General features: G+C 42.2%; 4 non-coding genes and 3 pseudogenes across 4 annotated transcripts; 3 read left to right on the forward strand and 4 right to left on the reverse strand.

Annotated features, from left to right (window-relative positions):
- Positions 1-14,483: 14,483 nt before the first annotated feature.
- Positions 14,484-16,850, reverse strand: LOC101427913 (class I histocompatibility antigen, Gogo-B*0101 alpha chain-like; annotated as a pseudogene).
- Positions 16,851-16,868: 18 nt separating this feature from the next.
- On the forward strand, positions 16,869-18,055 carry LOC105745015 (peptidyl-prolyl cis-trans isomerase A pseudogene; annotated as a pseudogene).
- Positions 18,056-36,832: 18,777 nt separating this feature from the next.
- On the reverse strand, positions 36,833-37,920 carry LOC101428644 (RNA-binding protein MEX3B-like; annotated as a pseudogene).
- A 2,912-nt stretch (positions 37,921-40,832) lies between these two features.
- Positions 40,833-40,904, reverse strand: TRNAA-AGC (transfer RNA alanine (anticodon AGC)). Its single transcript has one exon. It is a non-coding gene; the product is annotated as a tRNA-Ala (tRNA).
- A 4,915-nt stretch (positions 40,905-45,819) lies between these two features.
- On the reverse strand, positions 45,820-45,891 carry TRNAA-UGC (transfer RNA alanine (anticodon UGC)). The gene has a single exon. It is a non-coding gene; the product is annotated as a tRNA-Ala (tRNA).
- Positions 45,892-46,392: 501 nt separating this feature from the next.
- Positions 46,393-46,465, forward strand: TRNAF-GAA (transfer RNA phenylalanine (anticodon GAA)). Its single transcript has one exon. It is a non-coding gene; the product is annotated as a tRNA-Phe (tRNA).
- Positions 46,466-68,396: 21,931 nt separating this feature from the next.
- TRNAF-GAA (transfer RNA phenylalanine (anticodon GAA)) lies at positions 68,397-68,469 on the forward strand. Its single transcript has one exon. It is a non-coding gene; the product is annotated as a tRNA-Phe (tRNA).
- The last annotated feature ends 3,620 nt before the right edge of the window (positions 68,470-72,089 follow it).

A 72,089-nucleotide genomic window follows, 5' to 3' on the forward strand; every position in this document is an offset into this window, starting at 1 on the left:
CACCCCAGCAACAGCAGCCACCAATCCCTAAACCCTGCCCCTTCCCCCAGCAACAGCGACAGCCAATCCCTAACCACCACCCCTCCCCCGTCCGGTACCGCCCACTGACCTTTCGCTGGCAACCAATCAGAACAGGGCATGGCTTCGACCAATCAGCCTTCCCCAGCCCCTATAAAACTGTTGCCTCTCCCTCAGTAAAGTGGACTTGCGTGTTTACCTTGTCTCCGCGGTAGTTCTTCTGCCGTGCGCCCTCGACAAGGGCCTGGCCTCCCTTGTCCCCAGTTCGTCGCCTGCTTCTCCGGGCGACCCCTTCGTCGCCGGCTTCGCCGGGCGACCCCGTCAGCCGAACCGCGCAACCCCTTGTGAGACCGATCCCTCGTCTGCTGCCGGACCGACCCCTCGTCCCAAGTGGGACCGACCCCTCGTCCCAAGCGGGACCAACCCCTCGTCCGCAGCCAGACCCCACCTCTACCGACCGAGCAAGCCACCGCAGTCCAGGGTATTGTCAATTTCTCCCAGTAATTCTGTCAATTTATCTTTGTATTTTGAAGCACTCATCTTGGCCCATACACATTTCAAATCATTATGTCTTCCTGTTGAAATGATCATTTTAGCCTCACAGAGTGTCTCTCTTTATCTCTGGTAATGCATTTTAATTTGAAATCTTTTTTTTCCCTGATAATAGTGAAACCACTCCATCCTCTTTATGCTTACTTAGCATGTCATTTTGTGTCAATTTAGGCTCACCAAATCTGTGTCTTTATACTGAAAGAGAGCACCTCTTCAAAACAATATAGAATTGGGTTTTGTTTTTAACCTATTCTTATAATTAGGGCCTTTTAATTAAATTGTTCATCCGTAAAATTTTTGCCATCAGATACAAAAGATTCATAACATCACTAGCTAACAGTGAAATTAAGATCAAAACTACAATGAGATATCATCTCACACCTTACACAATGGCCATTATTTTTTTTCAAAAAACATAAAATTTCAAGTGCCGTAAAGGATGTGGAGAAACAGGAACACTCCCTCACTGTTGGTGGGAATGTAGAAAGGTGCAGCCTCTGTGGAAGACAGCTTGGTGGTACCTCAACAAGCTGAATATAGTATTGCACTATGATCCAGTAATCCCATTACTAGGAATATATTCCAAAGAATTGAAAACCAGAATGTGAACAGACATTTGCACACTGATGTTCATAGCAGCATTATTCACAATTGCTAAAATGTGGAACCAGCCCAAGTGCCGAGGAATGGATAAATAAAATGTGATTTATACATACAATGGAATACTATGCAGCTGCAAAAAAAAGGAAAAAGAAATTGGAATGCCTGTGACAACATGGATAAACCTGCAGAATACTATGTTGAGTGAAATGAACCAGACACAAAAGGACAAATACCATGTAGTCCAACTAGTATGAAATGAATACATTGAGTAAACACATGGAGGTAGACTCTAGAGTATAGGTTAATTGGAAATAGAATGAGGGTTGAGAATGGGAGTTGATGCTTAATGTATGCATCATTAGTAGTAAGATTATTGAAAAAGGTGGAAATGAATAGAGTTGAGAGCAACTCATTAAAATGATTATAACACTGCTGATTTAGGAACATAATTGTGGCTGAAAGGAGTAGTCTGTGGAAGTAAATGCAATTGAAAGGAAACTAGGGAATAATTTAGGAAATAGATAACACAGTGATTTCAGTGGTGGATGAAGGTTGTGATTAGTAGTTTAAATATAATCATATTATTCTTTTACAAAGTGCTAAGAATGTGGTGATATATGGGAAAATGACATCTAATATAACTTATGGACATAGTTAACAGTAATATTGTAATTTTTTAGCAGGTACCAGAAATTGAACCTGGGACCTTGTATGTGTGAAGCAGTCACCCAATCACTGAGCTATACCCACTCCCTAATATTGTCATATTTTGCAGCTATGACAAGAAGACATTTTTTCAATATGAATAGACAACATTAGGGGAATATAACAATAGGGACTTTTCTTTTTAGAGTAATGAAAATACTCTAAAACTGACAAGTAATAGCACGATTTTGTGATGAAAATGAGAGCCATTGAGTGTACACTTTGAATGGATTGTACAGAACATGGGACTGTATAACACAGGGATCCGGTGGTGGATGAGGGACTGTGGTTAACAGGAAAAATATGAGAATGATTTCTCCTGAATAATAACAAACATATAATACTAATATTTGGTGTTAATATTTGGGTGGGTTGGGGGGAAACACAACATGTAAAATATGGGCTATAGCTAGTAGTAATATTTTAATGATGCTCTTTCATAGTTTGTAACAAATGTTTCACAACAATGCAAGGTGTTGGTGGAGGGGTGATGTAGGGGATCCCTGCATGATGATATGCAGGTTTGGTCTATAAATTCACAAACTTTACTATACATTTTTTGTTTATGTATGTTCATGTATGAAGATATTCATCATTAAATTTTTATTTAAAAAGTTAAACTGCCAGAAGAAAGTGCAATATCTTTAAAGTGGAAGATCTTTAAAGTCCTAGACCTACACTGCAAGAAATAATAAAGTAAGTTCTTCAGGTCGAAAGCAAATGATATCCGGTAGAAACTCAGATTCTTAGAAAATAAGGGAGAGCACTAGAAATGATAAATATCTGGGTAAAAACTGATGAAAACTAATGCAAAAAGGCTACCTCTTTTGTTTCTTTATCTGCCTTTTTCTCTTAATTTATAAACATAATTACTTAAAACTAAAGTTAAAGCATTGTCTTCTAGGACTGTAGCCTATGTATATGTATTATATACGATCCATAAAACATTTTTAATACTTTTTTATTTTTTAAAAAATACTTAAATTACATAGAAAATACAGGGGATCCCCATATGCTGCACTTCCTACCACTCCCACACTTTCCCACATTAACAACATCCTTCATTACTGTTCTACATTTGTTAGAATTGATGAATACTTATTTCAGCTTTGCCACTAAGCATGGATTATAGTTGAAATTATAGTATATACTCTGTCCTGCACAATTTTGTAAGTTACAACAAAATATATAATGGCTCATATTCATCATTGTAAAGTCATTCAGTGCAATTCCAAAGTCCTGAAAATACCCCCATATTATACCTATTTTTCCCTTTCCTCTCCCCTCACCACCCCCCCCCCCCCGCCCAGAACTTCTGGTGGCCACTGCCTCAACATCAGTGATAAAAGTTCTTCCATTACTAGAATAACAATAAGTCTATAGTAGGATAAATGTAAGTCTACTCTAATCCACTCTTCATTCCCCAGTCCTGAAGGTTCTGGGATGGTGATTGATGCCCACTCTGCCTGCATGGAGCTGGTAGCAGTTTGGCATTGTTTGTGAATTCAAAGAAATAGATATTGGATTATGTTTCTAAACATGTCTATTCCTCTGGGTGTGATTAAATTATGATTAGTGCTTTGGTTGGGCCATGTCAGTAGACTCACAGAGAAAACTACACGGCAGAGAAGAGAGTGGGAGGTTTAAAGCTGGAACCCGGGAAGTGAACACACAGGAGAAGAACACAAAAGAATAGAGGTGGCTCCTTAGACATGGCAGAAGCCATGGAGAGAGCAGATCCATCTGCCCGGTAGTCTACAGCTGGCCTTGTGGGGAGAGCACACAGCAACTGAGCCCAGAGAGAAACAGTCCTGGAAAGAGAGGAACCCAAGAAACTTGAACTCTTGGCAGACTTTGGCAGTCATCTTGCCCCAACACATGGCAATAGACTTGGGTGAGGGAAGTAACTTAAGCTTTATGGCCTGGTCACTGTAAGCTTCTACCCCAAATAAATATCCTTTATAAAAGCCATCAGATTTCTGGTATTTTCCATCAGCACCCCTTTGCCTGACTAATACAGAGCTGATGAATGGGACTATTTTGCTTGCATTTGTAGACTCTCTCTGTTCCTTGGGATAGTTGCTGTCCATCATCATCTCCTTGATAGTTGTCCTGGGTGAGTCCATTGAACTGAGAGTAGGGCCCAACTGGCAAATGACAGCCCAAAGATTTGAGTCTCTTGGACATTACACCTATCAAGTCTAGTACTAACTATAGGTTCAAACAGAAAAGGCAGAAGAGCCGTGTGTAGGGTAAACACAAATGAGTCCAACTCTGTCACTCTGGGGAGCATAAATTCTGAGGTGGGGTCCCCTGGCACAGCACCAAACTCCTGAGCTGTCTGCCCTGTCTGTAATATCTGATGTCTCTAGAGCCCTAAGGAGCGCTGCTGTCTGAGGTACTATTTACTGTGTCAGTCAATGAGATCAAGCTGAGGAATTCATAAACGTGACCTCTGGAATAATCTCCAGACTCGCTTTGAAATCTCTTAGCCATAAAAACTCATTTGTATTTACACTTCCCCCTTTTGGTCAAGGGCTTTTTCCAGGTGCATTGCTAGTTGGTGCTTAGCAATAATCCCTTGGTGCCAGGGACACTCACCCAGGAGTCATGGGCCATGCCACAGGGGAAGGTAATGCATTTATATGCTGAGTTTGGATCACAGAGAGGCCACATTAGAGCAACAAAGAGGCTCTCAGGAGGTAACTCTTAGGCAACATGTAATACTAGGCTAAGTTTCTCTTTCAAAAGGAAAGGTTCATAGGTACAGCCATCAGTATCAAGCGTCCATCAATGGTCCATCCTCCTTCACTAGTCACTGCCCCTGTACTTGGGAATTCTTGCTATCCCATTAGTGAATGTGGCAGAGCTCCCCGGGATGGGAACTTGATACTCTTTCAGGTACTGCTTGGATCTCCACCCACGTGACAATGCTCCAGGAACTCCTGAGCACATTTGTCTGCCTCAGCAGTATACTAAGGTGAACTTCCTCCCGTGCATCCCTCATCACTGACACCCTGCACCACAGCTCCTCCCCTACCACAGCTGTGACCTTTCTGTGATCCAGATCTTTTCAAGAATGAAACAAAAAAATACTCAAATAAAAGTAATAAGAAGATATAATAATAATGATAGTTTGAAAAATGGGAAATGAAATAATGAAAAAAATTGAAATAAAATTTTTTGAGCTTTTGTCTTTCATCAGTATAAGATCTGTTGTCTTGTATGCACAGTGACATTTTCTTCTGTTTATCCTCCCAGTGTCTTATTTTTTTCATTTCACAGAAGAGTCACATACAGTATATAGGGGATTCCCATATGCCAAACATCCTCCTCCCCCTTTTCCACTCTCCCCTATTAAGAACACTTTACCTGTGGATGGTACATTTCTTACAATTGATGTACAAATATTGAAGCGTTTCTACTAACTATGTCAATGACTTACATTATGATTTACTTTTTGGACCACACACTTTTATGAACTTTGACAAAATTTAAAATGGCCTGTATCCATTATTGTGAGATCATTCAGAAAAATTCTAATGCCATAAAAATGCCCTATGTCCCATCCAATCTATTCTACCTTCCCCCTCCCCTTGGAACCTATGATAACTATTAACTTTCACATTTTGAAGAATAAGATTCAAAGTTACTTGAAATAATATTGAGGGTTTGATATATTGGTCTGATTCCTTTTATTAGGCACTGCCTTTGTTCTTGAAGGAATCTTGTCCCTCTAATTGAGAAGATAGCAGTACTCCCCAGGATTGGAGTTTGATACTTTCTTGTTTACTGTGTGGGTCTCCACCCACTGATATAATACACTATGACAAGATGAACACTTACATATTCCATAGAAGCCTGCCCCAGGGGTGCCCTGTCATTTATGCTCACCTACACCCAATACCCTACACCAGTAACCCTCCCCTGTCACATTTGCCAAAAGAATATTCCCAATGTTGTTTTAACCACAGACCTACAAAGCCCAGTGGTCACCTGCTCCTTCCCCCAACCCTCCAGCCAGTTCCAGGGATAATCCAATCCCCTTCACCCTATCCCCTTCACAGACCAGCACCGCTGAACCCAATAGCATCACTGCATCACTGTCGTGCCCATCCACTGCACAATATACCCTTCTATTTTGTCATAGATTTTGCCCATATGAGCATTGCCTCACAATCCTCTGTCTACTGGAAATCTATCTTCCAGACTCTACTTCTGTGAGTCTGCTCAATTTGTTTATTTTGTATTAGTGAAGTCATGTAACATTTAGCCTTCAGTGCTTGGCTTGCTTCACTCAACGTAAGTTCTTCAAGGTTCATCCATGTTATAGTGTGTGTTAATACTGCTTTCCTTCTTAGCGTATATATATATATATATGTCATAGTTTGCTTATTCACCTGTTGATGGACATTTACATTGCTTGCAAGACTTGGCGATAGTGAATAATGCTGCCATGAAGATTGATGTGCATATATCTGTTCCTGTCTTTGCTTTCAATACTTCTGGGTATATACCCAGCAGTGGGATTGCAGGGTCAAATGGCAGTTCTACAGTTAGCTTCCAAACTGTCCTTCACAATGGCTGCATCATTCTACATTCCCACCAGCAGTAGATAAGTGTTCCCTTTCCTTCACTGCCTCTCCAACACTTGTAGTCCTCTGTTTTTTTAATAGCCACAGTCTAATGGGTATAAGATGATATCTCATTGTAGTTTTGACAGCTAGTAATGTTAAGCATCTTTTAATTTACTTTTTAGCCATTTGTATTTCTTCTTCTGTGAAGGGCCTATTCAAATCCGTTGCCCATTTTTTAAATGGGTTTTTTGTATTTTTATTTTCAAGATGTAGGATTTCTCTATATGCTAGATATTAGTTCTCTATCAGATATATGGTTACCAAATATCTTCTCCCATTGAGTTGGCTGCCTTTTCACTTTCTTGACAAACTCCTTTGAGGTGCAATTTTAAAATTTATTTTAAGGAGGTCCCATTTATCTATCTTTTTCTTTCACTGTTCATGTTTTGGGTATAAAATTTGAAACAATTTCATACTACGAGATCTTGTAGCTGCTTTCCTACATTATCTTTGAAGATCTTTATGGTCTTGGCTCTTATATTTAGATCTTTGATCCATCTCAAGTTAAGTTTTGTATAAGTTTTGTCTAATACCAGTTAACCATATATGCGAGGCTCTATATCAGAACTCTTAGATCTGTTCCATTGATCAGTATGTCTAGCCTTGTGTCAATACCATGCAGTTTTTTTTTTGTTTTTTTTTTGCTTTCACCATTTCTATTTATTTCCAAACATTTACAATAAACTCTTTACCAATTCTGCACAGATTAAACCTCAGCTTTCCATTCTCTAACCACATTATATTCACTGGTCACTTATATTCTAGGTATTAACTCCATGAGTTCGCTCATTATATTTAGTTCACAATAGGAAAATCATAACAATGTTTGTCCTATTATGTCTGGCTTGATTCACTCAACATAATGTCCTCCAGTTTCACCTATGTTGTCATATGCTTCATGACTTCATTTCTTCTAACAGCTAAATAATATTTCATCATGTGTCTATACTACAGATTGTTTTTTTTTAATTTTTTTATTTTTTATTGACTTTGTAATAATATTACATTAAAAATATATATGTGAGGTCCCATTCAACCCCACCCCCCCACCCCCCCCTCTCCCCCCCCCAACAACACTCGTTCCCATCATCATGACACATCCATTGGATTTGGTAAGTACATCTTTAATACCATGCAGTTTTGACCACTGTAGCTTTGTAGTATATTTTAAAGTCATGTAATGTGATTCCTCCATTTTGGCTTTTCTTTCTCACTATGTTTTTGGCTAGTCAGGACCCCTTGCACATCCAAATGAATTTCATAGTTAGGTTTTCCAATTCAGTAAAAAATGCTCTGGTAATTTCATTGAGATTGTGTTAAATCTGTAAATCAGTTGGATAAACATCTTAATGGTGTTTTTTGTCTTCCTATCCATTAACAGGGAAGCCCTTCATTTATTTAGGTCTTCTTTGATATCCTTAACAGTGTTGTGTAGTTTTCTGTGTACAAGTCTTTTAAATCTTTAGTTAAATTCATAAATTATTTAATTGATTTAAATTTGTGTATTTATTCCTAGGTTTGATGTTTTTATTCCTAAGTTTGATGCTTTTAGTTGCCATTGTAAATGGAATTTTTTTCTTGATTTCCTCCTTAGATTGGTCAGTATTGGCATACAGAAATGCTACTAATTTTTGTACATCAATCTTATAACCTGCCACTTTACTGAACTCATTTATAAGTTCTAGTAGCTTTGTTGTAGATTTCTCAGGGCTTTTAATGTATAAGATCATGTCATCTGCAAATAGTGAAATCTTTACTTGTTCCTTTCCAATTTGGATGCCTTTTATATCTTTTTCTTGCCTAAGTGCATGAGCAAGTACTTCTAACACAATGTTAAAAATGAGTAGTGACAGTGGGCATGCTTGTTTTGTGCCAGGTTTTAGAGGGAATGCTTTTAGGATTTCACCATTGAAAATGATATTAGCTGAGGGTTTTTCATAAATACCCTTTATAAAGTTTTTTACTTTGTTCATCAGACTGGGCCATGTCTTCCTGCTTCTTAGTATGGCTTGTCATTTTTTTGTTGGTGTCTAGGCATTTGTTTCTCTTGATGGGCTTAGTTGATTGGTTAGCTTCTCTTTCTACTCAAGGGCTTTTTGTTGTTGTTGTTGTTGTTGTTGTTGTTGCATATGTGTGTATGTGTGATATATCCTTGCAGTTGTCTGTGTTCCCTTAAAAAAAATTAGGACCAGAGAAAAGGAAAGAGATAAAAAGAGAAAATAACTAATAGTAAAAATAATTTTTAAAAGGTACAAGTGGAATTGTACAAGACTTGGAAAATAAATAATTAACACAAATAAGTAATCACAAGTACAAAGGGATAAGAGTAAAAAAACTGAAGATAACAAATGAAACAAGAAAGAAAACAGAGAAAAATACATAAAATGAGTTAAAAGGCCAGAATGATGAGAAATGAGGAAAAGAAAAAAAAGAAAGAAAACGGAAAAAAGAGAGAAATAAAAACAAAAAATTGAAGCCTAAATAAAAGGAGAGGAACAAAAAGAAAAACAGGAAACAGAAGATAGAAAAATGAAAGAAATAGAAGAAATAACATAGGTAGAAAATATAAGTAGAAGAAAAAAAAAGGAAACGAAGAAAGGGGAGAGACAACAAGCAAGAAACAAGACAGCAGCAACTAAAAACAATGACAATCAAGGAAAACCAGCCTTCCCACTTAGGTCCCTAAGGAGCTTCTCAGGCTTCTGGTGTTCATCAATCTTGCAACCTACCCTCTGCAGGTGATGTACCATGTTTTAGTGAGTAAAATAAGGAGGAAAAAAGAGAAACTTTAAAAAATGACAGATCCAAGTAAACCTAAAACAAAACAAAAAAAAATGTCTATATATCCCTGTCTTAAGGTATCAGCTGCGTGCCTGATAACCCCAAGGGCCACTCTCTGGATCAGTTCTCTAAGGAGACCTCATAATAGAGCCAGGGACCTTACATCTGCGAGCCAGGTGGAGGGCCACTGAGCTAAACTGGCCCCACGGGTTAACTGTGTTCAGAAAGCTGATCTGGCTCTATCTGTCCCCGTCAGGTCAGGATCAAAAGAGGCTCAGCTGGACAAACTGACTGCAAAGAAACCACTCTCCACCTTCCGTTAGATGCCTCCTCCTCCCAGGGAAATCTCCCTCCCATTCCATTGGCAGCAGCCAGCCAGGGGCTCCACAGAGGCTACTTGCCCTGAGGGTGGGGTATGTGGGCCATTTCCAGCCTCAGGGGTGAGCAACTCAGTTTTCCTTTGTTACTTATCTTTCCAGTACCCTCCTGGATGACTCAGAGTACCTTCCCATTCTCTCTATATATCCAAAGTAGCTCCTTCGTTCTTTTAGTGAAAGAGTCAGATTCTGCCTACCTACTTCAATGCCATTTTCCTGTAAGTTCCGTATGGTGTTTTAAAATGCTAAGTACTAAGAGGCCTAAATGGTTGTAAGAGTTTTGTATTTACATGAACTAATAAACTGTTAACTAGAACTCACCTGAGAAAAGTTGTCAAATATATATATCATAATCCCTTAGGTGTTGGAGAAAACACGGCGCTTACTGGGACACGGAGACTGAAATGACCATAGACAAAGAAAGATTTACTGAGAAACTCTCCCAATGGAGGGGGCCTGAAGAGCAGTCTTCAGCCCCCCTCTTGTCTATTCCGACATTTTGGAACTTTGGCAGACTAGTGTTTACACCTCGGGGTCCTGGGAGCAATCTGGGTCTCGTGCTAAACACTCTAGTGGAGTTCTTTTCCACCCCATCATTACAACCAAGTTGAGATTTGTGTCTTGAACAGGACACATGATGTTTGTCCACCATGAGGAGGGTCAGCTCCAATATGAAACCCTTGGTGCCTCCCAGGGATATTTTTTCTCTGTGGAAGCCAGCTGAAATAAGTACTGGTTAATAGAGTTGTTTATATTTTCTTTATGCTTACTAAATTTTATTGTTCATTTTAGAAGTTTGTCAGTGTCTCCAAATGTGACTTTTTATTTGTCTATTAATTTACATATTTGGAGTTGATGTTTCCAGGTATATACAAATATAAAATGATCATGGCTTCCTCATGAATTGGCAGTGTTCTCAGTATGAAATGTCATAACACTTCTTATCTTACAGTCTACCTTCTCAGACAGTAATATAGCCACCACAGCTTTGTTTTGTTATGTTTTCCATGGTATCATTTTAAATCCTTTTCCTTACATCTTATTGTATCCCAATATTTAATATGTATCTCTTTTAAACAGCTTAGCATCATTTTTCATCTAGTCAATCTTTGTTGTTAAATTGGCATATTAACCTGTTTTCTTTCGTTTTAATTTAAATTGAAGAAAATTCACTCTCTGTAATGTACAGTTCTATGGATTTTCACAAAAGCCTAGAGTTGTATTTCCACAACGATAATAAAGAAAACAACAGTTCTGTCTCCTACAAGTTCGCACCATGGTGTACCCAAGCCCTGAGAAGTACTAATGTGTTTTCCATCCCTCTAGTTTTGCCTTTTGTAGAACATCAAGGAATTAGAATTATACCATCTGTCAGCTTTTGGGTTTGGGTTCTTTTACTTATCAAAATGTATTTGAGATTCACCAATTTTGTTGTGAAAATCAATAGTTCATTTCTTTTTATAGCATTTGTGTGGATATATCAGTTTGTTTTTCTATTCATCAGTTTTTGGATATCTGGCCTATTCCCCTACCTTGAAAATTATGAATAAATCTGCAAAAAACATTTGTGTATAGATTTTTGTATGAGCATAATTGTTAATTTCTTTTTTTTAAATTTATCTCCCCTTCCTCCATTGTCTGCTCTCTGTGTACATTCCTTGTGTGTTCTTCTGCATCTGCTTGCATTATCTGGTGGCACTGGAAAACTGCACCTCTTTTTTTTTCCATCATCTTGCTGCATCAGCACTCCATGTGTGTGGTGCCACTCCTGGGTGGGCTGCGCTTTTTTCATGTGGGGCAGCTCTCCTTGCACTGGGTGCCCCTGTGTGGCAGGGCACTCCTTGCACATGGCAGCACTGAGCATGGACCAGCTTACCACATGAGTCAGGAGGCCCTAGAGATCAAAACCTGGACCCTCCATATGGTAGACAGATGCTCTATCAGTTGAGCCAGGGCCACTTCTCTGTTAATTTCTTTTAAATACTTAGAAGTGGGATTGCTGGATCATACTGTAAATATATATTCAATTTTATTTTCCAAAATAGTTGCAACATTTTGCATTATCACCCCAATATATGAGGTCCAGTTGTTCTACATGGTTGTCAGTATTTGATATTGTCAGGTTTGGAGAAATTTTTTGTAAAAGAATGCTTTGAGAAGTGTGTAGAAGTATCGCATCATTGGGGTTTTTTTGTTGTTTTTTTTAAAGATTTTATTTATTTATTTCTCTCCCCTTCGCCCCCCCATCCCGGTTGTCTGTTCTCTGTGTCCATTTGCTGAGTCTCCTTTGTCCGCCGCACAGGAATCTGTGTTTCTTTTTGCTGTCATCTTGTTGTGTCATTTGTCCATGTGGGCGGCACCATTCTTAGGTAGGCTGCACTTTCTTTGGCATTGGGTAGCTCTCCTTACAGGGCACACTCCTTGTGCATGGGGCTCCCCTATGCAGCAGGGCACTCCTTGTGCACATCAGCACTGCACATGGGCCAGCTCCACATGGGTCGAGGAGGCCCAGGGTTTGAACCGCGGACCTCCCATGTGGTAGATGGAGGCCCTAACCACTGGGCCAAGTCCACTTCCCAAATCATGGTTTTAATTTGCAGTTCCTTAAAGGTTAATGATGTTGAACTTCTCTTCATGTGTTTATTTACTCCCCTGCATCAATTTTTGGTGAAGTGTCTGTTCAAATATTTTACCCATTATTCATGTATTTTTCTCTACTGTTGACTTTTTGAGAGTTCTATACATATTCTAGAAACAAATTCTTCATCAAAATGTGAGAAGGGTTAAAATCTCCAACTATAATTGTGGGTTTGTCTATTTGTCCTTTAATACAATCAACTTTTGTTTCATGCCTTTGGAACTCTGTTGTTAGGTCCATATATATACAGCTTTTTTATGTCTTCTTGCAGAATTGAGCCCCTGTCATTTTAGAGTGTCCTTTTTTTATCTGTGAAAATATTCTTTGTTTTGTAGTCCACTTTTTCTGAGATTAGTACAGCTACTCCACAGCCCTTTTGGTTGTTGTATACAAGGTATATTCATTTCCCTTCTTTTACTTTTCACCTATTTATGTTTTAGATTTAAATTGGGTTTCTTCTAGATAGTGTGTAGTCATGTTTTATTCTTTCATCCTACTTGATCTTTGTCTTTTAGTTGATGTGGTTAGACCACTCATATTTAATGTGATTATTGATATGGTTAAATTTCAATCTACCTCCTTCCTAGCTGTTTCTACTTGCTCCATGTGTTTCTTTTTTCATATTTTTCTGTTACTTCATGGCCTACTTGAGTATTTTCATGACTCCATTTTATCTCCACATTTGGCATATTATTTAATATCTCTTCTTGTAATTCTTCAGTGTTTTTCCAAAGGTTTTCTATATACATCTTTAACTAATCAATTTCTACCTTCAATCCCTATTGTACTATTTCATGAAGAGTAATAACAGCCTTACAATTGCATATTCTCAATTCCTCCCTCTCATCCTTTCTGATATAGTTTGGACACATCTTGCTTTTATATATGCTATAAATATATGACACATTGCTACTATTTTTTCCTTTCAGGAATTAACTTTTAGAACAAGTAAAGATAAGAAACATACATTTAATTTTACATTAATTTATTCCAGCACTCTTTATTCCCTGGTATAGAATCAAGTTTCTTTATGGTATCATACCATTATAGTCTTTCTACCTATACAGTTTCCTTTAATATTGATCACAGTAGAGATCTTCACTGGCGGCACAAGCTTCACCATCCAGCTGAGACAGGACAGTGTGAAGGGCTTGTGATGAAGCATTCGGACTTCTTCCCAGACCCCCCATCTCAGGACATGGGTGCAAAGCCCAGAAGGCACATAACACCATTCCAGGGAGCTGGAGCACAGGCACAGGACCTCCCCGGTCTGGGTTCTTGCTCTAAAGAAGGACCTGAAATCCAGCAGCTCAGCACCCCCTTGTTACAAACACAGAACCTCATGGTCCACCCAGACCTTCTGGATCCTTATGGGAAGCACAATTTCAACTCCCTCCAAGACAAGAGCAATCCAGGCTAAGACCCCATTGCCCACCTGTGGATCTACACTAGGGTCTTTTGTACAAATCCAAGGGCTTGGCCTGCTGCCAACATTGGGGTCAGTGAAGCTGGTTAAGGGGAGAGAGGGAGAGAGGCAGGAAGGGAAGGACCAAATCACCAGGAATTAATTAAAGTAGAAACTGTCAGTCCTGCTCAGTGTGATGCCCACATGGACAGAGCACCAATTGGACATAGGCCTGTCCACCCTCACTCCTCACAGCATCACTCAGCACAGCAGACACATGGGTTTTGGAAAGTTCTCGGGGCATTTTATTTCCTCTTTCTTGTTTAAGAATTTTCCTCTTCCTCAATTGATTCCTCAGTCCCACCTAATACCAAGACTCTGTAAAAGCAAAAATCATCCCAGGTTCTCATTTTCAAGGGAAGCAGGAAGGGGCAGCTCAGGGCACCATGAAGTAAGACAGGGCTGTGGACATTCCACACCCAGCTCTCCTGAGCAGGATGGTTGGTCAGGGCAGGGAACACAGGTTAGTGTGGGGGCAGGGGGCAAGCTACCTCCCCATCCTCCAGTATACAACAGGAATGCGGACACACAGATGCCAGCTGAGGAAGGAAAGTCTTCACATCCCAAAGGAAAGGGGTCTTGAAGTCACACGAGGGGTGTGAACAACTCTTGAATTTCTCCATCCCCCAAGAGGCAGCTTTGTCACGCTACAGAAAAAAACAATCAAGAGCACGTTCAGGTCGTCTCTGTAAATGCTGACGTCGTGATCAGCCCTCCACAGTCCTCATGTCCATGTCCAAGGAATCCCCAGGACCCAGGTGTGTCCTCTCAGCCCAACCCCTCTCTGCTTTCAGGTCCTCTAGGATCTCATCTCCAGAAGCCTCCAGAGACACATCAGAGCCCTGGGCACTGTCGCTGGCTGGAGAGGAACAAACACAGGGTCTGGTCAGAGCCACAGGGAGATGTGAGTCAAGGAGTGACGAGGGGTGAGCTGCCCCGTGGGCTCTGTCTATACTCCCCAAAGCCTCAAGTCAGCCTTGACCCTCCACACCACCTCCCCCTCCATCCCCCACTTACAAGCAGCCTGAGCGTAGATCCCTCGTTTTCCACCTGTGGAAAAACAACTAGTAAGAACAGGACAGGAGGACCTGAGAACTAGTCCTGGATCCAGGGAAGATTCCAGAACCATGACTGCAGACCCAGGGCAGGATCAGGAAACAGGAGGTGGGGGATGTGTGGGCTGGACCTTCTGCCCTCCTGGAGGTCTGTCCTCAGCAGCTCCTTCCCTCTGACTGCTGGGAACAGGGGCCTCCACGTCATGACTGGGGACATTGTCCTACTTCTCTCACAGGTTTATAAAGTAAGTGTAGTAACAGGCCCAGACTGGATGGGCACATGTGTGAGGAGGGGCTTCACGGTACCAGGAAGGGGCAGGGCACACTGCTACCCGGGCTGGAAACCCCCCTGGACAAGAAACCTCAGACCCGCCCCTCCCCTACCTGAGCTCTTCCTCCTCCAGATCAGAACTGCAGCCACCACGGACACTCCAAGGATGACCAGGGCAGCCACGATTCCCACGATGAGGATGATGGGCTGTGAAGGCGGCTCTGAGAAGGGGGAAGGTCAGGGGCCCTGACCCCAGGCTCAGCCCTGACCCTGCTGGAGGAGCTCAGAAGGGCTCCTGCTTCCCTAGAAGAGGACCCACCTCCTCCCACTTACCCCATCTCAGGGTGAGGGGCTGGGGCAGCCCCTCGTGCTGCACGTGGCACGTGTATCTCTCTTCCTCCCCAGAAGGCACCACCACAGCCGCCCACTTCTGGAAGGTTCCGTCCCCCGCAGGCCTGGTCTCCACAATCTCCATGTCCTGGGTCTGGTCTTCCCCTTCCCGCTGCCAGGTCAGCGTGATCTCCGCGGGGTAGAAGCCCAGGGCCCAGCACCTCAGGGTGACCCCACGGTCAGGGATGGGGTGGTGGGTCACATGTGTCTTTTGGGGGGTCTGCGGGAAGGTCAGAAACTTCAGGAACTTTCCATTTCTCTCCTGGCCATCCTAGCAGCGTTCATGTGACCACCAGGAATGGACAGGACATTTGGGGTTGGGGCGCCTCGCCCCCCTGTACCTGTGCGCAGCAGCGTCTCCTTCCCGCTCTCCAGGTATCTCTGCAGGTCCTCCACGCACTGCCTCTCCAGGTAGGCTCTAGAGTGCTCTGCATCACGGGCCTCCTCCCACTTGCGCCCTGTGATCTGCGCCGCCGTGTCCGCCGCCGTCCAGGAGCGCAGGTCCTCGCTGAGGGCGATGAAGTCCGCGGCGCCGTCGTAGGCGTGTTGAAAGTACCCGCGGAGGAGGCGCCCGTCGGGGCCCATGTAGCAGCCAGACATCAGCGGGAGGGTGTGAGACCCTGGCCCCGACCCGAGGTCAGCCCTGCCCACCAGGTCCCACCCATGACCGGCCACCCCGTTGGCTCGGTCAGGTATTTTCCTCCGCCCCCCTGTTCACTCCGCCCCCAGCGCAGGCTGGTCCTGGCTGGTCTGGTATAAACTGAAAACGAAACGGAGGAAAAGTCCCTCCCGCGATCCCGGGTGGGGGTCCCGGGTCCCGCAGCCTTGGGGTGCAGTGGGGACCCGAGACTCGGGGCAACCCCGGCCCCCGCCTGGCTCACCGGCCTCGCTCTGGTTGTAGGAGCCGCGGAGGGTCCGCAGGTTTACCCGGGAAGTCTGTGCCTCGTCCTTTTCCACCCGCGTCTCCCGCTCCCAGTACTCGGGCCCCTCCTGCTCCGCCCACGGCGCCCGCGGCTCCATCCTCGGACTCGCCGCGTCGCTGTCGAACCGCACGAACTGCGTGTCGTCCACGCAGCCCACGGCGAGGTAGTGGGTGTCCCCGCGCTCGGGCCGGGACACGATGGTGCTGAAATACCTGAGGGAGTGGGGGCCTGGGGGGGGGGGGCGGGCACGGCGTGGGGGTCGCGGCTTCCGGGGTCCTGCCCCCACCCAGGTCCCCTCACCCCTCCGGGCAGCCCCCCGACCCCGCGCTCACCCGCCCGGGTCGGGGTCAGGGCCAGGGCCCCCGAGAGCAGCAGGAGGAGGGTCCCCGGCGCCATGGCCGGACCCCCGGGTCTGGCCGAACCTGAGTCCCGGCGGGTCGGGGCGGGCTCTGGATGGGCCGCGGGGCCGGCGATTGGCTTCTCCAGAACCGGGCCCGCAATGGGATGCAGCCTGGGCCCGCGTCACGAGGGTCGGGGCAGAAGGACCTGACTCGGACTGGGAGAAAAAGTGAAACTGCGGGGACCGGGGGCTCCCCAGCTCAGCCTTCCCGCCCCACACGCCAGCCTCGGGGGATATCCTGAGAGCAAGACCGGTCCTGGACTGACCCGCTGACCCCTCCCCTGCACCGAGCACTCTGTCACCCCTGTCAGTGAGGCCTGGTCCTGACTCTTAATTGCTTACAAATTAGTGAGGACCCCAAGGAGATTTTATGTGGCTTATAGCTGTTCGTATTGACTATATTAGAAATTAAAACAAAATTTTAAATTATTAGCTTTCACCACAAAATTTGATATCTATAGAATTTTCATAAGTGCCCTTTATCACCTTGAAGAAGTTGCCTTTGTTCCTAGTTTATTGAGAAATTTTATTATCAAAGATGTTTAATTTTAAATGCTTTTTCTGCATTGAGTTTATATTATTGTTATTCTATGTTCTGATAAATGATAAATTAGATTAATTTTCATATATTCATCCCAGCTTGCATCATGGATAAACGTTCTTGGTTGTGATGTATTATCCTTTTAAAATGATTTTGGTGCCTTGCAGACGCCACCGTCGGCCACTGCAGTGCCTCACTGAGCAGCCAAGATCAACCCCACCGTTTCTCCGACACTGCGGTGGATTGCGAGCCCTTGGGCCGCTTCTCTTTTGAGCTTTTTGCAGATAAAGTTCCAAAGATTGTAGAAAATATTCGTGCCCTGAGCCCTGGGGTGAAAGGGACTGGGTTATAAGGGTTCCTGCTTTCACAGAATTGTTCCTGGGCTTATGTGCCAAGGTGGTGACGCCTCACGCCACAGTGATGCTGGTGGCAAGTTCATCTATGGGGAGAAGTTTGACGGTGAGAACTTCATCCTGAAGTACAAGGGGCCTGTAATCTTCTCCATGGCCAGTGCTGGACCCAGCACAAATGGCTCCCAGCTTTCCATCTGCACCACTGAGACTGCTTGGTGGGATGGCAGCATGTGGTCTTTGGCAAGGTGAAAGTGGGCAGAAGATTGTGGAAGTCGTGGAGCGCCTTGGGTCTAGGCATGGCAAGACCTTCAAGAGGTTCACCTTTGCTGACCGAGGACAAGTCTAATGAACTGGATTTGTCTCTAGTCTTAACCTCCAGACCGTTCTTTCTGTGGCTCAAGAGAACGCCCACTGCCCTGGTCTGCTCTCAGTATTCTATAATCTCTGTGTTGTTTCTGCAGTTCTTTGGATTCCACTGCAGGTCTTTGGGTTCCACATCATCTTCCCCTTCATTCCAAGTGTAGTTGGATTGCAGAGTTAAATTTATGAATATGAAATTAAAATCTTAAACAACTGTATTAGTTGGCCAAATGGGAGCTGATGCAAAATATAAGAAATTGGTTGGTTTTCATAAAGGGTATTTATTTGGGATAGGAGCTTATATACTCAAGGCCATAAAGCATAAATTACTTCCTTCATCAGAGTCTGTTTTCACGTGTTGGAGCAAGATGCTGTCGACGTCTGTGAGGGTTCTTTCTGCCTGTGTTCCTCTCTTCCAGGGTCTTGCTTCTCTCTGGGTTCAGGGCTCCTCTCTTCCCAGAGCTTGCTTCTTCCTGAGCTCAAGGTTCCTGTCTTCCTGGGGCTTGCTTCTGTTTCCTCTGTGATCTTACTTCCTGGGGCTCCAGGTTAAGGCTTCAGCATCAAACACCAACTTCAAAATTCTAACATCAAAAACCTTTAACTCTAATAGGACATTAAACCGATATATGCACACCAATGTTCAGAGCAACATTATTCACTATTGCCAAAAGTTGGAATCAACCCAAATGCCCATCAACAGAGGAATGGATAAATAAAATGTGGTATATACATACAATGGAATACTACTCAGCTATAAAAAAGAATACAGTACAAACACATGTGATAACATGGATGTATCTTGAGGACCTTATGTTGAGTGAAGCAAGGCAGGCATTGAAGAACAAATGCTACATGTCCTCTCTAATATGAAACAAGCAAACCAAGCTGTCTCAGAGAGCTAGAGACTGCAGGGTAGATTTAAAGGAACTTGGGAGGGAAAGGAAGGTTGCGAGCTGATGCCTACATGGGCGAAGTCTATGATAAGCTGGCGGAGGTCCAGCGTTCATTACCCAGGGCCTCCTGGTGAAGCACAGTGAGCTGTCCCACATGGAGTGCTGGCCCACGTGGAAAGCTGGCCCATGCAGAAGTGCTGGCCAATGCAGAGAACTGACACAGCAAGATGACACAACAAAAAGAGACACATAAGAGACTTGGACCAGGAACTGAGGTGGCGCAAGAGAATGATCGCTTCTCTCCCACTCCAGAAGTTCCCAGGATAGGTTCCCAAAGCTGCCTAATAAGAATACAAGCAGACACAGAAGAGCACACAGCAAATGGACACAGAGAGCAGACAATGGGTGGGGGGGATGGGGAGAAACAAATAAATAAATCTTAAAAAAAGAATCTTAACTCTGTCCTTTGCCATGTCCTTTGCCTACTGATGTGGCCCAATCAAAGCCCTAATCATAATTTAATCATGCCAGGGTACAGACCAGAATACAAATATAACCCTATACCTATTTTTGGAATTCATAACTATATGAAACTGCTACAGCAACCAAAAAAATAAAATCAAAATTGTTTTGGACTTGATTTGCTGGTGTTTTGAAAATGATTCCTGAGAAACTTTGGTCTAAAGCTTTTATATCAGTCAGGGTTCTCCAGGGAAACAGATTTTATAGGATTTGTTTCACATAACTGTAGGGATGGGCAAGTCCAAATTCTGAATTCTGAAGGGCAGGCTACAAGCTGGGAAATCCAGTGAAGGATTTTCATGAATTGCCCAGAAGAAGCTGGCTGAAGTAGAGATGGAAATCCCTTCCTCTGACTACTGAAACAATCACTTCTCTTTTTAAGCCTTCAACTAATTGGATGAGACTTCTCTCATTGTTGAAGGTGATCTCCTCAGTTGATTGTCGATGTCATCAGCCATAGATGAAATCGACCTAGAAGTATTCTGCTTAGAAAGATCAAGTTAGAATTTGGTAGACTGCTCATCTATTTCACTTCTAGGTGCCCTATGACCTATTAGTCAGTGCCATAGATCTCTGTGACTCCGACTATTTTGATTATTGCTTTGAGTCTCCTGTTCATTGTGGTAGCCATGCCCAATTATCTTTGGTGTTTCAGTGCTGCTACTTGGTTTTTGCCAGCCCAGGTTCAGATCATCCCATTAGTGTTTTAAAAATTCAGTTCCATGGCAGCAGTTATCATAGTAATATCTGGCTTACAGGGAAGAGCAACCACAGAGCTCTTCAGTGATGTTAGAGTTATTCTCACGAATTTATTCCTCACAGTCCCGGTGAGAGGTGTGCCTTTGGATATTCCCAGGGTGGGTGGGAAGGTCTTGCATTATAAATCCATCCTAACATTCCAATCTTTCTAAGTCTTTGGATCCCCTCACCTACAGTGTACTGGGGCAATTCTGGAACCCACCTTAGACAGTGTCGGCTATCTTTTGGTTCATGTTTCAGCCAACTGTCTGGACAAACTGTTAGAACACGTTTTAACCCCTCAAGTTACAATACTGAATCCGGTATCTCTACTCAGGGGCCCATACCAATAAATTCACCCTAATTCAACTTTATATTCCTTTTGTCATAATCCCACACCCTTAATGTCCATTCCCATACATATCCCCTTATTTCTGTCTATATAAACTGGAAAACTCTTGCAGTTCTTTTGGAATATAGCATATTTCCTCATGGGTCACACTTTCTACTTCATTTTGGGGGGTTTATTGTGACTTTAGGTACATGTCTGTAAGTAAAGAGGTGTGATGGACAGTAGGCAAGGAAAAGCATTAGAAGAGTCTTGCAAGCCAATTACCTCAGGGCATTCTGTTGTAGTTTCATCTGGTGGGACAGAATTAATCTCTCCAGGTGGCTGACCCCTTGGGGGCAGGCTGGAACTTCAGTGGTTGTCTCAAGGCAGGTTTGAGGTTGGTTGGTCATCTCCTTAGGGCAGGAAGGAGGTGGGTGGCTGTCGCCTATGGGTGGGCCATTACAGGTTTATCTGGCAAAGTCCCAGAAGAATTTAGGGTTTCAGTGTCCCCACTGCTATCATCATCAACTGACATGTCTCCAACCCAATCTTCAGTATTCCACTCCTTGCCAATCAATATCCAACTTAAACAGCAGACTCCCTGCAAGGTTGAGGTTTTAGTATCTCTTGTAACTCTGCTACTCACACAATGAGACTCTGGGTCTGGTCTTCAGAGATTTCAAGTTTACAGCTACATGAAACAAGATTTCCTTTCAGGACGTACTTAAAAACTTAACCTCATTCGAGCAGAGCTTATGTTGCAAATTTGAAACCATCAGCTCACCCCCTTCCTTTTGTAACTGTATCCAGTGTATTTAGGAATAGCCAGCCAACATATTGTACATTTAAACTCCACAAAACACTGTTAAGGTGAAGAAAACACTCACACCCCAAGCCTTGCCTCTTATAAGCATGGAAGTAATCATATCCAGTGGTGATATTTTCTGTGTATCTTTTGCCAAATCATGCCATGACTGTCAGAACCATCTTGATTATTGGAAACAGAGTCATTAGTGATCTTTAATATAGTCAATGTAGAGAGCCAATTGCAAAAAAAAAATCCCAGAACCAATGCAGAAATCCCATTTTTAAGATTCTGTTTCTCAGGAAACACTCTTGATATGAAGCTTTATTAATAAGGGTTCTCTAAGGAAAAAGAACTGACAGGAGATATCTGTAAATAATACGAGATTTTATAAAATTGTCTCATGTGAGCATGGAATGCATAAGTCCAAATTCCATAGACAGGCTGCAAGCCAGAGACTCCAGTGAAGTGCCTTGATGAGTTCCCCAGGAGACACTGGCTGCCTGAGTGAATACAGGAATTCTCTACCTGAATGCTGAAAGCACTTCTCCTTTTAAGACCCTCAACTGATTGAATGAGATGCCACTCATTGCTGAAGGCAATCCTCTCAGTTGATTGGAAATGTAAGCAGTCAAAGATGCAACCAACTCACTGATGATTAAAGTCCATGAAATGCCTTTGTATTACAATTATCCCAGTGCGTGCTTGACCAAGTAACTGGGTACCACTATCTGGCCAATTTGACACATTCACATAACCATTACGACAGTAATTCAGTCACATCTTCAGGGCCACACTTGTAATTCTAGTTCTCTTATTCAATTTGTAAGAAGCACAATATATGAGAAGCATAATAAAACAAGGTATGCCCATACATCTGTTATAACTCTATCCTACAGAATGCCTTACTGAAGGTTCCCAAATCCCACACATCAATTCAATTAAGGAAATTCTAGAAGGGCCAACCATGCCATGTGCTTCTCAGAACAATCTCAAAAAGAGCTTTGAAGAGGCTTGATTTAGTGACTGTGGCCTCACCGGCCATGCTGACCGTGATGGAGTCTTCACGCTGGCTCTAGACTAATGATTCGATCTCCATACTACTGCTTGGGCCCAAGTCCTTTCTTCTTTATTTTATTTTGTTTGCTTTTAATTGTGTTAAAACATACACAGCAAAGAATCATTTAAAATTTTAAAGTATTTCTTTGAAATAAAATACATAGACTGTACTGTATAACTTACACTGTATTTCCAGACTCTCTTCGTCATCCTATACCAATACTCAGTCATTTAGAAGCAACTCCCCAATCTTGCCTTCACTCCCCTGGAAACTACTCTTCTACTTTCTATCTCTATGAATTTGTTTATTCTAGTAATTTTATGCAATATTTGTCAATTTGTGCCTGCTCTTTTCACTCAACATGATGTATTAAGGCTCATCCATGTTGTAGCATGTACCAGACTTCACATCTTATGACTGAATAATATTTCACTGTATGGTTTCACTATATTTTGCTCATCCATTTATCTGCTGATGGATACCTGGGTTGCTTCCTCCTTTGGGCTATTGTGAATAATGGTGTGATGAACATTAGTGTACAAATATCTATTTTCAATTCTAAGAGTGGAATTGCCCAGACATGGTAATTTTATGTTTAATTTGCAGAGGAATGGCCTAAACTGTGGGTTTTCATAAATGCCCTTTATCATGCTGAGAAAGTTCCTTTCTATTCCTAGTTTTCTGAGTGTTTTTATCCTGAAAAAAAAAGTTGGATTTTGTGAAATGCATTTTTGAGATTATCATGTTTTTTCCCCCTGCATTCTGTTAATGTGGTCTACTACATTGATTTTCTTTTGTTGAACCACCCTTGCATACCTGAAATAAACCCCACTTGGCCATGATATATACTCCTTTTCATTTACTGTTGCATTTGGTTTGCCATTATTTTGTTAAGGGTTTTTGTATCTATATTCATAAGGGTATTGGTCTATAATTTTCTTTCTTTTGCTGTCTTTTTCTGGTTTTGATAGGGAAAGGCTGGCCTCATAGAAGGAGTTAGGATATAATCCCTTCTCTTCAACTTTTTAGAAGAGTTTGAGAAGGATTGTTGTTAAATCTTCTTTAAATGTTTGCTAGAATTCTGCAGTGAAATCATCTGCTCCTGAACTTTCTTTGTTGGGAGGTTTATTATTATTATTATTACTGATTCAAGCCCTTACTTGTTGCAATCTGTTGATATTTTCTATTTCTCCTTGCATCAGATTAGATAATCTGATAATTGTATGCTTCTACAAATTTGTCCATTTCATCTAGGTTCTCAATCTTGTTGACATATAGATGTTCATGGTTCCTTCACATCCTTTTTATTTCTTTAAGGTCAGTTGTTAATATCTCCACTTTCATTTTTTATTTTAATTACTTGTGTTCTCTCTTTTCCTTTGTCAGTCTTGCTAAATAATTGTTGATTTTATTGATCTTTTTTAAAAACATCATTTGGTTTTGCTGTCTTTATTATTTTTCTACTCTCTATTTCATTTATCTCTGCTCTAATATTTATTATTTCCTTTTGGGGGTCTTAGTTTGCTCTTCTTTTTCTAGTTTCTTTAGTTGTGAAGTTATTTTTATCATTCTTCTTTTTTAATATAGGCGTTTGAGGTTATAAATTTCACTCTGAGCATAGACTTCACTGCATCCCATAAGTTTGAGTATGCTCTGTTTTAGTTTTTGTTCATCTCAAAGTATTTCCTCATTTCCCTCATGACTTCTTCTTTGACCCATTGGTTGTTTAATAGTATGTTGTTTAATTTCCACGGTTGTAAATTTTCCAGTTTTCCTTCTTTTCTTGATATCTAGTTTTCTTCCACTGTGGTCTGAAATATACTTTGTTTGATTTCAATATTTTAAATTTTATTAAGATTTTATTTGTTGGCCTAATATATGATCTAATCTAGTAAATATTCCATTACATTTGAGAAGAATGAGTATTCTACTGCTGTTTTGTGGGGTGTTCTATATGTGCCCATTAGATATAATTCATTAAGAGTGTTATTCAAGTCCTCTATTTCCTATTGATCTTTCAATTACTGAAAGTAGTGTATTCAAGTCTCCCAACTATTATTGTAGAACAATCTATTTCTCCATTCATGTCTGTCAATTTTTCTCCCTATATTTTTGAGGCTCTGTTGTGAGGTGCATATATGTTTATGGTTGTCATATCTTCTTGCTGGATTGAATCTTTTATCAATATACAATATCCTTCTTTGTCTTATAATCTTTTGACTAAAAGTCTATTTTGTCTGACAATATTTATATGACAATATCACATAGAATACCTTTCCCCACTCTTTTACTTTCAACCTCTTTGTCTTTGTACCTAAAGTGAATCTCTTGTAAACAGCTTATACAGGGATCATGCATCTTCATCTAATCTGTAAATCTCTATCATTTAATGGAGAGTTTAATCCATTCACATTTAAGGTAATAACTAAGAAGAAAGAATTTACTGCTGCCATGTAGTTATTTGACTTCTGTATGTTTTGTTTGCTTTTTTATTACTTAATTACTTCATTATTTCCTTTTTTTAATTAGTTAGGATTTTTGGTAGTATGCCATTTTCATTCCCTTGTTTCCTTTTCCCTATTTTTAAAGATAGTTTCTTATTGGTTACTTTTGTAATTGCAATGAACATCTTAAACTAGTAACAACCAAGTTGAGCTGTTTCTAACCAAGCGTCAGTAGTATACAAACTGTCTATTCATATGTATCTCCATCCCTCCCCTTTATATTATTATTGTCTCAGGTTACATCTTTCTCCAAAATACTTTTTTTATTTTTTAAAGGTACTTTAGATTACATAAATATTACATTAAAAAATACAGGGGATTCCCATATGCCACACTCCCTACTCCTCCCACATTTTCCCACATTAATAACATGCTTCATTAGTACATTTGTTACAATTGATGAACACATATTGGAGCATTGCCACTAAATATGGATTATAGTTTACAATATATTTTACATTCTGTTCCACACAATTGTATAAGTTATGAAAAAATATATAATGGCCTGTATTTGTCTTTGTAACATCATTCAGGACAAATCCAATATCCCGAAGATGTCCCCATATTACACCTATTTTTTCCTCTCCCTCCTCTCAGAAAATTCAGTGGCCACTGCACCCACAACAATGATAAAAGTTCTTTCACTGCTAGAATAACAATAAGTCTATAGTAGAATAACAGTGAGTCTGCTCTAGTCCATCATTCATTCCCCAATCCTGAGGACTGTAGGATGGTGATGCTCACTCTACCTCCAATTGAGGGGCTTAGATCCCATGGGGCAGATGGATGAGACTATCTTGCCTGCAGTTACAGACTCTTTATGTTCCTTGGGATGGGAATTGTCCATCATTATCTTCTTGTTACTTGTCCCAGGTGATTCCAATGAACTGGAGAGTGGGTGTTGCAACTCTGTTGAGGTTCAGGGCCCAGCTGGCATATGGACAGCCCAAAGATTTAAGTCTCTTGGACATAGAACTATCAAGTCTGGTACTACCTGTAAGTTCAAACAGAAGATGCAGAAGAGCTATGAGTAGGGAAATCACAAATGAATCCAACTTTGTCACATGAGGAGCATAGATTCCAAAGCAGGGCTCAATGGCAGGGTGCCAAACTCTTGAGCTGTCTCTCCTGCCTATAGTGTCTGGATGTCCCTAGAGTCTTCATAAGTCCCATTTACTGATGCAATATTTACTGTGGCAGCCAATGATATCCTGCTGAGACGTGCATAAGTTTAACCTCTAGAATGACCTCCCAACTCATTCTGAAATCTCTTAGCCATAAAAATTCACTTGTATTTACCCTTTCCCCCTTTTGGTCAAAGTCTTTTTCCAGGTGCATTGCAATTGGCATTTGGTAACAATCCCGCAGTGCCTGGGAGTCTCATCCCCAGGAGTCATGTCCCAGGCTGGGGGGAAGGAAATTTACATGCTTAGTTTGGATCAGAGAAAGGCCACATTTGAGCAGCAAGGAGGCTCTCAGTGTCAGAGTCTCGGACCCAAAGGGTATTGGGAATGAAAAACAATGAGAGATTGGGATCAGAGGATTTGAGGCATTGAAGCCTCAAGCTCATCAGACAAATTTATTGGTCTCAGGGGCTTCCTTATATACCCCAACTGATCGTGAGAAGCAGGAACTATTCTAGATAACTATTACCATTATCTTATTCTTAATAACACAGTGGATTAGATAGTAACCAAAGCTCACAATGTTCTAGTATGTTATTGGAACAATTACACTCATAAATCTTGTTGCCCAGGTTGTTCTGTTCTATCACATCCTGATTCCACCAGAATGTTACATCCTCCTGAGAGATTTGTGGCCTGCACTTATATCTCTAGGGACAGCATGACCCAGTAATCAAGGAAGTAACTTGCTATTATGGAAACAACATGCCTTTGTTTCCCACATTTCCCCCTTTTTGTTTTAGTCAGGGTGGCTGTGCCTGTCTTAGGTTGCCCTCCTCTGAGAGTCTTACCCATCATTGGCTACCAGCCAAGCACTCTGACCATGGGGAACTATATCAGGTTTTTTGCAAGTACCAACTTATTAGCTTGTCCCATCACATCAACATGGTGCAGTCTTCGGCATACTACTCATCCCAGGTAAGCAACAACAATGAGCAACAAGATTAACACACAAAGTCCTATTCCTAATGCTGATAAAAAATGATAAGATTTCCACCAATTTACTGGATTAAACTTATTGAAATGAGAAATCAAATCATTAAAAATATCCTTATCATCAACTACATCAATCTGATTATGAGACATTTCTAATGTCTTTTTCTGTAATTCTTCTATTTCTAATGACATATTACCTTTATGACCTATAAATGATTTTTAATCTTTTCTCAGTCAAACATAGAATTATTATAAACAAGTGGAGTAATACAAAAGTTACTTTCATTCCAATCACATTTCAATCCTCTAAGTAGATTTAAGTTATATACTTGATCTCCAAGATGTAAAACTGCTGATTCTAAATCATTAACTCTACTGTTTAATTCTTTATCATATATTCTTGACTATGCCATAAGTCACTAGCATTCTTGTGCCAATCATGCACGTAATGTTGAGTTTGCACAGTTTCATGCAAGGCCACAACAGCTGCAGCAGCAGTTGCAATGACACCAATTAGTCCCAATATGCCAGCTCTTAGCAGTCCCACAAATTGCTTTGAACGCTTCAGGATTTCTTGAGCCATATGGAACAGCAGTTGACTCTTAGGTGACGATTGCCAAATTTGGTTCATTCGCACTTGGATCCACACTCCCCACTGCCTTCAAGCCATTGTAATGAAATCTCCATTCTGTAAAATGTTCTCAGACAAACAGGTACGCAAGACCCCACTTTTATAAAATAGAGCATTCTTGGTTATAGTTAATTTTCCGAACACAAACACATAAGGATCTCTTACACACAATTGAAAATGATGAGTTTGATCTAAATGCAGATATTGACCATTCTTACTATTATTCCTGATCCATTCTATAGTAGGAGCTATTCCTAGAAAAACTTTCCACAAATTCTTCTGTTTATGTATAGATGTAATGTTACACCATGGAGAAGGGATCCATTTCCCTTTATATTTCCAAACACTATCATTTTTGTCAAAAATTATTTTTTCATCCAATTCAAGGGATTCATGAAAGGGATATTGCATATTACTAACTTGCTGTCCTTTACTATTTAACCCATACCAAATAAATCTGCCATTATATTTAGTGAGACTCCCCATAGGGGCACTTTCCCACACTATTCCATAGGAATCATTAAAAACGACAGATCCTCTTCCTATATGGCACTTTTGCCATCCTTCTTTATCCCTACTGTCTTTTTGCAGACAATCATAAGTAGGATTTTTGATCATCATAAAACTGTAAGAGGGAAATAAAGTCACAATGGATGGAGTATTATTATTTTTGAAGATAATCATGGTCCAATTTTTAACATACATACAGGAAGGATGGTTACAAATGCATAAGGATCGATAATCAAATGGTAATATGAGATTATAGATTCTTTGTCCTTCCTCATGAGGTTTAATTGGTAACCAATCATCAATTGGTCCAGGGAATATATGGATCTTATTCAGATAAATAGGAAAGGATGGATCTTTCCAGGTTAACACTCTAAGTAACGGGGTTAGGTATATAGGCCCAATAAGTGTAATTACCTGCAGCTTCCTCATTACTTACGATTATCATCATCAGAAGTTGTAGGAGACCCCATCTCTTCATTCCAGGGTTTAATCCTCTTCTCAGGTAGCCAAATTTGTTCTCCATTTTCTGAAATGATAAGAGCATAGCCTCACCCACATACTCTGATCCTGCCTTTTTTCCATTCATTGCTTGAAATATCTTTCAAAATATTGGTTGATCTTCATTTCCTGCGTCCACTGTAGATGTTTGACATTTTCCAAAGTGACATTCCGCAGGTGTCAATGAATTATAAACATTAAGAAAATTTTAAGTAAATAAAGCTTTTGCCAATTGATCTTTTGGTGTTATAATACCATCATCTCTCCCTTTTTGTTTTAAAAGCATAGTTTTTAGAGTATGATGGCAGCGTTCAACTACGGCTTGACCTGTAGGATAATAAAGAATACCTGTAACGTGCACAATAGCATATGTAGAACAAAAGGAAGTAAAAGACTTACTAGTGTAAGAAGGGCCATTATCAGTTTTAATTTTCACGGGGCATCCCATCACCTCAAAAACAGACCATAAAAGGGAACGAACATGATGAAAACATTCACCACTTTGTGCAGTAGCCCATAAAAAATGAGAGTGTCAATACAGACATGGACATATTGTAATTTACCAAACGATGGTATGTGAGTAACATCCATCTGCCGCAGTTAATTAGGAGCCAGGCCTCTGGGATTAGTCCCAGCCTGAAAAGGCACTGTGGTTAAGGGTCCACAGGTGGGACAGGTGCAAATAATTTCTTGAGCTTGATGTTTTGTTAATTGAGAAAATTTATGTCTAAGTCCCTTAGTATTAATATGAGTTAATGCATGATATTTACTGGTATCTTGCAAACATCCTACTAATAAATCAGCTCTTGCATTTTGGGTAGCTAGAGGACCAGGAAGGGAAGAATGAGACCGGATATGAGTAATATATATGGGCTGACTTCTTTACCGAATGAGGGCTCGAAGTTCGGCAAAAAGTTGAGACCATTCATCAGTAATAAAAATATGAGCTGTTTCAATATGACCTACAGTTAAACACATATTCAGAAGCAGAGACAATATTCAAGGGCTCTTGAAACGTTTGTAAAACCTTAATGAAGGCTGAAAGCTCTGTGCATTGAGCAGACGAATAAGGAGTCTGCCAAACCTGTTCTTTTTGAGAGGTAATGTATGCTGCTTTTCCATTACTACTACCATCAGTAAATACTGTACATGCATTTTCAATAGGAACAGTTTTTACAATTTTTGGTAAAATCCAAGTGGTTCTTTGTAAAAACGTTAACAGTTTGGAAATAGGATAATGATTATTAATAATGCCTTGAAAATTACTATAGCAATTTGCCATTGAGGATTAGTTATATACAAATGTTAAATTTCTTCATGAGAAAGATCACAAATAATTCTATCTGGATCAGACCCTTTTAATTGTAGCAACCTCACATGGCCTTTTGCTAGAATGGAAATAATTTTTTGGAGATATGTTTGCAATCTCTTTTGTTTATTATTAGGTAAAAAAAAAAAACCATTCCAATATACCTTCTTGCCAAAATAAAGCCGCAGGAGATTCCAAGATTGAGAAAATAATTAAATCAACAGCTTCGTCAGGGTCTATTTGTGTTAACTGCCCTTGAGAGTTTTGATCCTCTATCAATGCCAATTCTTTCTCAGCCTCTTTAGACAAGATTCTAGGGCTAGACAGATCAGAATCTCCTGTTAATGTTTGAAATAAATGAGTTACCACATAATTAGGAATTCCTAATGTTGGTCGAATCCAATTAATATCTCCTAATAGTTTTTGAAAGTCTTTTAAGGTATTCAATTTATCTCGATGTATTTGTACCTTTTGAGGGGTAATACGTCCATTAGCCACTTTCATACCTAAATAACAATATGGTGCATTCCTTTGAATTTTTTCAGGGGCTATTTGCAAGCCATATTCTGGAAGTATTTGCTCAGCATATTGAAATAATTGTTGCAACTTATCATCTGATGCATGGGCAAACAAGATATCCATATAATGAATTATCATTGCTTTTGGAAATTTTGCTCTTAATATTTCTAAAGGCTGATGCACAAACAACTGACACATGGCAGGACGATTCATCATACCTTGTGGTAATACACACCATTGATATCTTTGCATAAGTGCCTGATTATTGAGAGCAGGTACGGAAAAAGCAAATTTTTATTTGTCAGCAGGATGCAAAGGAATCGTGAAAAAAGCATCCTTCAAATCTATAATAATTATATGCCAGTCTTTTGGAATCATGGATGGTTGTGGAACCCCAGGTTGTAAAGACCCCATAGGGCTCATGACCGTGTTAACAGCTCTTAGATCAGTTAACAGTCTCCATTTCCCTGATTTTTTCTTAATAACAAACACAGGGGAATTCCATGAACTATTAGAAGGCTCGATATGTTTTGCGTTAACTGTTCCATTACAAGAATATGAAGGGCATTAAGTTTTTCAACTGTGAGGGGCCATTGATCAACCCATACAGGTGTATCTGTTAGCCAACTTATAGGCATTGGGCTGCCCTTTTGTCCAATGGCCCCTATGGTAAATTTTCCTGCCCAGAATTTTGTTGACTGAATAATACCCAAGTTCTCTGTGATCTCCTTTTCTTCTAGTATTATATTGCATATCCATATATAAAACTTTGCTTGTTCTGATAAAGTAGGAATATGAATAAAAGCTCCCCATTGACCAAGTAAATCACGTCCCCAGAATTTGATACCCACATCTGCTACATAATTTTGTAAAGTAGATTTCTGTCCATTCGGACCTAACACATCAAATATACTAGTACTCTGGTATACATCAGTCATTGTACCTATGCCAGTAAACACAGTGGGTACTTTCTGCAGCATCCAAGATTGAGGCCAATGTTGCTTAGCAATAATAGGTACATCAGAACCAGTATCTACCAGTCCAAAAAACACCTTCCCGTTGATGGTAATTGTTATCTCTGGCCTGTCATTACCTGCCAATAAATTTTTTCTCCTGTAGAACCAAATCTACCTTTTCTATTAAAGGGGAGGGTACTTGCTTTATGATAAGGAAGCAATAGTAATTGAGCAATCCTTTGTCCAACATTAATTTGAACTTGACTCACTGCTTGTACCATCACTTTTATTTCTTCTTTATAATCACTGTCAATAATTCCTATTTGTACTAATAATCCTTTCATAGTCAAGCTACTTCTTCCAAGTATCAAACCGACAGTATCAGAAGGCAATAGTCCCTTTACCCCAGTAGAGATAATTTGCATACCCATTCCTGGTGTTATTAACTTAGTTTCTGTAGACGGTAGATCTACAGCAGCACTACCTCTCGAGGCAGCTTTTAATTCTGAGATTGGGATGCATGTTGCTGGCCATTGCTGACTGGATATTGTTTGGCCAGGCTCATATTGTTTGTCTGAGGGCCCCGAGCTAGGCCTGCAAAGTGGTTTCCCAACCCAATTGGGGCTCCATTTTTGTGAAATTTAGATCTACATTCATTGACCCAATGACAACCTTTTCTACATACTGGACATATGTTTGGTGGTGTCTGGGACCCCTTACCTTGGCTAGGCCGGGCCAAATATGATCGACATTCTTTCTGATAGTGACCAGGCTTTCCACATTTAAAACAATTCCCTTTCTTTCCTCTTTTAAGTTACCTTTAAATGCTGCAGCCAAGACCGCCATCTGGTGGGTGGTTGAACCAATATCCTGACAAGCTGTAATGCAATCTTGAATTGGCCCTCCTGCTGCTTTTATGAGCTGAATTGCCTTTTTTACATTCACTATTAGCTTGATCAAAAGCAAGCATTAACAAAATTAATTCCCTTGCTTCAGGTATCTCAATAGTTTCCTCAAAATATCAGTTAATCGTGCTACAAACTCTATTTAAGCTTCATTTACTCCTTGAATTATTTTAGCAAAAGACTGCATAGGCTTACCAGGCGCACAAATCCATTTCCAAGCTGCCAAACACGAATTACGCACCTGTGCTATAGCTTGGTCATCACATTGAAGCTGTCTTTGAATGCCAGACCATTCACCAATACCTAATAATTGCTCAGCAGTAATAGGAACAGGCGGGTTTTGGGCTGCATTACAGCGAGAATCATATTAGCTTCATCAGCCCACCAGGTTTTAAATTGTAAAAATTCAGCTGAGCTTAAGACTGTTCTCACTAGCATGTCCCAATCCCAAGGGATAAGCCTATCAGTTTGAGCTAGCCCTCGTATTAAACCAAAAATATAAGGACTATTGGTACCAAATTGCACACAAGCTTGCTTAAGTTCTTTTAAAATTTTAAATGGCAGAGGTTCATGATTAAAAGCATAACCTCCTTGTGGATTGTTCACATCAGGAGGAATTTGCTGACTATGTACTGGAAAGGCCGATAGTAATTGCATTGCATCTGGATCTCCTTCTCACGATCCTTGCAACAAACAATGCATTATAGGAGTTGTTGGAACTGGATTAGGTACAAATATACTCTTAGTGTAGGGACTGGTATCAATGGTATCAGGAAATATTCCCGACGCTGCTGGCCTTGGAACCGGTGGAGTTGGAGGGGCTACATTACACAGATTAGGATAAATGCTAGCCTTAGAAATATTTAATTTAGACATTGGTTCATTTAGAAAAGGATCAGTTTCTTTCTTATCTGTAGGCTCTTCTTCCTCGTCATCCTCCCTCTGATGACCCGCATCATGAGGCTCCTTTGAAAATATAGTTATTTCCTCCTCTTTCTCCATTTCTGACTGTAAAGGTCCTAAGGCTGCTGCAATCTGTTGCCCTAAGGCCCACACCGACAATGCTATAGTTTCTCCCTTTTGATAAGCTCTACGTAGTGTCTTCATTACCTGTTTCCACTGTTTAAGATTTAAAAGATTCTTTACTTGTGGTTGAAACCAATAACAGTGTTTTTGTACTAGAGCAAAAAGTTCAAGTAAATCAGCAGTTTTTACTGAGACTCCGACAGTATTTAAAAGAGTTTTTAGTACCTGTGACTATTTTTCCAGATGTCCTGGTTGATTACCCATACCCTGATGCTAGTGGAAACAAAATTAGTGGAAATACTTACAACTGCAATGTCAGATCCGGGTCAGCTCTTGATGGACGCCTCAACCTTTCAGGAAGGTTTTCAGTTTCTGTGTTTCTGATACTGCCATGGAAGAATCTCTGTTGCAGTCACTGCTTCAGGCCCCACATTGGGCACCAGATGTCAGAGTCTCAGACCCAAAGGGTATCGAAAATGAAAAAACGAAGAGAGATTGGGATCAGGGGATCTGAGGGCATTGAAGCATCAAGCTCATCAGACAAATTTATTGGTCTCAAAATTTAAAGTAAATAAAGCTTTTGCCAATTGATCTTTTGGTGTTATAATACCATCACCTCAGGAGGTAACTCTAAGTAACTATGATAGTTAGGCTAATTTGTCAACTCAGCCAGGTAATTGTGTCCAGTTGTCTGGTTAAGCAAGCACTGGGCTAATTGTGATACAAGGACATTCATGGGCTTTAGCCATTAGTGAGTTTACTGCATAGATGGCTGATTACATCTACATCAGCCAGGGAGATTGCCATCAGCAATGAGTGATGCTTTATCCAATCAGTTGAATATCTTAAAAGGGAAAGTGATTTTACTATTCAGAGAGAATTTCCCATCTCATCTTTGGACAACAAATGTCTCCTGGAAACTTATTAAAGACCTTCGTTGGACTTTCATTGGAGCCCCTTGTTTGCAGTCTCCCTCTAGAACCTGGACTTGTGCATCCCCACAGTCATGTGAGAGACTCTTGTAAAATCTCATACTATTTACAGATATCTCCTGTTGATTCTGTTTCCCCAGAGAACCCTGACTAATCCAACCAGTAACCCCCCCTTCCAATATTTTATAAAAGAGCATTCTGAACATTGATGCTTTAACCACAGACTTGCAAATCCCCAGAGTTCACATGCTCCTTCCTCCAACTGTCCCCCCAGTTCCATGGATAATGCAATCCAACCACCCACCCTACTGCCCCTCACAGACCAGCACTGCCAAACCCAATCACATGACTGCCATTATCAAGTCAATCCAGTGCTCAAACACAGCCTTCCACCTTATCATAGATTTTATCCATATGGGCATTGGCTCACCATACTCTACTCCCTTTCTGTCTCCTGTAAACCTGTATTCCAGACTCTACTCTGTGAGTCTGCTCAATTTCCTTGAGTCATATCAATGAAGTCACGTAATAATTGTCCTTCAGTGCCTGACTTACTTCATTCACCATAAGGTCTTCAAGATTCATCCATGCTATGCCATGTGGTAATCCTTCATTCCTTCTTCCAGCTGAGTAATATTGCATTGTGTATATATACCACAATTTGCTTTTCAATTCATCTGTTAATGAACATTTGGGTTGCTTCTTCTTTTGGCCATAGTGAATGATACCACAATGAACATTGGTGTGCATTTATCTGTTCTTGCCCCAGTTTTCAATTCCTCTGGGCATATACCCAGCCAAGTAACCCAATTTAAAAATGGGAAAAGAAATTAAATAGGTATTTCTCCAAAGAAAACAGATAAACAGTCATTAAGCACATGAAGAGGTGCTCAATATCATTAGTCATTACGGAATTGCAAGTCAAAACCACTTGTCTTTTTATTATTGAGTTATAAGACTTCTTTATACATTTTTTGAAAGATTTTCTAAGCAAACATACTTTTTTGCCTTTTTTATGCAGATGTTTAAATGTCAGAAAAATAAAACTCTTGATACAATTTCAAATCTTGTCTCATCAAATATAATATTAGTATTTGACTATGAGGTTAAAATCTCTTTATCATAAAATAAAATATAATTTGCTTTAAAACTTTGCTCAGTAAAGTACATTTAAGCTCAAGTAATGTCACCTACATGTACATAAACAAGTGGTAAACAAATGTCCTAAAATAGAAATTCTAAAACTATAGTGGTGCAACAGAATTTTTGTAAATTGCACTGAATTCTATTTTGTACAAATGTTAGAAAGCATCATCAGTTCCTTTTGACATGTTTATATATTTCCATTTTTTTTGGTAAAAATACAGAATAAAATATGCTTTATTATACAGAAAAGAAAATACATGGGTGAAGCAGATCTAGAAGATTTGTCTGAACCTAAAAATCCCCATCACAACAGAATGCTGTTCAAAACATTACATAGAGAAGCAGAATTGGCTCAACTAATAGAGCGTCTACTTACAACATGGAAGGTTCAGGGCTCAAAGGCAGGGCCTCCCGACTTGTACAGTGAGCTGGCCCACTGTCCCGAGCCCTGTGCAAGGCGTGCCCTGCCACGAGGGGTGTCCCCGGCGTAGGGGAGCCCCCCACACAAGGGATGCACCCCTCAAGGAGAGCCACCCTGTGCAGAAAAGTCACGGCCTGCCCAGGAGTGGCTCTGCACACACGGAGAACTGACACAGCAAGATGACCCAGCAAAATCAGACACAGATTCCCTGTGCAGCTGGCAAGAATGCAAGTGGACACGGAGAGCAGACAATGGGGGGGGGTATAAATAAATAAAAATTAAATCTTTTAAAAAACATTACACACTTTATGGTTTGTAATTCCATCACAGTTGTGTGATTATTGGAACAATACAGAGTTCTTTGCCACAAGGCCATAGATAAATAAAAATATGTAACCCCAGTTACACAAAGGTTCACTGAACGTTAATTTTTTAAAAACTTGACTTGTAAACATCTTTGCAATATGAAATACAGTTTTTCAAGTCAGAGAAGAACAAAATACTTGAATGTATAGTAAAGTAATTTTTCTGTAAAACTTTTAAACGTTTTTAATATGTGAGACACATTACCGTTTCTTTAACTTTCATAAAGCTGCAGTATCCTGGCTCCACAGGAACGCCTGCCCTCCCACGAGCATCCTGAAAGTTTGCACTGGGTTCTCCGCCAAGCGTGGAAGGAACCCACCGACAAAGGGGGTCGCTAAGAGTCCCCACATCCCGTAAGCTCTATTATCACTTTCGTCATAATAATTACTGTTCATTTTTTCCCTCTGCTTTAAGAGAAAAGGAAAACTCGTGGGGTTTTCTTCTTTGGCACGCTTCCTACTAAGCACAGCGTAGAAACTCTCATACACGCCGTAGAGCACGCATTTCAGGTGGTCCAGAGGTTTCCAGTACTCCTGATGCAAATATCCTGGTAATTTCCTTTGTTTGGAAATCAAATGTTAAAAATGAGGGAACATTGCAGCTTTCCAAGTTCCTCTCGAATCCGAGTGTGAGCAGGATGGGAATTTAAAAGTGGGTCACCCGGGAAGCTCGTGGGGGCCGGGGCCGATGAAAAAGGAGGGGTTGGTCTCTGCCTCCAAGAAATGACTCGGATGGTAGGAGTGACCGCGGGTGGCAGACCCTGCGCTCGGGCTCTCTCTTCTCCCAGTTGCGTGCAAAACAGGCTGCCTCCGCAGGGCACCAGCGCAGAAGTCCTTTCGAGCTCCGAGCGCAAAGAGCCATAGCGGCTGCCCTTACGCAGCAGCTCCGAGGAGGAGGAGGAAGACCTGGGGGAAGAGCTGGAGCAGGAGGAGCCCGACATGTCCGATGGCTGCAGGCCAGGCAGGTGCGCCCCTACCCGTAGGCATGGGCGAAGGCCAGGCCCCCTCCGCCCTGGTCGCTGAGCCCCTGGCGAGCCAGGCGCTGCTCGACCGTCCCCAAGGCCATGAGCAAGGGCGGGGACAGGCGCGGGCACCTGGTGCCCGGGTGCAGCCGGCAGTTTCCCTGCAGCCACAGGTTGGCATTGGAGGGCGCGCTGGCGCTACCCCCGGGAAAGACCTCAGAGGAGGACGATGCGGACGAAGATGCCGAGGAGGAGCAAGAGGAGGACACCGGGGCTGCGCGGCCGCCTCCCGAGGAGCGCTCCAACTGGCCCACTGGAGTGGCGCCCCAAGGGGCGGAGCAGGAGCCGGGTCGAAGTTGCGCTGCTGTTCCCGACAGCGGACGCTTCCCCAGCTGCGTTTATGTACCCACTGCCCGTGTTGTTTCCGTGCGCAAAGCTGAGCGCGGAGCTGGGTGAATGCAGTCCGCCAGGCGCGGGGTGGCGGCTGCGCTGAGGCTGTGTCCCCGCCGAAGTAGAACCTGTGGAGGCGCTGCCCAGCGAACTGGAGCTGTGGTTGCGGTACCTGGAGAAGAGCTTGCGGTAGGGGTGAGCGTGAAGCTGCAGGTGGGCTTGCTCCAGGGGCTGCGCGGGCCAGATCCGCCGGACCCGTGGTGCCGGTCGAAGCCCGCAGGAGTGCCGCAGGGCCTGTGCGCCTCCATGTCCTCGCGCGCGGCCCACGTTCTCCTGCACTCCTGTCCCTTCCAACACCTGCTCCTGTCGCGGCTGGACGTCAGGGTATACCCGTGCCTGCGCTGCCGGGTGCGCCCTTGGGCCGCTCCCCCGGCCCCACCAGGTAATCGGGCGCACCTGGACGGCGGTTTGCCCGGGCAGTTGGGGAGGCCCCGGCACCGCGCCGTTGAGCGCCTCACTCTTTCCTTACACATTCTTGATACAATCCCTTACCAGATACATGATTGGCAAGTGTTTTCTCCCATGTGTTGCCATTTCCCTTTGTTGGTGATGTCTTTTGATGCAAAAAAGATGTTATTTTCAAGGAAGTGCAATTTATCCTTAGCGCTAAACACTAATACCACAGTGCACTATCCTGAAGAAGTACATAAACCTTATTCCCAAAACCAGCGTTTTCCGGAGGCATTCGTAACGCGGTGTGGCTCAGGACCAGGGCGCGGGCTTTGCGGGCACAAGGCCCCTGGCTGATCCTCCGCCTTCAAGACGTCGTAGCTCAGTTCCTAAGGTGCACTGAGTGCCGTGATCCTCGACCTGGTGAAGCGGAGGGTGCAGGGGAGACAAGCTCGCTAATGCCAGGTCTCTCCAACCCGAAATGAAGCGTACACCTCAGCGCGCGGCGGATCTCGGACGCCGTTTATGCGACTAGTAAAGGACGGAGTTTCCCTTCGTTCTTACTGTTTTCCGGGCAGAAGAGACACAGCCTCCACCACCGGTCCCCCCGACTGACCTGCGCAGGGAGCGCTCCAGTTCTGAACACTGAGGAGACACTGACGGATGCGAATCCGGAGTTCTTACGTGAGTGAGTGGCAGGAGCTGAAAACAGAACAAGACGCATCGGGAATTAGAGGAATTCCACACCCCAGCCTGGTGAAGGGTGTCGACAGGCCGACGGGAGCACACCGCATTCCCTTCCCTCTCAAAGACGCCGTTGATGCAACGGGAACTCGGTGCACAGGGAGCTCCAGTTTAGAAATCACTACGCTCTGGGAATCCTGAAAAGGTGCGCCGGGGGACGAGAAACTCCTGGGGGTTTCTGGGCATACAAATCAGACGCGAGCCGGTTGGCCCTGGAGAACAGAGCAAGTGGCTCTTCACCAGCGGAAGCATTGCAATTGGAATTCATAGTATCGGCTTCCCTGTGGCTTCTCACTTATCCTGTTCTCCCCGAGGCTTTAACTCTAAATAAACAATGCCAGGGGCTCTCAATTAACATCCCAAAGAGGCCTCGTGTGAAACGGGAAAGGTTTCACCTTCCTAACAGGAAAATTGACGCAAGTAAGATGTGAAAGCCACGGTGCGTTGGCCCCTTGCACTTATCTAGGAAGGTAAGGTCTCTGGTTCATGGACTCTCCATCCCTCAAGAAACAGCCCCCTTACATTCTACATGCCCCTCTTCTGCGAATATCTCTGAGTAGTAATTGAGGGGCAGGCATACCTGGAGGCAGAGTCCACAACAATGACATAAAATACATACACTAATACCTATGCCTGCAAATATCAAGAGGAAAATTAGTAAAGCAGATCCCCAAACCCCACTCAGTTAGGTTAAAAGGCATTTCTGGAAGAAAAAAAAGAGACTGAAATGGGCAACCAAAGTGGTTGTAACTCATACCCAGACTGACTGCTGGCTGTGTGGACAGTTGTCAATTTCCACAGGAGGTGAAAGCCCTGGGATAATCAAATGGCTCTTTTACTACATTCTTTCCACATTTCCTGTGATCAAAAACATACCAGCGGGCACATCCACTTCATCAAAGCAGGTATGAATAAGTGCAACTGCAGTAGTGTACTGGAATTTCTTACCCTCACATTTCTTAGGTTTTGAAATTTTGGATAAAATAGGCACTATGTCAGTTAACACCCAGGGAAGACCTCAGTGGAATAAACAATCAAAGAGAACATGATATATACATAGACCCACACACACTCCCTGACTGGATTTGTAAAAGAGGTAAAATCTATATTGGTATATACACTTTTGGGGATTGGAATGCAACTGTAAAGGTAGGGGTAATTATACAAATAAGGAGATAGTGCTGCTGAAACCCAGGATTGAACAAAGGACTTTCAGGGCTTGTCTAGCAGCTCCCAAAGAGCTTTTCAACAAACTTCGTACATTCCTCAGATGATCTTTCAAAACATTACTTATGGTTTTCTTCAGCAAAGTTCTTGGATTTTTTCATATTTGATCCTGTTTTGTCCAATATCACCTAATCACTCACCCAAACCATATGTGCCCTAGTACCATCCTAGTTTGAAAATAGGATCCCATTTTCCAGACAATAAATGGGTTCTCAGACGATGGCGGAGTAAACAGGTGGAAAAGGCAAAGCAGGAAGAGCCTTTTCCACGTGGTCCCCCCTCCAGCAACACTGCTCAGAAAACTAGGGAATAAAATGACCTATTGAACCTCTCCCCTCCTCTCCCCTCCTCTCCCCTCCTCTCTTCCTCCTCTCTCTCTCTTTGTCTCTCTCCCCTTCCCCCTCCCCCCTATGGTCCTTTTTTCCCCTTGTTTTGCTCTTCAATGACATTGCAAAACAGAAAAGAGCACCATTGGGCACACTAAAGTGGTGCCGGGCTCCGTGCATCTGATTGCAGGACTCCTGGGCGAGCCAACGCTTTTCCTTAATACCTTCTTTTTCCTTGTCTTCCTTGGGCTGACCCGGCCGCACTGCGTGGTGCGGGAACCCAGGAAGCAGGAAGAGGGAAGCACCAGATAATGCGTTTAGCTCCTTACGAGGTCGTAAAAGGGAAGTAGAGAATTGTTGGGGGTTGTGAAAAGCAGACGAATGTTCATGGTTTCTAAGAAGAGGTGTTCCAGCCCATTTCCCCGCAAGGTCAACAGAGACAAGCCAAAGGCAGCTCAGAGGAAAGGAAAAACTGGAGGCACTGGGGATCGAACCCGGGACCTCGTGCATGCTAAGCACGCGCTCTACCACTGAGCTATGCCCCCTCCCGGGAAGCACCCCGGCCGAAGGATTTCACTTAGAGGGTCTGAAACGTTGAAGTTTCACGAGTCTATATATTTTTTCCTGACACTTTTTGTGGACATAGTTCTGAAGTAAGGAACAAGCGCAGCATGTGTGACGCGTGAACCTGCAGAACCACCTAGAAAGCGCATCTGGCGGAGCCTCGGGCCTGCCTGAGGGACGCTCCAAGCACAGGTTCCCACAGCCGCGCGCTGCTTCTGGCCTGAGGAGCTCTGCACTCCCAGGCGTTAGCGCTGAGGTAAGGGATGGAGGCAGGTGATTTTCGGGGGGCTCTCAGGGTGGAGGCAAGAAAGCTTCGCCCAAAGCCTGCAGGTCACCAGGGTTGGGGAGGTCCTAGGAGCAGAAACGTGTCCTTCGGTCACAGTCGTCACCTCTGGGCATCGTCCCACTTAGCCCACTGGAGTTTCTCAGGCCGATTCTGGGAAGAAAAATAACTGCACAGGTGCTTCCTATGTAAGTCCCCGGGTCCGGCCCCGGCGCTTCCTTCTCTTTCCGGCTTTTACTAGCCCTGCCCTCGCTCCTTTGCTCTCCTCCTTCGTGCTCACTCATAAAGGGTCCCGTAGATGCTTTTTGCGTTATTCCGTTTCTACCCTGAGACTTTCTCCCCTCCCAGCGCCGGCATCAGCCGGAGGAAGCCGGGAGGGAAGGAGAAGAGGAGCCCGGCAGCACCTGCTCCAAGCGAGAAGCCTGCGGCCAGGAGCGGCCGTGCAAACTGAGATCCATTTAGGATCTCGTGGAGGGAAAGGACGACAGAAACACGGAGAGGAACAGAAAAATAATGGCCCTATGGACATTTTCTTCTTAGTTTCCTTGGTAATCTGAACAGTCAGATCTGCAGTCAGATGTGGGTCATCAAAGAGAGGAGAGAAAAGCTCCGAGTCCATTTTTCTGCGCCTCCCGTTTCTACCTCCTTCTCCACCTGCCGGTCCAGCAGCTTTACTGTCCGACCCAAGCAGTTGAGCTGGGACGAACGGATCCCAAGTCTCGTGGGGTGACTGAAAGTGTGGATGGCTCACAACTCAAACTGCGGCGCTCAAAGTACATGAAGATTTTAAACATGGAGGTTGAAAACATAATTTGAAAGTTTGGTGGATGGACCCCCTTAGCTGGCAATAATAGCTCAGTTTGAGAGGGCGCTAGGCTTAGGGTCTTGAAAGTTTTTGATTCATCGCCGAGTTTTAGCAGAGTGGTAAAAACTGAGAGCTGGAAAATGTGCTCGCCGAAATTTTTTCACTTAAGCAGGTCTGAAAATTCTATAACTAATTGAGCTGGTTGTCAATTAATCTAACTTAAGAAGTTTACTCTTTGCATGTAGTTCCCTGAAGGATATTAATGAGAATTCCTCAATTTTGCTTACAAGAATAAGATAACGTCTAAAACTAAAACCAGACAGAATGGTGTCAGGAACGCCAAAGCACCATGAATCTGTAAGTTTTCTCAGACACAAAAAAGCTTGATATCCTTGAGTAACTGGCTGAGAAAGGAGTCACGAAGACCTTACTGAACTGGCTAATTAGCCACTGAAACCAGGACAGATTTGAAGTGCTAGAGACGACCCAGGACTCAGAAATTGCATGTTTCCTCCTCACAAATCCTCTGGCGAGGGAAGCCCCTCTGGACTCGTCCAGGGATGGAGGCAGCTGCACCTCGGGCTGCGGGTCTCACCTGCGCCCCGCACGGTCGACGCCCGTCAGCAGCCCCAGCCCCTTCCTCCAGGCTGGCTGGTCCTGCTCAGGTCATCCTCCGCGGTCCCTCGGGTGTCCCACACCATCACCCCAAGATCCTGCACCTTCACTGACCCTGATGCCAGAGTCTTAGCAGAAATGCAGGGGGCTGGGTTCAAAGAATGGACCCCAGAAATATCTCTGGAAATCGAGGTCCATATGAAAAGAGAAGAAAATCGTCAGCCCCTAAATGAAAGGTACAGGTGTCTTCACCGTCTCTCTTCTGACACTGTTTGAACATGAGGGACTCAAAATGTCTATGAAAATCTCCCTGCAGGTGTCTGCTAAGCACTGCTCTACCAGCACGGAATTCTGCAGAGGCTTGTATGTGGAGACCTGGATTTTGACTTCGCCAAGGAGGACTGGGCCCTCAGGGTGAGGGTTCCTTGGAGGTGGGGAGTTAGGAGTTCTTTGATATGCATTTCTGGAAAACAAAAGATGGCTTGACCTTAGACTGAATTTGTCTGCTGGGATTCAATGTTTCTCTTGTTTCTCAGACTTTCCCAGGATTTACCATAACACCCAAACCAAAGTAGTGGTTTTGGATTAAGACAGAAAGCATATTGTAGAAGAAAGCGATGAGGCACTTAAAAGTATATTGGGGGTAAGTGGATGTGGCTCAACCAACTGGGCTCCCATCTACCATATGGGTAGGCCCTGGGTTGGCTTTCCAGGGGAGAGCTGATGGCCAGCGACCACAGAGAGCTGGCACAGCAAGATGACGCAACAAAGGGAGACAAGCAGACACAGAGGAACACGCAGGGAATGGACACAGAGAGCAGACAGCAAGCAAGTGGCAAGGGTGGGGGATAAATAATAAAATAAATCTTTTTTTAAAAGAAGCAAATTGGTGGATGGGGATGGAGTAGGGGTTGGCAGTAACTAAAATTATGAGAAAGCTTCCCAGATGATTCTGAAAATCTGACAGGTTTAGCAAACACTGGCCTGGAAAACCACCGAACCTACATGGACTGAGCTGGGTTTTGGGGAAGGACAAACCCAGAGGGAGGTAGAGTTGATGGGAGGGAAGCTGGGAAGAGGTGGGGCTGAGGCTGAGGGGGGTTGAGAAGAGGGATGAGGAAGGTTGGGGATAGGGAAGTGGAGAGAAGAGGCATAAATATGGGTCTTTAATTACAGATAAGATCTGGAAGGACGAGTAGGTAGGACCTGTTCCAGATCAGCATCTTTTTTCTGAGTCCTCCAGGTATAAGAAATATTGGAGTCCCATGAGTTTTAAGGTAAGTTGGCCAAAAATGTGTCCTGTAGGAAGACATATTCCTTTTAAACACATTGATGGATTGGAGAGTGTTTTAGAACGTGGGTAGTTCGGTTTTCTTTGAGGAGCAGGAGCAGCGAGTATGGGTGGTTTTTGGAAGAGCTACAGGGAAGGCAGATTCACCCAACCCACGGGGGTGTTTGTGTTGGGAGCAGGTTGGTGCATGCAGAGTGGAATTCACTAGCTGCTTTTTTTTTTTAACAAGTATGTGAAATAAATTTGCAAGTGACTGATTGTAATAGGTTGCCTTGGAATTCAAGATGGAGTAAAAACAATAAACGAGTTTAATCACCTTTATTAAATACTCCATGAAACAAATGTTCTGAGCCTGGCTAGCTCAGCTGGTAGAGCATCAGACTTTTAATCTGCGGTTTCGGGGCTCAAGCCCCTCTTCCAGGCAGTAGCACGCTTTTTTCCTCCTCAATATACTTTTTAAAATGAAATATATGTTTTATTTTTAAAAGATACATAGATCACACAAAAAGTTACATTAAAAAATGTAGGAGGGGGAAGTGGACGTGGCTCAACTAATACAGCCTTCACCTACCTTATAGGAGATCCAGGGTCAGGGACCCAGGACCTCCTGGCCTGTGTGGCAAGCTGGCCCATGGGCAGTACTGCCACATGCAAGAAGTGCCATGCCACGCCATGCATGGGTGGCCACGTGTAGAGGTGTTCCACGCGCAAGGAGTGCGCTCAGCAAGGAGAGCCGCCCGGCGTGAAAACTGCAGCCTGCCCAGGAGTGGGACCGCATACACGGAGAGCTGATGCAGCACGATGATGCAACAAAAAGACACACAGAAAAGACACAGATTCCCGATGCCACTGACAAGAATGCACGCAGACACAGAAGAACACACACAGCGAATGGACACAAGTCTCCCTCCTGAGCGCCTGCAGCGGGCATTGTCCTTGGACAAGGGCATCAAGAAGTAAAGACACCCCAGCCTGGTAAGGGGTGTGAGACAGGCCAACAGGGAGCAAACCCCATTCTGTTCCCTCTCAACGAGGTGTTGATTCAACAGGAAATAGATACACAAGTAACTCCAGTTTACAAATCACCAAGCCTTGGAAATCCTGAAAAGGTGCATCAGAGAACTAGAAAATCCTTAGTGTTTTCTGGTCATGCAGTGCAGATGTGATCTGGTTGACCCTGAAATAAACAGAAAAAGCGGTTCTTCCTAACCAGTGCAAGCCGCCAATGCACCTTGGTATTCACATTTTACTTTTCATCCATTTTCCCTTTATGGTGGAGAAACATTTCCTGCTTCCTGTGGGGCCTCTGTTGAATGTTAACTGAGATCCCCTGGTGCTGTTTAGAGTTAAAGCAAGAGGGAAAATTAATGAGTGAGAAAGTGCAGTGCAGTGGATATTATGAATATCAGTTGGGAATGTAGGAGTCACGTTTATTCCTTACTTTCGCCATGCTTTATTTCGTTTTCCAGCTCCTGACACTCACTCGCCTAGAAAGACTCCGGGTTCGCAGCCCCAGTGTCTCCTCAGCGGACAGGACTCCCAGCGGCGCTCTCTGCGTGGTCAGTGGGGGAGACCCGTGGTGGACCCTGTGGCTCTTCTGCCCGGAAAAAAAAATAAGAACGAAGGGAAACTGTCAGAGGGCGCTGATCTTTTCCTCTTCTCTCTGCCTTGCTTCTCTTTAATAACAGTATAAAACGGTGGCCCAGGTGGACCGCGCCCTAAAGGCACAACTTTTCTGATGAAAATACTTCTCTGCCCTTCATTCTTGCCGCCCTCATCTACGGTTTGAGAACAGAAATCAGAAAATATTTACAGTAACCACCTTCAAGTGTGCGGGAAAGAGATTACATTTGGAAATTAAATCCCAGTGTGTCGTTTTAAAAGGGAAAGAGAGGAAGACCTTGGAGGTGCCGGGGGCCGAACCCGGGGCCTCGTGCATGCAAAGCACGCGCTCTACCGCTGAGCTACACCCCCTCCTCGCGTATGCCGTCTGGGAATGCGTCTCAGTTTAAGGATTCGCTATTTCTTGTTCCTCTTGCATTGTGGTAGTAGCCTGGACTGTTAAAGGGTCTGAAACTGTAGGCGAAACGAATTCTTCTCTTAACCTTTGCCGCTTTGCAGTGTCACTAAAGAGCAAGACAGAAAAAGAAGGACCGGAAGAAGAGAGAGAGAAGCCGCTCGCTGGTTCATTTTGAATTCCCTTAGATTTCTGAGATGTTCGGGTCGCGCATCTCGGGGGGCAAACGCTCAGAAAAGTTTCCTCCTGTCTGCTGTGATACGCCGCTTTTCCTCCCTCTTCCTCTGTCAGCTCGTCCATTTGAAAACTGGATCGCATTTTCATACCTGGACGGCCCGGAGCCCGTGTGTTCCCAGGTGAGTGAGGAGGTGAAGTTCAAAGGGTCAGCATACTGGAACATTGCTAATGAAAACCTGGTCATCTTTCTTAGAAAAACGTCCAAAACCTACTTCTACACACCCGGGATGGCTCAGGTGGGAGAGCGTTAGACTGAACATCTAAAGGTCCCTGGTTTGATCCCGGGCCTTGGCATTTATTTTTTTCTTCGGTGCTGGCGTACTTCTTTTCCTTCCCTTAACGCTGCATACCAATCCCCAAAAGTGTATATATTCCTAGGTTAATTCCTTTTTTGCTAATCCAATCAAGGAGTATACATATAGATTTGTTCTTTTGTTTAAAAAAATCAATTTTATTCATACATAGTAATAATGCATAAAATCCAAAGTGTACAATCCATTGTATTTGGTATAATCATTTACTTGACCATACATCACCTCAATCAACATTACATTATTTTCATTATTTCAATAATAATTATATTAATGAAAAAAAACTAACAAAAAATTTCTTTACTCATCAATCTTTCTATCCTTCCCCTGCTGTACATAGCTGCTAAATTTGGCTATTTTTTCACAATTACTTTTTTTAATTTTAAAGCAATTTTATCAAGATATCTTCATATACCTTACGCTCTATCCAAAGTGTATACTCACTGACTTTTTGTGTAATCACAACAAAACACTTAAGAACAATTTCATAACTCCACAAAGTAAAGCTCCACACCTCTCTCTTTTTTTAATCGCTTTCTCCTTTGGTTGTTTATTCCACTCAGGTCTTCCATGAAGTGTTATCTAACAGAGTGGATATTTTATTCAAAATTAGGATGGTGAGGTAACAAGCATGCTACCATCGCTGGGCAGGCCCAGCACGTTGAGATGAGGCCTCGTCTCCTGCTGGGTGAGTGCTTGGTGCGGGTAGATTGTCGGCCCCCTGCTACTCTTGCCCGTAACGGCTGCCTCCTCTATCACCCAGCATCTGGTCTCCATAGGGGCCGCCCTAGGGTAATCGGCCTGCCTCTCCCGCACCTCACCAGAACCCAACCCACAACTTCCCCTTATCTTCTGCCCCAGCCCCCATATACCCCCCGCCAGAATGATAACTTCACCTCTGCCCCTTTACCTAGCAACAGCCTCCAACAACCAATCGGAGGTCGCCTTCAGCTTAAGCCAATCCGCACCCCACACGTCGCCCCTTACCCTCGTACCTCACCCCCAACCGTCCCCCAGCCAATCAGCGGCCTCCCCTCACACACATTGCCTTATTTGGCTTGGCCTTGCTACCGCCAGCGCCCTGGCCTATATAAACGCTTGTCTTCCTCAATAAAGCAGACGCGTTGCCGCCACTCTCCGTCTCCACAGCGTCCGCCCTTGACACCGCCCGCTGTCCGCTGTGCGCCCTCAGGATGGGGCAAGAATTTCCAACACCGTACCTAATGCCATTGTACTTACTCATTTCTACTCTGAAGATATCTACCTGTGTGGTGGGCGAGGGGTGTTTTTAACCACAAGAAATGTGGAGAAGAAATGTAATAACAGAACCACTATGCCCTGTGTGTATCTATTTGATGCAGTATACACAAGGGAAATGAAATTTTGCAAATCAAAATTCTACATTTCTGAGTCCATTCCATTATTAAACTGTGGGATTAAGGAAATTGTCAAACAATACAGAGCTTTTAAACCATTACAAGAATATCCCCAAGTTTCTTGCATCAAGATATCTCTGCAGCCTTGCACGCCTATCTGGAATATACACTTTTTATGTTACTCCTGGTTTTGGATCCAGGCGAGGATGAAAATAAGCATTTCTATGTGAACCATGTTCTGAAACATTCACAAGGACCCAGAATCCTGAAAAATGAAAGCAGGTGGACAGTAGAGGCATCAGGACTCAGGTGCACACATCTGATTATCTTATGCTCTAACTTCAATATCTTTCATGAAGTTATTTGTTAGAAATAATGCTTTATTTTTATCTTTTTGAACTATTTTTTTCTTTTTTTAAATACTGTTTAAGGTATAAAGTGTCTAGTTTTCATTGACAGCCTTGAACACTGTGTCAGGAGAAAACATTTTACACTACTCCAACATCAGAACTCTTCAAGTGGCAGAGAGAGAGAGAGAGAGAACATTACCATTATTTTAGAAGTCCATTACCCATCCTCCATTTTGCACTTTTCCCTCCTTGGAAAAATACAACCATAATAATGCTTGTGATAATCATTCATTTCTTTTTATTTATTAGCTTTCCCAGATAACAGTGTATCCATTACAAGAGAGTATTTAAATTGTTGAGTTTGCCATTTTCATATATTAAATCATGCCATATTTGTTTTGCGGTATTTTCTTGTTAGGAAAATAGTAGATTAATATTTCATTTTCTGTGCTTTCCAGATTTTTCTTTATTGAATCTAATTTTATAGCTGCCAGGGAAATGTGTTGTCTTTTACTAATTATACTAAATTTTAGATTTCTTCAGTTGATCTTTGTACACTTTACAATCTGTAAAACAAATTCACAATTCCTTTCTTCTTTTCTAACTATCAAAACTTTTTAGGGGGTGGAAGTAGGTCTGTACATATGCAAGGCCAGGACTCAGTAAAAATTTTGTGAAGGAAATTTTATTTATGAGCAGCCAGGCTCCGTGGACTCCTGTCCTAATAAAAACCGAGCCCCGAATAGGATATTTCAGTTTCTTTTATACAGAGGATGTAGGAGTCTGGAGTAAAATGGTTGTGTTTATATGCAAAAGGACTTTTTGTCAGTTTCTTAGTGTTTCGAGTATTTTATCTGATTATCACATAGGCCTTGAATTAACACATACTCTCTAGGTAAGTCTGAATTAACACATACCCCCACTCATCTCTTCCACATTCCAGGTAAGCTTGATTTAACATATTTAGTTTACACACACAGCCCACGTTATTAATGAAGAAACATACAGTCCCCACACACATCCCACATCATTCCCCTCTTGATGCCAGCTTAACTTGTTAAGCTTTGGCATCATTATTGTTGGAGTTATGAGGTGGGTGGCTACAGTTGTTTTGATTGATTAACCCACTTATTAAGTTCCCAGTGAGGGCTCAAAGGCAAAGCCCCTGGGCAATATCCAGGGCTTTTTCCTGTTCCCAGAAGAAGTTTCTGTACTGAACAAAAACTCCTTAGAAAAATACAACCATAATAATGCTTGTGATAATCATTATTTCACAAGCATTGTGAGGTGGGGGCTCTCCAGCAGCCGTCCTGGGGGTTACCAGTGCTTACGTGGATCTCTTGCCAGGCTCCAGATCTATCCATTAATTTTAAATTTTCCCTTTAGAGAGTTTACACCTTTAATCTTAAAGGGGTGCTGAAGGGAGATGATCTTTTTTCTGTAGCTACTTCCTGATGGCCATGGACTGTAGTCTCTACCTGACAAGGTGTAAAAACTTTGTTATTTTATTTTAACTGGAGAAAGATGGATCCGGCATTCTGTATGAAGCTGGATGAGGTTTTCACATGGTTAACAAGACGCCCGTTCTGAAAGAAACCAACTTAATTAGAACTTTGGGAATACATGGTTTCTTTAAGAGGACACTGGATTACAGAAGTAGAAAAGATTAGGTGTCTTCAAAGATGTCACCTTTTGAAAGTTGGTGGGGAACATTATATATATACTAAGTTATTTTATGGTCTTGGGTAACCCTAGAGAGAAATTGTAATAGACAATGGGATTAGGCATAAATCATTAATATTCGTTTTTATGGTAGAGAGAAATGAGAAGAGGTATTTCTTCTATCTGTTAAGACAAAGGAGATGAAAAGAGGCAAGGATGATTTTGACATAGACATTACTTAGCTTTATTTTTTGAAGACGCATCCCAGGTTGTTCAATGACTGGCGCTCGTGTGTTTCATCAGATGCTTCTGGTGAATTGGTACTCTTGGTGAGCTGACTTTATTCAGGATTAGTGCATGAAGCTGGACATTTCTTTAACTTTAATAGCTGTGGGAGTCATCAGAACTAGAGAGTAAAGGTTTTATATTTTGGCTTTATTGAGTAACTCCTGATAATTTTTTGACTGTTTTGACCAGGCTCTTTTTTTTTAGAATCCATTTGGTTAGCCTGATTAGGGCATTTTTTCCCCAATGAGTGCCTTGGTGAAGTTCAGGAAGGACTTTTTTTTTAAGATTTATTTTTTATTTCTCTCCCCTTTCCCCACCTCCCCCACCACCACCCCCCCTGCAGTTGTCTGCTATCTGTGTCCATTCGCTGTGTGTTAATCTGTGTTTCTTTCTGTTGTGTCATCTTGTTGTGTCAACTCTCCCTGTATGCAGCGCCATCTTGGGCAGGCTGCATTTTCTTTCGTGCTGGGCGGCTCTCCTTATGGGGTGCACTTCTTGCATGTGGGGCTCCCCTACGCGGGGGACACCCCTGCATGGCAGGGCACTCGTTGCGCGCATCAGCACTGCACATGGGCCAGCTCCACACAGGTCAAGGAGGCCCAGGGCTTGAACCTCGGACCTCCCATGTGGTAGGCGGATGCCCTATCCATTGGGCCAACTCCGCTTCCCAGGAAGGACTTTTTACTGCACTGCTCTGGCAGGTATATCTGAGTATTTTTAACAAGCCACCTATCAGTGTCCAGGGTGAACCCTAAGCGAGCTGCCCTGATTTGTTTACCCTGGGTACACTGTGGAACTTTAGGTACTAGTACAGGTGTTGGAATAAGGGGTAGGAGGGAAACCTGGGTTGAGAGTTTGATATACCCTTGTTTGCACCTTGGGGGCTTTTAGTAATTGAGCCTGGTATTAATTAACCAATTTCCTGTAAATCACTAGTTGCCTTGGGCTCAAGCACATCCTTCACCTAGTGTGGGAAGAAGGATGTGAGAGGTTGTCCCTAAGTTAATTTGATGGCCCTTTAATTAAAAGGGTTTTTGGCCCCATTGTTCTCAGGCAAGGTGGCCACTTTTTTATTCTATAGACATGTTTACTAACTATTCAGAAAATGAGGTTGATCAGGACTTTTAACATGTTTAATGCTTTTCTGTATATGATGTATTAGAAACATTACCATAGTTATCAGACATATATCTAGAATAGGATATAGGTACAGTACTTAATACTAATTAATGAATCGCTTAATGTATAAGTTCTTTGAGCTGTAATTAATAGCTTTAAGTTTCAGGTCTGCAATACCATACAGGTTATTTTTCCATGGGAGCAAGCTATAGTGCCAATTGTGTTTAAGTTCTACTTACAGTATTCTGGTATTATCTCTCCATTTTGTATGTTCTCCACAGAAGCTGTAGCACCATTGACCCCAGAGAGAAACTAGGGAGTAGATCTTATTGGCTTGGTGCATAACGTTCTCTGGCACTATAAATAATGCCAGTTTGGAGAAAATATTATTGTACATTTGGCTGTACTTAGCCACTGCTGGCTGCTGCAGGAGCTCAAAAGTTTCCATCCACTTTAGGAGCATGACCAGAGATGTAGTAGATACTTCTATTGTTTTAGGGGTCAGTGACCAAACTAGCCAATAACTCACGTGAAGAAGCACCCTGCATGTACTGGGCACCTGGTTTGAATGCACAAGAAATTTTGGCAATATTGAAGTTTATCTCTTGATGTTTATACATCTTTTAAACACTTTTAATGCAATGTACTACATATTAAATGAACTTTCAGTACTTTGCATTTTACTTTTACATTTTTTCCATGAAGATGTTAATTACACAGTTATTTTATTTAGCAGTAGAGGAGAGGGAAAAACAACTTTTTTATTTTTAAAATGAAAACTGGAAGATTCCCAATTGAATCAATATAACTTCAACTGACAGCACTTGAATATGCATATTGAGGTGACTTTCAGACAGGTTTTATTGTTATGAAGTTTCTTTTTCATCAATACCAATTTAGATTTTTAATTAATAATGGCTTATTAGAACTAACCATTTAAATACTTTAATTTGGAAGATGTTCTCACAAATTTTTAATACTTAAACATAATTACATAGACTGGTTAATTTACCTTAAATTACAATTGGCAGCTGATGGATTTTGCTTTAGGAGAGGGCAAATTTACATATTTTAACCTAATTTTATTAAACACAAATTTACAGTTTTTTATTAAACACAAATTTACAGTTTTTTATTATTTTAAAGATCTAATACATACAATGTTAACTTATTAACCTGGTATTTTACAAACAAAAGAAAAATTTCCCTGAAGTTTTTCTGCTGTTTCCAGACTAAGCATTTGTGGTTTCTCCCCTTTGTGGCTTTTTAAATTAATGGCTTATAATCAAAATGTTTCTGATGTTATGATACAATTTTTGTTTTAGACTTGCAGTAACCATAAGCAAAGGCAAACTCAGTTTATAATTACCATCACAATAGTTGAAGTCCAAGGGTAGGTGAAATTAATTATAAAATAACTATAACTAAAGGTAAATTTAAGTTATAATTACTATTACTATAGTAAGCATTAAATACACTTGAAGTAGTCATAAATAAAAGTAAATACATTTAAGATGACTATTACAACAGCTGAGATTTAAGCTACATTTATTCCATTATAATAATTTTAGTCATAAATTATATATATATTATACAATGATTTTAACTTTTAGTTTCTAGAAAGTTTTTACTTAAAATTAATTTAGGTACCTTTATTTATTAATTATGCATTAAAATAATTTTATTAATAACAATTCTGGACAGTTTTTCTGCCTTTTCCAGCAATTAAATAAATTTAACTTATGAGTTATGCATTAAATTTACTAGCAAGACAGTATTGGCATTCAAAGATACATTTCCAGTTACATTTTACTGTCACTCAACTTGTAACAGGTGAACTTTAAATTCGATTTTTTTAGGCACAAGCAAACTGACAAAGTTAAATAGATCTTAAAGTTGAACACAAAATTAAGCACAGATTAAAACAAAATAATTTTATTCCTTTGCATTTCTGGGGCAGTTTTAGACTTGGGAGACAGGCTGATTAAATTTTAACATGAAGTTGCCAAGCCAAATTGTGTTTTTTCTTTGCAGTTTTCCATTTTATGATTTTATTGTCTGAAAGTTTCCAGTTAAACCAGCCATCAAAAGGCCATGAACTCATTTGTAGCTAATTGTTCTAGCTAACAGGCTCTGGGTTTCTGAGGCAATAGCTTTCTTGTTAGACCAAGGCACTTTAGCAGTTTCATAACCTTTAAAATATTCCAAAGCATTTTAACATAGACCTGCAAAGAGATATTCAGTAGCAGAAAAGCAAATCATGGGCAAAGGTTAATCATGCAAAGGAATCCTGGCCTGTGACTGCCCCAGGGGAAAGGAACTTCCATTGCATTCATCCTGGCTCTGCCAGGTGCCTTTCCACCTCCCCCATCCCAGGCAGCTGGGTTTGGTCAGACAGGAACACAGCTTTCAAAGGCATGGACCTGCTGGGAGGGGTAAGCCCTTGGCTCTCCGCCATTGTCCTACAACCCCTCCCCCCAGGGGAAGGGGTGGGAGAAGGCAATGGCAGGCAAGTCCCAGGACAAGAGCTGCTAAAATGGTTTGAAGAACCTTTACAGGGCCGGGTGCTCACCCAGGGGAGAACTTTGTCTTGGCAGGGCCATGATTATTCTGACTGGGGACAGATTTAATAAGCTATGCAGCATAGCCATGGACACAGAGAATTCCCGAGCCCTGGCAAATGGTGAGAACGGTACACAACATCAGGAAAGGATTCAGAAGCAAGAGAGCGGAGCACACAAACAGACTCTGCAGTCTGCTTTATAAACTATAATTATTCTACTCCTTTGTTAATGGCAGGGGAGGGGCTCTTGCCCAACCAAAGTTTACCATTTCACACAATCTACCACTACCACCTGGAGGCATGAAAACACACACACTGGCATAGAATAAACACAGACAGAAGCACAAAGCCCATCAATCCGGCCCATAATTTTCATCCCTCCTGCACAGCTGCCCCTGAGCTACAGCCTGTCAACTATTGCTATTCTAGGGAGGGGGAACTTTCAACACCAAACTTAAAACAGGACTTTTTGCTTATCCTTGCTGTTTACAAAACAAGTTTATTTGCAATCCAGCACCAAAACAAAGGCTTATTTCTGGCTAAACATTTTCACCAGTTAGCTCATATTCAGACCAAGTTTTATTACAAAAACCAATCCATTTTTTTCTATAACCAAAATTTTCCAAATCCAGACCAATTTTTCAGTATGCATTAGGATTTAAACCCATCAACATTCTTTTTCAATAATCAAACCTTCACTATCTTAGTGGAGGCAGAACCTGAACCAGATGCTAACCCACAGTTAGCTAAACCTAAACATAAGGATTTTTTTCTTTACTTTCAGACCTGGAGAAGATGGCTTCCCCCAAATTTCTGGAGGTACTGGGGTCTTCTTTTTGGGAGCTGATCAGGCTCCCATTCTAGTATTTAACTTTAGGTTTTCCTGACAATATCCCCTCCCCCCCCTCCAGGAGGGTCTTACCTGTTTGGTGTACAGAACTTTTCATTCCCAGAATTTCATTTTAGATCTACCAGTGCATCTGATTGTCCCCCGGAGGACTCCTGTGGAGCCCACATCCTTTGTCTGGACAGAAAGGAGTCCAAGGGCTCCCAGATTTGGGGTTCACTTGAGCCCTCCTGGCTTCCTCAGAGATATCCAAAAGGAGTAGCAAAGTGCTGCCATCTCTGGCCTTCATTGCTATCCCGGACAAGCCCCAAGAAGTGTTGTGGAAGCTGAGAGATTCAATGATCGTGTATGGAAGGCCAGGACTCTAATAATTTTGGGAAGGAAAATTTACTTATGAGTGGCCAGGCTTGGCAGACTCCTGTCTGAATAAAAATCAAGCTCCAAACAGGATATTTGGGTTTCAGGAGTTAAATGGTGGTGTTTATATGCAATAGGAATTTTGTTAGTTTCTTAGAGTTTCAAGTGTTTTATCTGAGTATCAGATAGGTCTTGAATTAACATACTCTCTAGGTAAGTAGCAGATAGGTCTTGAATTAACACATACTCTCTAGGAAAGTCTGAATTAACACATACCCCCCACACTTATCTTCCACATTCCAGGTAAGTTTAAATTAACATAGTTAGCTTACACACACAGCCTAGGTTATTTATGAAGAAACTTATAGCCTGCCCACACAGCCCATATCAGCCTGAGCAATTGAGTTCCCACCTACCACATGGGATGTCTCTGGTTTAGTTCTCCTGTGCCTCCTAAAGAAACAAGGAAAATGAAGAGACACAGTGAGTGCAAACAACGAAGGTGTGGGAAGAAATAAATAAATAAATATAATATAATATTTTTAAGAACTCTTTCGCCTTCCTTTGTCTGGTTTTATTACAAATAATTAGGACCTCCAGGACACTGGGATATTAGTGAGTAGAAGGGATGATTCCTGGTGCAGGCCATGGCTTCACAATCTCAGACTCAAAGTTTTTAAGTTTTTACATCAAAGTGTAATATCTTTTGTAGATTATTTCTGTATTTTTGAAATGAGGTTAAAGAAGTTTTCTTCGATGTCTGCATTAAGAGTTGTATCATGGATGGGCACTCGATTACATGAAATGCTTTTTCTTCCTCTACTGAGGTGAAGATGATTTTTTTCTTTAATTTCTTCATGTGCTGAATCACAACTCTTAGTGCAATGTCAAATCGACCACCAATTATGGTACTGGACGCAGGTGGCTATTTGTGTTCACACATAAGATTGGCCTGTTATTTTCCTTTCTTACACTGTCTTCCTCTGGATTTTGTAATATGGGGATCCAGGCTTATAGAAGAGATGGAGAGTCTTCCCTCTAGTGCTGCATTTGGAAGTGTTTGTGTTATTGAAATTTGTGGGGAGCCCTGCAAAGCAGGCTCCAAGGTTCACAGGAACAATGTAGATAAAGAAGAAGGAGCCTCTGGGCAAGGTTGTGTGCTGAACAAAATATATTAAGTATGGACAGAATTCCAGGAAAACTGTGTTGTCAGAGGGCTAATGTAAAGAAGAACAACTATTGTATTTGTAGTGACCTAGAAACAAGAGCTTCCCATGATAACTGCTGAATGCTTATGTCACTTAAGGTATAAAATGAAGTGCATGATTAAGCTGGGTGCCTGAGGGAGCTGCAAGCTCCTGCAGCTCCTCATGGTCCACATGCTTCCTGCTATTTTTTTCTTTCATTTCTTCACACTCTCACCCACCCTCCTCGGAACCGCACAGAACCTGTTTGGCACCGCAGGGATCCTGCAAGAATTTAAACTTCCTGGGATGTTTTGCTGAATTTCCAAGGGAACATAGTTAGTCTTAGAGGTTTCTCTACGGGACAATTTTTTACTATTTATTCAATTTATTTGACTTTTATTTTCTCCAATTCTCCTACACTGAACCCCACATTTCCTGCTTGAACATTTTACACTTGTGCTGCTCTAAGCTGGTAGCATTAGCCCATAAAGGGGTAGAAGAAAAGGATCACACATTCCTCTTTAATCAGGGCTACAAACTCTGGTTGCCTCATAATGAAGACAAAGTCAGAAATGAGAGCCTCTGGACATAAAGGGGAATCGACTGAGGTGAAGAGAAGAGACCGTCTGGGCACCATGGCTTCCATTAGGAACCAGTGAGGGCGTCTGGCCCTTCCTGGAGGCCAAAAACATCCATATTTGCTGTTTCTACTTGAGTTAAGTTACATACATAATATCTCTGAAGAATTCACTATTTCATTTAAAGTTTTTAATAATTTGGGCAAAATCCTTCACACCATTGCATGTTTTGATCCATCTTTTGGAAATACTCTTCTTTCTGCTCTTTTTCTGTCTAACCTTTTCACTTTTAAGTCTCAGTTTAGCTTTGGTTCTTCAGGGGTTTATGGAGAGCAGGGTAAAATGCTGTTCAAGTAGGAAATGTGGGGCTGAGTTTGGGGTATGAGAACTGGTGATAACGGGGATTGGCATTTTGGGTCAGCCTGTTACAGCGTGTTACACTAAAGTGCCTTGGTTCTTCTGTTAATTACACCATCTTAGTGATGAAATTTAAGGCAACAGTATGTAATTCTTTTCTTAAGGTGCAGGAAATAAATAATCCAGACCCTCAGCCCATAAACTCACAGTAAAGAAGTTTTTACAGGGAGGCGGACTTTGGCCCGGTGGTTGGGGCGTCCGTCTGCCATATGGGAGGTCCGCGGTTCGGACCCCGGGCCTCCTTGACCCCTGTGGAGCTGGCCATGCGCAGCGCTGATGCGCGCGGGGAGTGCCCTGCTGCGCAGGGGTGTCCCCCGCGTGGGGGAGCCCCACGCGCAGGGAGTGCGCCCGTGGGGAGGGCCGCCCAGCGTGAAAGGAGGGGGCAGCCTGCCCAGGAATGGCGCCGCCCACACTTCCCGTGCAGCTGACGACAACAGAGGCGGACAAGGAAACAAGGCGCAGCGGGTGGACACCAAGAGCAGACAACCAGGGGAGGGGGGGAAATTAAATAAATAAATAAATCTAAAAAAAAAAAAGAAGAAAAAGTTTTTACAGTTGGTCCCAGCAGTCCGGCTTCAAGAGGCTCTCAACACACCACATCCTGCAGCACTGCCACGATGCCTACAGGAGCTGAGCCCCGCCCAGAGGAGGTGAACTGGGCCAAGTGGCTAAAAGGAGGAGCCCAAGAGAGGGTGGACAAGGCCACCTGCTTTGCAAAGCAAAGCCAAAAAAAGGCAGCAGGAAAGGATTAAACTTCAGACAAAAAAAGTAAAACCAGAAGGAAAAAGGGGAGCAAAGGGAAAACAAGCTGAATTGGCTAGCCAAGAAACTAAAGAATTACCTGCAGAAAATGGAGAAACTGAAAATGAGGACAGTCCAGTCTCTCATGAAGCAGGAGAGGCAGAAGCCAAGTCTGGTTCATACCCTGTACCACGTCTTAGCATGGTCCCTGAGGCTCCCTTCTGTACAATCCAGAGGAATACGGAATCAGCTATTTTGTAAATGCAAGTTTTTTAATAGCTCTAGAAGCAACATTTTTAGGAAAGCCATTGGAATCCCAGCCCATCCCACTTTTTTACAGTGTAAGCATTTTTTTAGGAGAGAAAATCAGTTGCTGGTTGTGTTTTGGCACAACTTGAAAATAGTGGGATTTTGAATTATGGGAGGATTTGACTCTCTTAGGGGTCAACATTGCACTGGGGGGGGCAGTTTTTATAACCTGTGATACAACACACATTAAATGTGACTTGGAATCACAGTCATGCATTTAATATGTGTTGAGCATTTTAAATTACTCCTGTTCCCATGTTTTTAGTACATGTGTCTCTTAAAACAGACACTGACCTTGGCTCTCCCCGTCAGAGCTCTGTAACCTCCTGGTCGTGGTCGTCCAGTTTTTCTAATAAATTTCTTATGTCCTATAGAAGATTGGAAATCTGAGTAAGTACCGTTTATGGCATTAAATTGTGAATCAATGGGCCTTAAAGAAGTAACTGTTTATCAATATTTGAAGATATTAGTACTTGGTATCCTCTGAAGGAAAATGTGCCTTCAATTTTTAAGCTGGAAAGTCCTGGAATAATGTTAGAAAAACGACTACATAGTTCTTTAAGTTTTCAGCACATACATTAAGATGTATATGAATTCTTCATAAGTCTGTGCTGATCTTGAAGACAACCAATAAAATCTCAATTATGAAAGAAAAAAAAGTTTTGACGAAATAGTGTTGTTCTTATGAGACCACGTGGCCTAACAGAGAAGGCGTCTGACTTCCAAGTCCTCATGGCGAGCAGCAGTTTTCAACACACACGCTCCTGTCCCGGTCTCCAGCCTCCTTCCTGCACCACGGCCCCACCCTCCAAACTCCCAAACCGAAGTTACAGGCTTCGAGAAAAGATGGCATCTGGCAGGTTGGAAAGGAGCCTCCCGGCCAGGCGAGCGCCCCAGCGAGCAGGAAAAGTCAACTTCTGGTCGCGGGGTCCCCGCCTCCCTTGGCGCAGAGCGTGCGCTCCGTGACTCGGCGGCCAAATTGACTATGTGCCCCTCAAATACACGCACGCCAGAGGGCTGTATGGGAGATACTGGCCTTTCAGAACTCAGTATAAGTGTCGCCCCTTTCAAGAGGAAAAGTCCCCCCAGTTTAGAAGGGCTGGAGAGAGAGAACCCCAACAAAACCCGCCCCTGCTTAGGGGCGCCCCGGGCGCTGCGCGGTCTCTCTAGGCCCTTCGCGGACAGCGCCGCGGGGTTCTCCCGCACGTCGCGGTGACGCAGCATCAGGAACTGACATTGAGGAACGAGGGTAAACTGAGACCTGAGCCCCCGAAGGGCGAGCCCGGAAAGCCTGGACGACGGCGGGGCGGCTTCTGCAGAAGGGGAAGGAATTTGGACAAACGCGTGAATAGGGGGACGGAATGGACAGAACGCTAGAGCACTATCCCTTACTTAGCACGTCAGATCCAAGGAGGAAGAGCACATGTGAGCGTCTTCAGCTGGAAATAAATGGAGCTCATTGTCAAAAATCCTCCCACCGAGAAAACGCTATGCCCCATCCCTGCCTGCAGACTTCTTCAAAACGTTCAAAGAATAAATAAATTAAAACAGACACAAGCTCTTCCACAAGACAGAAAACAGGGAAAGCCCACGAACAATTTTTTTGAACAGCAGAATGCTGTTCTTTCAGATAATGCACCTTTTCAACAGTTTTATTGAGCCACAGTTGACACGCAGGAAGCTGCACGTATTTAAGCATGTGCATGTTTGGCACATGTTTACACTCGTGCAACTGTGGCCACAGCAAAGGTAGTGAACAGATACATCGCGCCCAAAATTTCCTCATGCCGATTTTTTTTATTAGAGAGGTTGAGAATTTTCAGAATAGTTGCGTAAAATACAGAATTCTCGTGTTTGACCCTATTATTAAAATCTCACTTTGGTTTGAAGCATTTACATTGCCATTAGCAATGAATGGCTGTTCTTATTTCTCTGCATAGTCTCCAGAATTTCATTTTCCTTTTTTCCTGCTTCTTTGCATTTATATTATTTTTAAGAAGTTTTAAAGTACATAAATGCTACATCAAAAATATATGGGAGAGGAGCACATGTAACTCAAGTGGATGAGCACCAGCTTTCCAGGTTTGAAGTCCTGGGGTTGTTCCCTGGTACCTCCTTAAAAATATAATTCTATATATATATAGGCGATTGGGATTCTCATATATCCCTCCCACACATTTCCCCACTATCAATATCTTTCATTAATGTGGTACATTTGTTACAATTGATGAACACAATTTGAAGCATTGCTACTATACATGGCCTATAGTATAATGTAAACATTTGGTTTACATTTTGCACTGCACAATTTTATAGGTTTTGACAAAATGTATAATGTCTTGTATCCATACCATCCTTGAAATGTCATGCAAAATAATTCCAGGGTCCCAAAAATGCCCTATGTTATACCTATTCTTCCCTCTCCCTTCCCTCAGAACCTCTGTGACCCTGCCTTTCTATCAATGTTACAAGTTCTTCCATTACTAGAATAATAAGTCTATTTTAGTTCATAGTTGCATTCCACTCTTATGTTTGTTCATTCCCCAGTCTTGAGGATTTGGGGATGGTGATGCCCACTTTGCTTCCAATTGAGAAGGGATAGATCTCATGGAACAGACGGATGGGACTGTTTTGCTTGCAGTTGCAGATACTCAGTTTCTTGGTTTGAGTACTGTTCATCATCATCCTTTTGTTAGTTGTACTGGGTGAGTCTGATTAACTAGAGGGTAGCCGTTGGTTGCAATCTGCTGAGATTCAAGGCTCAACCAGCACAAGAACAGCTGGAAGATTTAAGTCTCTGGGACACACACTTAATGGGTATAATGCTAATTATAGGTTCAAATTAAGGGGGTATAAGAACCATGTGTAAGAAAATTATAAATGAGGTTAAATCTGATACTTTCGGGGGTAGGTTATCACACATTCCAAGATAAGGCCCACTGACAGCATTCAGAATTTCTGGAATTGTCTGCCCTGCCAATCTTGTCTAGCTATCTCCAGAGCCTCAGGAGCACCTCAGCTATACCTCTGGAAATCATTACTTAGAAGTAATACGCTCTAAAATAAAAAGAAGTGGCATGGTTCAACCACGTGACACCTGCCTGAGGAACTGAAAAGGATGACCATCGATGGTGTGATACCTGATCCAGGAGCTAAATTCTGCAATGACATTTGTGTAGATGAAAATGGAGAAAGACAACAAGGAAGAGAGAAGGGGATCAGAAGAGGGTGGTACGTTTTCCTTCCATGGGCTTCTTGTTTTCATTCCTCATTTCTGTCTTCCTTTCCCTTCAGTCATACTGAAAATGGTAGCCCAGGTGAAAATGCTGAATACTCTGGTTGTTAATAGCTTTCCACTCATATTTTCCTTATTTTTTACAACCACACTTTATGGTGACAACCCACTGGATCTTGTGTTCACTTTGCCAGGGAGGAGGAAACAGTGAGGGAATGAATGAAAGAAGCTGTTGTTTGCCTGTTACAAAAGCTACGAGCAGTAAATGTATTGCGGCTAGGAAAAATAATGTGTGTTGATGTGCAGGGAATTGTACCCAGCCTCAGACATGCAAAGCATGTACTCTGCCATTGAGCTACAGCCCCCAGGTAAGGTATCAAAATTTTTCAGTGGATCTTTGAAAGCCTAATAAGGCAGAAAATCTCTTCTGTTAAATCCCCTCTTTCCATAATCCCCCACCTAGATCCATGTCCACACCTGTATTGAAGGAAGGGAAACTAACTTCTAGACGATTTGATGCTGTTCCTTCTCCTAGACTGACCAGTCCTCTCCCAGATCCTCTCACCTGTGGGAATGCCTTTTTTTTTTTTATTTTTGAGCCACTTCTATGGAAGGCCCAGGATGCAATATTCTTTCATGTCTTCCCCTCTCTACAGTTTCTTTTTCCTATGCTCTAGACCATTTGCCACAGTCTTCCTTGACCTTCTTGTCCACACCCGTGTCTTCAAGCATTATTTTTAGGTAGATAATTCCTCCATGATTTTCTACACCATGCCCTGCCTTCCCCACCAACAACCAACAAGTAAAACCCTGGAAATATGACCTTAGTAAATGTAAAATCACCTAGAAATGAACCTGGCCATAATGAAAAGTATCTCCTACTTCCAGATGTCTTGTTTCACTCAATCTCATATCCTGAGAAATAACTTTATGCTATAACTGATCAGAATACAGAGAATTGGTTACCAGGTAATTTTCTCATTTTTGATAGATTTACCTTTGGATCTTCATCAGTTCCAATTCCTTGATCTCAGAAACACTTCTTCAGCACATTACTCATCTGATGTGAAAAAAAAAAGTAACAAATTTGAATCCCACCATCACACTTCATACAACCTCCCCACACACCATCCTCTTCACCATCCCCAATCCCTGACAACCACTAATCTGTTCATCTCCATAATTTTGTCATTTTGAGAATGTTATACAAATGGAATTACATAGTATGTGACCTATTCAGATTGACTTTTTTCATTCAGGGTAATGCCCTTGAGATTTGTCCAATTTGTTGTATGCATCAATATGTTGTTTCTTTTTATTGCAAAATAGTTGTCCAGGGCATGTATGTACCACGATTTGCTTAAACATTCACCTATTGTGATAGTTTGACTGATTCCAGGTTTTGACTATTAGAAATAAAACTGCTACAAACAAATGCAAAAAAAAAAAAAAAAAGAAACAACTTCTTGCATATCTTAGATCAATTGATTAAACCAATGACTGACCCATAGCAAATAGCTGATGCATGTCTTCAAATAAATGGACAATAATGTGCATGGCTATGGTTTTTAAACTTCTTTGAAGTAAACAATGACTGTATTAAATTATTTTCAATATATGGAAACAGAAAATAATCTCCATTTATTTCTTTGGTATAAACTAATAACTTTCCTTTAGAACGAAGGGTTTAGGGCTTCTATCCTTCTTTCTTTCCTTCTTTTCTTCCTTTCTTCTTTCCTTTCTTTCTTCCTCCTTTTCTTCCTTCTTTCTTTTCTTCTATCCCTCTTTCTTTGTTTCTTTTTTTTTTAGTATGATCTCAAGTAGTCTCTGATTCCAAGGGTTCTATTCCTTTTTTGTTGATTGTTCATTTCAATGTTCAAAATTTTCAAGATTTCCCTAGTAGATTCTGTGTCTTTTAAGAATGCTACCACCTTTGAACACTTATTTATTTTCTAGCCCAGAAAGATGGCCTAGGCTCATTTTGTATATTGCCTTCCCCAGCCCTTCTAGTATCAGCAAATTCTCCCAGAAGCCTTGGTTCCTTTTAGGAGGGAACTGGTATTAAGAAACCCAGGCGAGTTTCCTCCTGACAGCCTTCATGTTACTCAAATGTGGCCACTCTCACAGCCAAATTCATCATGTAGATGCACTCCATTCCCCCCAGCGAGGGACATGACACCCGGGGATGAGCCTCCCTGGCACCGAGGGACCACTACTACATACCAGCTGAAGATACAACCAGAAAATGACCTTGAATTAAAGGTTCAATACGGATCAGCAGAATATTCCTGTCTACATATAATAACATGACTTCAAAATGCTGATTGACCTAATGTAAGGGGGAAATGGAAAGGAGAAATGAGATTATAAGGCTGTGAGTCTCTAAAAAAGAGTCTGGAGGTTGTCAGAAGGAATGCCCTTATGCACAACTGAGCAGAGTCTGCGAGACAGACAAAGTAGATAAAACCCCAGGTATTGGTTCTTTTGAGGGATAAAGAGACCCACGGGTTCTATGGTCATGGCAGATGGGGTTCACTGCCATGGCAGATGGCCCTTCTTTGGAGCCTGTGTTTCTGCGTGATGGAATTGGACTCAGAGGGGACCTCTTTTCATAAGACTTCCATGCTACTTTATAGGAATTGTAATAGGTGCTGGAGTTTAAGATATATTTAGGGGATTTGAATCTCTGGACTGATAATATGACACCCAGGCCCAGAGCCTCAACAGACTTCAGCTCCTACACTTTGATTTATTGGACTTACCCCACTCAGCTAACATGGAGTTGAAGAAGGTCAACCACCACACCATGGAGCCTAGAGTGTCTACAACTGAAAGCAGGAGGAGTGCATCCAGTATCCATATGGAATCTAAGCCCCCACTTGTCATAGATGTGGAATGGACACAACTAATCCAATGTCCACAGAGAAAATGTGGAATGGGTGTGGGAAGGGTAGCCATGGTGGCTGCTGGGTTTGGGGAGTGGGAGGAAGAGATGAGAGGTGGAGCTGGTTTCGGGACTTGGAGTTGTCCTGGGTGATGTTTCACGGACAATTACAGGACATTGTAGATCCCCCCAGGGCCCACTGGATGGAATGTGGGAGAGTGTGGGCTATGATGTGGATCATTGACTATGGGGTGCAGTGATGCTCAGAGATGTTCTTACCAGGTGCAATGGATGTGTCACGATAATGGGAGCAAGTGTTGCTGTGGGAGGAGTGGGGGGTGGGGGCGGTGGGGTTAAATGGGACCTCATATTTTTTTTAATGTAATTTTTAAAAATAAATAAATTAATTAAAAAAAAAAAAAAGAAACCCAGGCATGGAAATGGGGCTGGTGCTGCTCATTACTATAGGATGTTTTGTTTCTAGTCTCTTTCAGCAGACATAATTAAGACTGCTCTCCTATTCAGGTTTTGTGTATCATTTTTTTCTTTTTTCTTTTTTTTTTTAACACAGTTTCTACTCCCCCCCCCCCAAGATTTATTTATTTATTTAATTCCCCCCCTCCCCTGGTTGTCTGTTCTTGGTGTCTATTTGCTGCGTCTTGTTGCTTTGTCCGCTTCTGTTGTCATCAGCGGCACGGGAAGTGTGGGCGGCGCCATTCCTGGGCAGGCTGCACTTTCTTTTCACGCTGGGCGGCTTTCCTCACAGGCGCACTCCTTGCGCGTGGGGCTCCCCTACGCGGGGGACACCCTTGCGTGGCACGGCACGCGCATCAGCACTGCGCATGGTCAGCTCCACACGGGTCAAGGAGGCCCGGGGTTTGAACCACAGACCTCCCATATGGTAGACGGTCGCCCTAACCACTGGGCCAAAGTCCGTTTTCCCTCATTTTTTTCATAGCGAGAACAATGGCTTCCAACAAAACCATGTATTTCCTCATGTGCTCAATCCTTAAAAACACAAAAATAATATTACCACTGCTACACTCATACCACTATAAAAAACATACTAAATAGAATTCAAGATTTGTGTGTACTTCTTTTGTTTCTATAATGTTGATATAAGTTCAAAGTAGTGTGAAACACGTTTACTTGGATTAATTCTTTTTTCTATTCAGTGTGGAAATGGAGTTAGTTTTTCTTTTTCTAATTATATTCAAGTTTAAGGTATTTTCTTCTATATTTGTTAATCTGGTTTTCACATTTGGCTATAAAAACCATTGACATGATTCCAAAGGAAGTGTCACTGAAAAGAGATTTTGAAGTTGCAAAAGAACCTTGTATCTTGGACTCTCCAGGTGGAGAATGGAAGTGTCCATTAGTCATCTTCTCTGGACCAGACTTTGGGGCGAGCTGTCATGTGTGGATAGAGCATGGTGGCTTTCTGTCCACAGTTGTTACTTTCTACTGATGCAGCTGTGAAGGATAAAGCAATCTAGGGCTTTCAGGAATAGGGGTCATGGGACTTTAATTAAGATTTGGAAGATTTGCATCTTTTTTTTTTTGCATCCTCCAGGTATAAGAAATGTTGGAGTCACATATGTTTTAAGGTAAGTTGGTCAAAATTTAGTCCCATAGGAAGACCTATTCCTTTTACACACACTGCTGGATTTAAGAGCGTTTTAGAATGCATGTAGTTTGGTTTTTCTTTAAGGGGCAGGAGCAGCGAGTATGGGTGGTTTTTGGAAGAGCTACAGGGAAGGCAGATTCACCCAACCCACGGGGGTGTTTGTGTTGGGAGCAGGTTGGTGCATGCAGAGTGGAATTCACTAGCTGCTTTTTTTTTTTACTTAGTTATGTGAAATAAATTTGCAAGTAACTGATTTTAATAGGTTGCCTTGGAACTCAAAACGGAATAAAAAGAATAAACGGGCTTAATCACCTTTATTAAATACTCCATGAAAGCAAATATTCTCAGGCTGGCTAGCTCAGCTGATAGAGCATCAGACTTTTAATCTGTGGGTTCAGGGCTCACCCCTATTCCGGGCAGTAGCACGCTTTTTTCCTCCTCAATATACTCTTTTTATAAAATGTTTTATTTATTTCAAAAAGGAACATAGATCACACAAAATGCTACATTTAAAAATACAGAAGGGAGAAGCGAATGTGGCCCAAGGAGTAGAGCCTACGCCTACCATGTGGGAGGTCCGGTTCAGTACCAGGGCCTCCTGGCCCATGTGGTGAGTTGGCCTGAGCGCAATGCTGCTGCGCTCAAAGAGTGCTGTGCTATGCCTTGCATAGGTGTCCCACGGGCAATTAGTGCGCTCTGCAAGGGGGGGTGGGGGGGTGGAGCACAACCAGGAGTGGCGTCCCACACATGGAGAGCTGATGCAGCAAGATGACGCAACATCAAGAGACACAGATTGCCGGTGCCACCGACAAGACACAGAGAATGGACAAGTCTCCCTCCTGAGCGCCGGCGGCGGGCATTTTCCTTGGAAAAGAGCATCAAAAAGTAAAGACACCCCAGTGAGACAGGCCAATGGGGAGCAAACCCCATTCTGTTCCCTCTCAAAGACATGTTGATTCAACAAGAAATAGATAACACAGGTAACTTCAGCTTACAAATCACCAAGCCTTGGAAATCCTGAAAAGGTGCATCAGAGGACTAGAAAATCCTGGGTGTTTTCTGGTCATGCAGTGCAGATGTGATCTGGTTGACCCTGGGGGAAAAAAAAAAACAGAAAAAGCGGCTTTTCATCCATTTTCCGTTTATAGTGGAAAAACATTTCCCGCTTCACCCGGGGCCTCTGTTGAATGTTAACTGAGAGTCCCTGGTGCTGTTTAGAGTTAAAGCAAAGGGGAAAATGGAAGAGTGAGAAAGTGCAGTGAAGTGAATATTACGAATATCAGTTGGGAATGTAGGATTCGCGTTCATTCCTCACTGTCGGGTGTGGAGGGCCTCGAACCCCGCCAGGCTTTATTTCCTTTTCCACCTCCTGACACTCACTCGCCTAGAAAGGCTCCGGGTTCGCAGCCCCCAGTGTCTCCTCAGTGGACAGGACTCCCGGCGGCGCTCTCTGCGCGGTCAGCGGGGGAGACCCGTGGTGGACCCTGTGTCTCCTCTGCCCGGAAAAAAAATAAGAACGAAGGGAAACTGTCAGAGGGCGCTGATCTTTTCCTCTTCTCTCTGTCTTGCTTCTCTTTCATAACAGTGTAAAATGGGGGCCCAGGTGGACCGCGCGCTAACGGGCACGACTCTCCCGTTGAAAAGTCTTCTTTTCTCCTCTTTATTCTTGCCGGCCTCTTCTATGGTTACAGAATAGAAATCAGATAATATTTAAGAAACCACCTTTATGCGTGCGTAAATTAGATTAAATTCTAAAGTGTCATTTTAAAAGCTGAGGAAAGAACAATTTTGGAGGTGCCGGAGACCGAGCCCGGGACCTCGTGCGTGCAAAGCGCGCGCTCTACCGCGGAGATACACCCCCGCCTCCTCTCGCCCTAACGCAAGGCTTTCTCACTATAAAGATTACCTATTTCTTGCACCTCTTGCCTTGTGGTATTAGCGTGGAGTGCTGAGGGGTCTGAACCTGTCGGGAAAACGAATTCTTTTCTTAACCTTGTTTTCCTTTTCTCTGTGTCACTAAAGACCAAGACAGAAAAAGAAGGGCCGGAAGAAAAGAGAAGCAGCTCGCTAGGTCATTTTGATTTCCCTTAGTTTCCTGAGCTATGTTCGGGTTTTGCAATTCCGGGGGCGAACAGGCAGAAAAGCTTCCTCCTGTTTGGCGTGATCCGCCCCTTTTCCTCCCTCTCCCTCTGTCAGCGCGTCCACTTGAAAACTGGATCGCGTTTTCATACCTGGGCGGCCCCGGAGCCCGTGTGTTCCCAGGTGAGTGAGGAGGTGAAATTTAAAGATAAGATCGACTGTGAAAGAACCTGGAGCGTCGCTAAAACTTCTTAATCTCTCTTGGAAGAACGTCGGAAAAACAACTTTTCCCGGGGCCGGGATAGCTCAGTTGGGAGAGCGTTAGACTGAAGATCTAAAGGTCCCTGGTTCAATCCCGGGTCCCGGCGTGTCCGGCGCTGTTTTACTGTGTGCTTCCTTGCCTTCCCTTAACATTTGCATCCAATCCCCAAGAGTGGATCTATCCCTAGAAGGTGTAACTCCTTTTTGCTAATCCAGTGAAGAAGGGCACATATAGATTTGTTCTTTAAAAAAAAAAACAAATCAATTTTATTGATATATAGTAATAACGCATAAAATTCATCCAAACTGTACGATCAATTGTATTTGCTATAATCATTTACTTGAGCTTTCATCACCTCAATCATCGTTAGAGCATTTTCATTATTTCAATAATAATTAAAATAATAAAAACAAACTTAATAACTAACAAAAAAATTCTTCACTCTTCTCTCTATCCTTCCCCTGCTGTACTTAGCTCCTAATTCTGCCTATTCTTAAACAATTACTTTTTTATTTATTAAGCAGTTTTATTGAGATACATTCATATACCATACGCTCTATCCAAAGTGTATAACCAATGACTTTTAATGTAATCACAACAAAACATTTTAGAATAATTTCATAACTCCACAAACAAAAGCTCCACAGCTCTTTTTTTTTCCTTATCACTGTCTTTTTTTTTTTTTCCACTGAGGTCTTCCAGGAAGTGTTATCTAAAAGAGTGCATATTTTACTCAAAATTTTAAAACCTAGGGAATTGAGGGGAAAGAACTTCCAACACCCTAATGCCATTGCACTTACTCATTTCTGCTCGAGATTATCTATGTGTGTGGTGGGTAAGAGGTGTTTTTAACCACAAGAAATGTGGAGAAGACATGTAATAAGAGAACCTCTTTACCGTGTGTATATATACTTGATGCAGTATATATAAGGGAAATGAAATTTTGCCAATCAAAATTCTACATTTCAGAGTCCATTCCATTATGAAATGCAGGAATAAGGAAAATTGTTGAACATTAGTGAGATTTTAAGCAATTACAAGAATAACCCCAAGTTTTCTTGTTTCAAGACATCTCAGCAGCCTCGTATGCCAGTTTGGAATATCCACATTTTAAGTTTTTTCTGGTTTTGGATCCAGGAAAGAATAAAAATAAGCATTTCTGATGAACACTGTTCTGAAACATTCATGAGGGCCCAGAATCTTGAAAAATTAAAGCAGGTGGGCAGTGAAGGCATCAGGACTCAGGTGCACATACCCAACTTTGTTCCTCTCTAACTCCAACATCTTTCTTGAAGTTATTTGTTAGAGATAATAGTCCATTTTTTTGTCTTTTTGCATTATTTTTTATTCTTTTTAAATACTGTTTCAGGTTTACAACGTCTAGTTTTCATTGACAGCCCTGAACACTGTCAGGAGAAAAAACTTTACTACTCCAACATCAGACCTCGTCGAGTGGCAAAAGGAAAACTGGTACAAAGCAAGAAGCAGCACCAGAGTAGGCACATGGACAGTACAGGAGCTGGAGACCCTCGGCGTTCCTTAGGGCACATGGCCCTTCTCAGCTCAGAAGACTGTGTTTCATTTGACTGGACTTGAGTGCTTTATTGCCTAATTCAGCAATGATTCTCTTACTTTGTATTGAGGTGGGAGGCCTTAATTTACTTCCATTAAGGAGGCTGCCTTTTCACCTTTTTAACAAAGTCATTTGAAGCACAAAGGTATTTGATTCTAAGGAGGTCTCATTTATCCTTTTTTTTTTGTTTCATTGCACATGCTTTGGGTGTAAGGTTTAAGAAGCTACTACCTACCACAAGGTCTTGAAAATGTTTCCCTACATTTTCTTTTAGGAGTATTTTGATTCTAGCTGTTATATTCAGATCCTTGATCCATTTTGAGTTAACTTTTGTATGAGGTATGCAATAGGTGTCCTCTTTCTTACTTTTAGATATGGATATCCAGTTCTCCCAGCAGCATTTGTTGAATAGACTGTTCTGACCCAGCTGAGTGACATTAAACCCTTGTCAAAATCACTTGACAAGAGGCGTGAGTCTCTATTTCTGAACTCTAAATTCAATTCCATTCGTCATTCTTTTTTATGCCAGTATCATTCTTTTAACACAGTAGCTAAGTAGTAAGGCTTAAAGTCTGCAAGTGAGAGTCCTCCAACTTCATTCTTCCTTTTCAGATAGTTTGGCTATCATGGGCCTTACCCTTCCAGACTAATTTGAAAATTGGCTTTTACAATTCTAGGAAATGGTTGCATCTGTGTGTGGAATTGACATCATAATGATATTTTGTCTTCCAATCCATGAATACAGAATGACCTTCCATTTATTTAAGTTTTTATTTTGTGTTTTTTGTTGTTGTTTTTTTTAGTTACAGTGGCCAGGGTTTGAACCTGGGTCCTCATATGTGGGAAGCAGGTACTCAACCACATGAGCTACATCCCCTCACCTATTTGTGTTCTTTTAGCAATGTTTTGTAGTATTCTGAACACCGGTCCTTTATGCCTTTGGTTAAGTTTATTCCTAAACATTCGGTTATCTCACTCATTATTGTAAATGGAATTTTTTTTTACTTCATCCTCAATTTGCTTTTACTAGTGTATAGAAATGCTATTGATTTTTTATGTAAAAATCTTGTGTCCTAACACATTCCTGATGTAGTTTTTTAGTTCTAATAGCTTCATTGTGGATTTTTCAGGATTTTCTAGGTATAAGATCATATCAACAAATAGTGACAATCTTACTGTTACCTTTCCTATTTGGGTGCCTTTTCTTTCTTTTTCTTACCTAATTGCTAGAGCTAGAACTTCTACCAAAATATTGAATACTAATAGAAACAGTGTCATTCTTTCTTGTTTCCAAACTCCGCAGGAAAGGCTTCAATCTTTCAACTTTGAATACAGTGTTAGCTGTGGCTTAATCATAGATGCACGCCATCTTATTGAGAACGTTTCCTTCCATTCCTATCTTTTGGAATGTTTTTATCAAGAAAGGATGTTGTATTGTTTCAAATTCCTTTTCTGCTTCAATTGAGTTGATCATGTGAATTTACTCTTCAATGTATTCAAGTGGTATATGACAGTGATTGATTTTCTAGTGTTGAACCAGACTAGCACCTGGTTTAAAACACAGTCGATAGTGGTGTATAAATATTTTAATGTGTTTTTGCATATGGTTAGGAATTATTTTGTTGAAGAGTTTTGCAGGTATAATTTTCTTTTTTCATACTTTCCATATTTGTCTTTGGTATTAGGGTGATGTTGTCTCCTTCCAATAAGTGTGGTAGCATCCCCTCCTGTTCAGTGTTTTGGAAAAGTTTGAGCAAGATTGGTATTAGATCTTCTTGAATGATTAGTAGAATTTTCCTGTGGATTCATCTGGTCCTGGGCTTTTCATTTTGAGAAGGTAAATGGTGGCAGTTTCAAATTCTTTAATTGTGATTGGTTTGTTGTTCTTCTGTTTCTTCTAAGGTCAGTATGAGCTGCTCGTGTGTTTCTGGGAATTTATCCATTTCATCAATGTTGTCTAATTTGTTGTTCATATTATCCTCTTATGATCTCTTTTATTTAGGCACGGTCTGTGGTAAAGCCCCCATTGTCATTTCTGATTTTATTCACTTGAATCTTCTCTCTTTTTTAATTCTTTAACCTAGTTAAGGGTTTGTGAATTTTGTTGATCTTCTTAAAGAAGATTTTTTTCCCTCCTCTATTTCCTTTTATTT

This window comes from Dasypus novemcinctus, chromosome 22 (genome assembly GCF_030445035.2).
Source record: "Dasypus novemcinctus isolate mDasNov1 chromosome 22, mDasNov1.1.hap2, whole genome shotgun sequence".
In the NCBI taxonomy this organism is placed as follows: Eukaryota; Metazoa; Chordata; class Mammalia; order Cingulata; family Dasypodidae; genus Dasypus; species Dasypus novemcinctus.